The sequence below is a fragment of the Capra hircus genome, chromosome 11 (assembly GCF_001704415.2).
Source record: "Capra hircus breed San Clemente chromosome 11, ASM170441v1, whole genome shotgun sequence".
NCBI classification, from domain to species: Eukaryota; Metazoa; Chordata; class Mammalia; order Artiodactyla; family Bovidae; genus Capra; species Capra hircus.
The window spans coordinates 98,076,898-98,144,832 of record NC_030818.1 but is presented as its reverse complement, the minus strand read 5'-3'; the positions used below and the strand labels follow the sequence as shown (position 1 = coordinate 98,144,832).

The following is a 67,935-nucleotide window of genomic DNA, read 5'->3' as shown; positions in this document are numbered from 1 at the left end:
CGGGAGGTGCAGGCGCTGCTCGCCCATCTGCCCCGCTACGTGCATCACCTGCAGCGACACCCACACTCACTGCTCGCACGGTTGCTGGGTACGACCTGTCCGACCTGTGCGGGACTGCAGGGAACGGGGAGGTGGGAGGAGAGAGGGCGAGAAGGGGAGGGGTCGGAGAGTGGGAAGGTTCTAGGATCGGGGGTGCTGGGGGGAGCGTAGGGGACCTGAGTCCGAGCAGGGTGGAGGGCACTAGGCAACAGAGAGGCGGGGGCCAAGTCCAGTGGGGAGGCGGGTCCTAGACAGCGATGTACAGCGGGGCGGGGTCGATGGGCGGGGCCAAGACCTGGCTGGGGCCCAAAGGGGGCGGGATTGGGATTGGACAGTGACCGGAGGAAGATTTGCGGGCCTGTTAGTGGCTCAGTAGTGTCTCTCTGCGATCCCATGGAGGGTAGCCTGTCAGTCTCCTCTGTCCATGGGATGGATTCTCCAGGCAAGAATACTGGAGTGTGTAGCCATTCCCTTCTCCAGGGGATCTTCCTAACCCACGGCTCGAACTCAAGTCTCCTGCATTGCAGGCAGATTCTTAACCGTCTGAGCCGCCCATTTGGGGCTAAATCTAGAAACAGGTCAAGTCGGGACACCACCCTCAAGGTGGAGAAGGGAGGGGTCCGGGGGCGCGGCCTGGAGGCTTGGGATGCGGCAGACCTCGAAGAGGACGCGTGGCCTGAAACTGGCACCGGACAGGACGGACCCGGGGGGCGTATCCGAGTTTGCGCCCCTCACCTGACGCGCTCTCCCCTTCCAGGAGTGCACAGTCTGCGGGTGGCTCGGGGAAAGAAGGTGGGTGAGGCCGAGCCGAGTGGACCGGGCCGGAGGGGGCGGTGGGAGGGTGAGACCCTGTCTCCTCTCACTCCCTACTCCCGTCCCCAGAAATACTTCATCGTCATGCAGAGCGTCTTCTACCCCGCCGGCCGCATCTCTGAGAGGTGAGTCGGCCTCCCAGCCCCGCCCAGAATGTACCACCTGAAGCGCCCGCACTCAGGGGATAGACTCAGGGGATAGACAGCGAAAGATGGATCCCAAGATTTCTTGACGGGTCCGAGACCGTGATCCCCATGACCGCTGTCTCTTGAGCGCTCAGGAGGCAGTGGGTGCTGTGTTGAGTCATTTGCATTCATCATCTTCTTCCCCAGAATATCTCTGAGGGGTAGGTGTCCTTATCATCCCCATTTTGTGGATGAGAAATTGAGGAAGGGAAATCTGCATAGCTACTGTGCTAGAAGCTGGGATTCAAACACAGCCTCTGATTGGGCGCGGCCCTCTGAGCCTCCTAGTCCCCCCTCCTCTGCCACCAGAGCTCCACATGGGTGCTCCCCAGGGGCTGTAGACCTCCCACAGGTCCTTGTGGTTCTGGGAGTAGTGTGGGCCCACTCTGTCAGATACCCCAAGGATGACAAGATGCCAAGAGGCAGGCACAGGTAGGGGGAAAGGCTGGACTGGTGTTCGGCCTGAGCTGGAATCCCTGCTCTGCTCTTCAGTCACTGTGTGGTCTTGGGCAAATTGAAAAACCTCTCTGAGGTTTTTTCCTTCATCTCTAACAAGGGAATGATAATGGACTGGGGTTGTGCTGAGAGTCTGAACAGTCACCCAGTGGCTGCTCTTGTATCACCTTGTGAGCTTTCCCGTGTGTCTCAAGTCTGTATAAAGCGGAATTCTGGTAAAGAATCCGCCTGCAATGCGGGAGACCTGGGTTCAATCCCTGGGTTGGGAAGATCCCCTGGAGAAGGGAAAGGCTACCCACTCCAGTATTCTGGCCTGGAGAATTCCATGGACAGTCTATGTGGTCGCAGAGTCGGGCACGACTGAGCGACTTTCACTTTCACTTTCTGTCTCCCCCACCCCTCACCTCCAGGTATGACATCAAGGGCTGCGAGGTGAGCCGTTGGGTGGAGCCGGCCCCTGAGGGCAGCCTCCTTGTTCTGGTGCTGAAAGACCTCAACTTTCAGGGCAAGACCATCAATTTGGGTGAGCCATAGGGTGGTCACTGCCTGCTCTTCCTCTGTTTAGGGTGAAGTTAGAAGGGTGTCCTTGGCACTATCCTCTGCCCGAGTCATTAACAGCCTAGATTCTGGAGTCAAGTGGAGAGTCCTAGCTCCGTGACTCTCTAGCTAGGTGACCAAGGCAAATTACAGATGAGCTTGCCCATATGTGAACTGGGACAGTAATGTCTCCTGCCCTCCCGGGGCAGGTGCGTGTGGAGCCCGCAGCACCTTGCCCGGCACTGGACGAGCACTCAGGTGGGGGCACTGATGCTCCGGCAGGGCCCCAGCGGAGCTGGTTCCTCCGCCAAATGGAATTGGACACTGCCTTCCTCCGGGAGCTCAACGTACTGGATTACAGCCTCCTGATGGCCTTCCAGCGTCTTCATGAGGATGAGAGGGGCTCAGGCAGTAGCCTTATCTTCCGCACAGCCAGGTGGGCCCCCCAGAGGCAACAGCAAGAATGAGGTGATGAGAGCATGGAAAAGATAGATGGTGTGTTGGGAGAAACAACACAGGCAAAGGTTCAAAGACTGGAAAGTGCAGTCTGTGTGTGTATGTGTGTACATGTGTGTGTGTGGGGGGGGGGTGCGGAGGAGGGCAGTGGAGAGCTGGAAAAGCCTGGCCAGCAGAGGTAGTGGGCACAGGTGGATCACAGCAGGGGAAAGACCAGGTGAGATCCAATTGGATGAGGGCTTCGGTGTTGAAGAACCTGCCCGTTTTCCAGAAGGGAATGTGGAGTCATTGAAGATTTCAGACCTACTTCATTTTTGCCTTAGAAAGAGCCCTTGCCCCTTGACCCGGTCACTCCACTTCAAGGACCCTGAAGTCATTGCCTCTGGCACCATCCTTCCTCTTGAGTGCAGTCAGTCTTGCATGCTGACAACGAGGTTTTGGTTTTGAGAGGATGGGTTCATTTCCATTTTAGAGATGCGAAGACTGAGCCTCAGAGGGAGGAAATGAAGTTGTAGAATGACTTTTGAGGATTCATGTTAGTACTTGGTTAGTTACTTGGATTTCAGTCCTCCAAGGCCCACTTTTGTAGTTGAACAGAATTACTCAGGGCTGCCCTGATTCGGTGGTTAAGAATCTGCTTGCAGTACAGGAGACCTGGATTCAATCCCTGGACTGGGAAGATCCCCTGGAAAAGGGCGTGGCACCCCACTCCAGTATTCTTGCCTGGAGAATCCCATGGACAAAGGAACCTAGTAGCCTGCAGTCCATGGGGTCTCAAAGAGTCAGACACGACTGAGCTACTAACACTTTCACTTTCGCTTTTCAGAAATATTTAGGCATTAAGATAGGCCCTTCTTGGAAAATAAGAAAGGAAATAAGTTCATTGATTTGGTGGGTGGACAAATGTAAAGTGATGTCCACTCACCCAGCCTCCAGCCCCGCCCTTTGGAGGAAGACCTTCCAATGGGTGAGTCTTGGGCACAACCCAAGGTAATGCCTCCCCATAAAACCTGTGACATCCTGACCAGGTAGTGGGATGCCCACCATGGGATACAGATTCCCCCAAGTCTGCCCATCCAAGCTAGAGTAAACCCACATTTGCATACATTTGTTATTCTATTTAAGTTTCCAAGCTGGCTGGTAAATGGCCATAGGCCCGCTTCCACCCAGTTCCCAGCCCCTCATTCAGAACCTACCATCCCCAGGTTAACCCTGCCACTGCAGAAAGTTCCAGTATTCTGTCCAGGCTCCCAGACCACTCTGTTCGGATTGGTTGGTGCTTAGGGTGGAAGGGCGCTTTCTTTGATTGGCTTATTTCCCCCAAGACCTGGGCAGGGCAGGAATAAAGCCCCTAGCGACCCCCTGACCCCCTATTCTCCAAGTTGTACCATCACAAGAGGACAAAGTTAGGGAATTGAGCCTTCTCTGGCTTGGACTGGGGGACCCGCCAAAGGCATCTTCTGATTTGAAATACAATTTGAGGCAAAAAGACACACATCTGCAAACTTGGGTTGGACCTTTTCCTGCAAGGTTTCAACTCTGCCAGTCTGAAACTCTCAGGGTTGGTGACCCCAAACAGCAGTTCTGGAAATACCTAAATACAGTGTGGTGTGTGCATGCTCAGTCATGTCTGACTCTTTGCAACCCCATGGACTGCAGCCCACCTGGCTCCTCTGTCCATAAAGTTTTCCAGGCAAGGATACTGGCGTGGGTTACCAGTTCCTTCTCCAGGGGATCTTCCCGACCCAGAAACTGAACCCGTATCTCCTGCACTGCAGGCAGATTCTTTACTGTTTGGGCCCTCAGGGAAGCCCACGCAAATATGGGACTTACCCAAAGTGATGTGGTACTTAATGCAGAGCCGGAGTCTGTGTGACCCAAGTGCTAGATATCAGCACTATGCAGCAGAAAGTTAATACTAGCTATACAGGTAGTTTTAGATTTTCTAGTAGCCTCATTTTAAAGAGTAAAAAGAGGGACTTCCTTGGCAGTCCAGTGGTTAAGACTTTGCCTTTTAAAAATGCAGGGAGTGCAGGTTCGATACCTGGTGGGGGAACTAAGATTCCACATGCCTTGGGGCCAAAAAACCAAAACAAAAAGCAGTAAGCGTAACAAATTCAATAAAGACTTAAAAAAATCTTAATAAATTAATAAAAAGTAAAGAGAAATAAGTAAAAATAATTTTAATAGCATATTACCCTTACTTCATACATCCAAACTTTGATCCTGTCATCATCTAATCAATGTAAACATTTGTATCTCACATTCTTTTTTTCATACTGTCTTGGAAATTCAGTATTTTTTTACCTTTTTTTTTCAGTATGTATTTTACGCTAACCATGCCTCTCAGTTGGGACTGGCCACATTGAAGCGCTCAGGGGCCATACGCGGCTAACTGGTGGCTGCATAGCGCACAGCTCAGCTTTTAGCCTGTCAATTGCAATTCACTCAGCCTCGCAGTTTATCTGACGTCACAGGCCAGGGCACACAGGAGGGGTGGGGATGACCCAGGGGCAGCCTGGCCCGGGCTGACAGGGTCCATTGATTGGGGGTCCTTGGAGGAGACAGTTACCTTACCCCTCTGTCGGCCCCCAGGTCTATACGAGGGGCGCAGAGCGCTGAGGAGTCGGGAGCCCAGAACCGCCGGCTGCTGCCCGACGCCCCCAACGCCCTACACATCGTGGACGGGCCGGAGCATCGCTATTTCCTAGGCCTGGTGGACCTCACCACGGTCTATGGGCTCCGCAAGCGGCTGGAGCAACTGTGGAAGACGCTGCGCTACCCAGGCCGGACCTTCTCAACCGTCAGCCCGGCTTGCTACGCCCGTCGCCTCTGCCAGTGGGTGGAGGCGCACACCGAGTGACCGGCGCCCAGCCGCTCTCTCCCAGTCTGGACAAATGGGACCACGTTGGGAACGCGGGTTCCAGCCTGGCCCCGGGCAGCTTGTCGGGCTACCCTTGCCTGCCATTCCTGCGGTTGGCCTCCAGAGGGCGGCATCCCCTAACTAATGTTATGAACTCATTTGCTGGGGAATGCTGTGCCAGATTGTGCCAGGGACTCCCCTAACGTGAGTTTATTTAATCCTCAAAAAAAGAAAAAAAGGCTTATTCTTTTTTACAGACCATGAAATGAAGGCTCAGGGGGTGATGGGACTGAGCAAAATCATTCAGCAATAAATGTGAGAACCAGGACTCAACTATGCCCTTTGAGCTCAGGAGCTGTATTCTTGTTGATCAGCTCCCACAGTCCTGTCCTCACTGGGGAAGGGGGTAGCTGAAACCTCCAAGTCCAGCCTCTTCGTCATCCAGATGGGGAAACTGAGGCCCAAAGACTTTAAGGGACTCATGCACGGGTAAGTGGCAAGGCCAGCCCAAGAACCCAGGCCTCCCAACACCCGCCCCGCCCCCAACCCAGGCTCAAGCAGGACCCACTGGCCTCCCTCTGGGGTGGCCCCTCTATATCCTGCACAGGTGGGAGGAAGTGGGCCATTGGTGGGGGCTTCAGCTCTAGGAAATATTAGACTGGGGGCCACTACTGATCTTGAGTAAGTTCTGCCCTCCTCTGGGAGTCACTTTAATCACCTGTGAAATGGGAGCAGGGCTTGGAGGTCAGTCTGAGGGACCTGGACACACAGACATGACCAGAGCAGAGAAGGAAATTGCCTGCATAGCCCCTGATCATTCCTTCTCCCTCCTCCAGGAAACTTCAGCCCTACCTCTGCCCCCAGTCCAATTCGACCATGCCCAAAGGATCCCTTCCTCTAAAGCTTCTCTGTGGCCTGGCTGTGTGACCAGGAAAAGGTGCTAAACCTCTCTGTGTCTCAGTGGTCTAATTTTGCAAATGGAAATATTTAACTCATTAAATATTTATTGAGCACCTTCTATGTGACAGGCCCTCTGCCGGGGGAATGGGGACCTGGGTTGGAACGAAATGCAGAGATTCTTCCTCCGAAGAACTCACAGTGTGTGTGTGTGGGGGGGGGGGGGACAGTGACAAAAGCCACATGTGTGACAAAGCCTCGTGAAGCAACATGGGGCCATGGTGCTTAGGGAAGGAGCCCCTATCTAGTTATTTGATGGGAAGGGGGGCTCTAACCTCTAAACAGAGACCAGAAGAATCAGATGCAGGGATGGGGGTGTGTCCCAATCCAAGGACACAGCAAAGATCTGGGGTAAGAGAGAGCTTGGCATTTGAGAGAAAGAACTATTTCACTGCGGTCGGAGTTTGAGGGTGGGGTGACAGTGTGGTGGTGGGGGGAGCTTTGTGGGCCAATTGCTGGTCCCTGAGGCTGGATGATTCCAGACATTGGGAAAGTCACTCAGTGACTCAACGCTGCCATTGCATTGGCCATAAGAGAAAACAAGGAAAGGCGGCTGGTGGGGGAAGGGAGAGGAAAAGGAAATCTTAGGCTGCAGGGCTGGAGCGTGGGCTCCTGGAATATATACATAATTGACGTCATCCCTTGCTGTTTGGGTGACCCTAGGTGATTACTCAACTTTTCTGAGCTGGCATGAACCAGGGAGCACTTATTCTGGCTCAGCAGGAAGTTGAGACACAGACTGCGTTAAGGTCATCACTAAGAAGGTGGGTGGGTTGTGGAAACTCTGGTGGAAGGGCAGCACGGCAGGAATCCGGGGTTTGGCCCTACCTTCCCCTGGGGTCTGGATCTGACTGGGCTGAGTCAGGGCCCAAGACCTACGTTCATGGAGAGGGACGGGTCAGTCTCTACCCACTTTGGGTCTCTGACAATGGGCTGAGACAGGGCTTGAAAGGAAGTGGCCCGTCTAAGGTCTCACGAGGCACAGGACTCCTGGCTCTTCTAACTGGCTCAAGCAACACATTATCTAGCACTGTGTGTGTGCCGGACACCGTGCCAGTGTTGGACATGCTCTAAGAACATGACTGGCCTGACTGCCCACACGGAGATTAGAGGCTAGTGGGCAGGTGGGCCAGAAACAAGACAATGAATTAATACACAGTGTGATTGCAGAGTGTGACAAGTGCTCTGAAAAAAAGAAATCAACTTGGGACAAGAGGGATGGGGGTGTGGTATCAGATAGAGGGGTTGACAAGGGCCTTCTAAGGAGGTGATATTTGAGCTGAATGACTAGAAAGAGCTGGCCGTGTGAATACAGAAGTCCAGGTTGAGGATACAGCTCGTGCAAAGGTCCTGAGGTAGGAACAAGTTCAGTGCAATTGGAGATTGAAACGGCAGTCAGGGTGGGTGGACAGTGATTAGGAAGGAGGCAGGATTCAGAGTACGCAGGGCCTCGCAGATCAGGGTGAGGAGAGAGGACTTTGGCAGGCTCGAATTGAAGAGCTTCATCTGAGGCTGCAGGACTCAGTGTCAGTTCCCCTGTGGATGTACGATCCTCCTCTGCTCTGGGAGCCCAGGACCATTGTGTGTGTCCCTGTCCCCAGGCAGTCTTAGCAAGGCAGGATATGCCTCTCTGCGGAAGGAATCGTCACTTCACCAGCTATTGTGGGCCATCAGTGAATCCATAGGGAACATCTCACCATTTTCTTCCCCTTGGAGCTGGGGCCACGTAGAGAGACTGAACTTAGGTGTGCCCAGGTTAGGGTGAGGCAACACAAGGAAGGCTTGTGCTCAAAGGATGCTCTGGGAGCAGGGTCGCTTCAACATCAGCCCTTCCAATAGGATGAGGAGCAGCACGGAGGTCTAATCACCGGCTTCGGGGAATTTGGCTTTGCATGTGGGCTTCCCAGGGAGTGCTAATGGTAAAGAACCTGCCTGCCAATGCAGAAGATGCGGGTTCAATCCCTGGGTTGGGAAGATCCCCTGGAGGAGAGCATGGCAACCCATTCGGTATCCTTGCCTGGAGAATCTCTCATGGACAGAGGAGCCTGGTGGGCTACAGTTACTGGGGTCGCAAAGAATCAGACATGACTGAAGTGACTTAGCATGCACGCACATGGAGTGGATAGCCCTGGAAAGTTGCTGAACTGGGTGGAGGTACCCAACACAGATACCTTGCTATTGAATCCACATCAGAACTGCTGGGAGCCAGCACGGGAGATCCCACCCATAAGGCCATGTGGAGAGACCTGACGGGCAAGGCGGATCAGGACTCGAGGGATCCCCTGGAACTGCTCGAGCATCTACCCCCAAAATCAGAATCTGTCTGTCATACTATTTTATGACTTTCACCAACTCCTCTGACATTAACAGGGGGCTGTCCCTGACCACGTTTTTCTGAAGAAAATTAACTTAGAGCTCTAGTTATTAAGTCTCCTGGGTGTAATTGGAGTGTTTCAATTCAAACCCCTCTGATAGCTTTATAACTTGCTGACAGGTTTATCCAGACTTTTTCAACTACAAATGTTTACAGCCTCCCAACCGTGAGAGGCACAGGAAGCTTAAAACATTCTAGGAATGTAGAGCCTTTCAAGGAGTTAAAAATCATTAGAATAGAATTGGTTAAGGGTTTCAGTGTTGAGCCAATACTTGCTGCCAAGTTTTCATATCTTTTATTTGTTGATATAGTTGGTATATAGAAAAAACAGGTAGTAGCCCCGGCATTAGCAACATTAGATCTTTGAGTTAAGTATTTTCTTTGTTATAACCCACTGCACCTTAGTTCTATAGGAATGTAACTTTATTTAGTACTTTGTGGGTGATGCAGATTAAAGAAAAAACACTTCAAGGGAAAATGAGTTTTCTGGTTGATTAACATTTATCAAGGAAAAAAGCCATAAAATGTTAACAGACCTCTTGTCCAGGAGATAATGTAAATCGCCTGAGACCTTTTGCATACGGAAAGGTATGCAGAAAGAAAGCCTGGTATCGATAAGGGTCAGCCTGCTGCCCCTGCATGACTCTGCATCTTCCCTTATGTAAAACTTAGGGTATATAAGCTCCTTTTTAAAATACAGTTACGGGTCTTGCACAAGCTTGGCCTCCCCATGTCGTACTTTCTTTCTCTCTTTATCTCTTTTTCAGGCTAATTCCCTGGAATGCAGGGGCCCTCTGAGTTCACTTTCCTGCCTGGGCTTCTCAGACCCACTCGAGAAGGTGCCCAAAGTGGGGCACCTTCCGCTATTCGAGAGGGCGCGTGCAGCCTACATGAACAGAGCAAGTCTCTTGTCTGAGGCTTTATTGGCTTTCGGCGTAAACCAAGGAATATCAGCCTCTTTTCTCTCCTCTATTCTCTTAACTGCAAATTCTTTCCTTATCTCTCTCTATATCTATATATCTCTCTCGCCTCACTGTCCACGCTTCAGATACCCTGGATCCAACCAGGGCTGGTCCCCGGTACAGAACCTCTTAGAAAAGAGGAAAATAGAGTTTGAAATAGGACCAGAGCAGGAGCCCAGGCTTTTACAGTGTGACTTCTATTGTTACTATGTTTCCTCCTCATATTGTGTGAAACTCATAGGATTTAAACTTAGTAATTCAAGATGGAGTCACAGTGGCCAATGTGAACTTCCATATTAGTTGTTGTGAACTGTCCATTACAGGACTGTGAGTGTCTGAGTGTGATAAATTAACACTGTTGCTTTAGGGACTTCCTAGGAGGTCCAGCAGTTAAGATTCCATGCTTTCCCTGCAGAGGGTGCAGGTTTGATCCCTGGTGGGGGAACTAAGATCCTGAATACCATATAGTGTGGTCAAAAAAAAAATAGTGTTGCTTTAGATAAGGGATTTGTTTGGTTCCTCAGAAAGACTCTACTGGCACCGAGACTGATAGACAATAAGACTTCTTGGGGGCATACCTGTTACCCCCTATAGGCAGATCCCTTAAAATGAGACCATAGTACTAAGCGACTTGAAGGCTCTTTGCTGGAGGACTCCCCGCTGCTGTTCCAGATGGATGCTCTGTTGGAGCAGAAGGTGACTTCCTATCATGTCTGTTATGAGACTGGTTCAGCTGGACCAAAACCTGCTGCTCACTAGTGCTGAGATGGGATCTTCCCAGTCTTCTCCTTGGACTAGTCTGTTACCCGCCTTTCTATTTTCCCTGCGTTGACTAACCCGTGTTGCCTGCTTTTGTTGTTGTTCAATCAGTAAGTCATTTCCTACTCTTTGTGACCCCATGGACTGCAGCACACCAGGCTTCCCTGCCCTTCACCATCTCCCGGAGTTTGCTCAAACTCATTTCCATTGAGCTGGTGATGCCATCCAACCATCTCCTCTGTCATTCCCCTTCTCCTCCTGCCTTCAGTCTTTCATCATTCAGTTCAGTTCAGTTCAGTTGCTCAGTTGTGTCCAACTCTTTGCGACCCCATGAATCGCAGCACACCAGGGCTCCCTGTCCATGACCAACTCCCAGAGTTCACTCAAATTCACGTCCATCGAGTCGGTGATGCCATCCAGCCATCTCATCCTCTGTCGCCCCCTTCTCCTCCTGCCCTCAATCCCTCCCAGCATCAAGGTCTTTTCCAGTGAGTCAACTCTTTGCATGAGGTGGCCAAAGTACTGGAGTTTCAGCTTTAGCATCATTCCTTCCAAAGAACATTCAGGACTGATCTCCTTTAGGATGGACTGGTTGGATCTCCTTGCAGTCCAAGGGACTCTCAAGAGTCTTCTCCAACACCACAGTTCAGAAGCATTAATTCTTTGGCACTCAGCTTTCTTCACAGTCCAACTCTCACATCCATGCATGACCACTGGAAAAACCATAGCCTTGACTAGATGGACCTTTGTTGGCAAAGTAATGTGTCTGCTTTTGAATACGCTATCTAGGTTGGTCATAAATTTCCTTCCAAGGAATAAGCGTCTTTTAATTTCATGCCTGCAATCCCCATCTGCAGTGATTTTGGAGCCCCCCCAAAATAAAGTCTGACACTATTTCCACTGTTTCCCCATCTATTTGCCATGAAGTGATGGGACCAGATGCCATGATCTTCATTTTCTGAATGCTGAGCTTTAAGCCAACTTTTTCACTCTCCTCTTTCACTTTCATCAAGAGGCTTTTTAGTTCCTCTTCACTTTCCGCCATAAGGGTGGTGTCATCTGCATATCTGAGGTTATTGATATTTCTCCCGGCAATCTTGATTCCAGCTTGTGCTTCTTCCAGCCCAGTGTTTCTCATGATGTACTCTGCATAGAAGTTAAATAAGCAGGGTGACAATATACAGCCTTGACATACTCCTTTTCCTATTTGGAACCAGTCTATTGTTCCATGTCCAGTTATAACTGTTGCTTCCCGGCCTGCCTACAGATTTCTCAAGAAGCAGGTCAGGTGGTCTGGTATTCCCATCTCTTTCAGAATTTTCCACAGTTTATTGTGATCCACACAATCAAAGGCTTTGGCATAGTCAATAAAGCAGAGATAGATGTTTTTCTGGAACTCTCTTGCTTTTTCGATGATCCAGCAGATGTTGGCAATTTGATACCAGCATTATGGGCTTTTCCAATGAGTCAGCTCTTCACATCAGGTGGCCAAAGTACTGGAGCTATAGCTTCTGCATCAGTCCTTCCAATGAATATTCAGGGTTGATTTCCTTTAAGATTGACTGGTTTGATCTTCTTGCAGTCCAAGGGACTCTTAAGAGCCTTCTCTAGTACCACAGTTGGAAAGCATCAATTCTTCAGTGGTCAGCCCTCTTTATAGTCCAACTCTTTGCCTGCTAATTGTGTACAATAAACCAAGTGACTCATGAATTGAATATTGGTTATGTTTTGTTTATCCCCAGTCCTGTGATTTTAGCCTGGTCTTACCGCTGGACCCTGCAACAAAATAGGGGCATTTGGGAGTTGAAAGTAGGTGGTCAGAGCCCTGGCTTTGCAGTGACTGCCCAGTTCAAATCTTGCTTCTGCCACAAGATGCCCCCACTTTGAGGTAGGTTCTATCATCAACAGAGGAGAAAAACCGAGGCTCATCTGAAGTAGTCCAGGTAAGGATGCCAGAAAGAGTCGGACATGACTGAGCGACTAACACACACAGTTACACTGGACTTTCAGATTTCTAACATAATTAGTGGCTGCTTTCCTGCGTAGTTCAACCGGTAAAGAATCTGCGTGCACTGCTGGAGACCTGGGTTCGATACCTGGGTCGGGAAGATCCCCTGGAGAAAGAAATGGCAACCCACTCCAGTGTTCTTGCCTGGAGAATCCCATGAACAGAGGAGCCTGGCGGGCTACAGTCCACAGGGTTGCAAGAGTCGGACGCGACTTAGCGCTATCTTTCTTTCTTTTCTGAAATTCCAGTATAAGTGGGCATCCGGTATTTTACTCAGCTACATCCGGCAACCCTATCAAGCTTGAAATCTGGAGCTGCCTGAGCCTAAAACCCCACTTGATTATCCCTGAAGCTTCCCATCCGCAAACTTCAGAAATGGAGAAATTCCAGTCCGGACCACAAGAGAGCGACAAGGCATACAAGGCACCCTCTAGGTCTTTCCTCTGGGGGGCCGTCCACCCCCCCAACCCCCCCACCCGCAGGAGCTTGGGAGAGGCGTTGAAAGGCGGAAGAGAAGAGATGCCGGAGCTGAGACTCCGCCCTTAGCTGCTGAGGCCGGGCCCAGACCCCGCGGCCTCTCCGCCCCCGCCCACTCCCACGCCCACCGCGCACGCCCCACCCGAGGCGCGCTCGTAGGTCCCGCCCCGCCCCGCCCCGCCCCCCGCCCCGCCCCCGGAGCCTTCTCCTCCTCCCCGTCCTAGCAAACCCCGCCCCCGCCGGCGGCGGCGCACAATGAGTTTCCAGCCTCCAGAAGCTGAGGCAACGGGGACGGCGACGCCTCAGCCCCGGGGCTCCGGCTTCCTGCCCCGTCCGTCCCGCCCGCGGGCCATGGAGCTCCGAGCAACAGAGGGGGAGCAGCCGGCGCATCCCCGCCTGCCCTCCAGGTTAGCGCCCGAGCGGTGAGGGGTCGGTGGGATCTGGCAGTGGGGTGGAGAGCCCTTGTCCCGTCCAGCCCCAGGCCTCTCTGTTAGTGAGTTAGGCGTTGATGGGAGTCTAGGCTCCAGGCTCCTGCTGCTTATCTGACCCAGAATGGATGGGGTGGCCTTGAGCCCTGGGCTTCTCTTGTCTACCTCTCCTTCCCCATCTGTGCAATGGGGACTGGGTTGGCGGGAGGTTTCAGCTCCTTTAGGAAGAGATTACAGCTCCTTTAGGATGGGGACGGTGCTTGCCTCGTGTTTGGTGACTTGAGGGCAAGTGATTCCCAGAAGCCGTCTGCCCTGACCCAGGCCTGTATCCTCCCCTGCCTCAGTATCCCTGGGCAGTTTCCTCGGAGGCCTGGGACCCAGCTCTGAGTGTCTGGGTCTTGGCAGGTCCCTGGCTCCCATCCCTTCCCAGCCTGATCCCGGGAGGCAGCAGCCACTGGCTACTGAGCGGCAGTGACAGCATGAAGGCTCCGGTAAGTGGCAGAAGGAGGAAGGCTCACAGGGGAGGTGGCTTCCGGCCCAGTAGCTTCTCCCCCCCACCCCAGGGCTGACTGTCACTTCTGATTCCACTGCTCCTGAGCTGAAGGAGACCGGCAGACCAGCCTCAAAGTCCAGCCCTGATCTGGCAGGCTATGTGGCCCCAGGCAAGTGGCATTCCCTCTCTGGTTTCAGTATTTTGCTCCTCTTCTATGTATAATGGAGATAATAGTACTGCCTCCTGTGAGCATCGAGGGGTCACCCAGGTGAGGCATCTCCCTGAGAGCAGGGTATGTTGTGAAAGTTCACTTTAGCAGAGTCTTGAGTTTATTCAGGAGCCCCTGGCGAGAGCCTTGAATGTTGTGGGAAGTCAGCCGTGGCTGCCTGAATCAAGGTCTCTGGGTCCCTGCAGGCAGGGAACCAGGTGCCAAGCACAGCTTGAGGCCTCAGGGGCTGAACCCCCTCCTCCGCACAGCTGGTCTCACAGAGATTTATTTTTAGGAGCTGAAGTGGCTTGTGGGCAGAAAAGGGAGGGCCTCTGACAGGATATGCCCAAGGAGGGGACTGGTGGGGGCTACTTTTTCACCTCTGATTTTCAGAGAGCCCCAGCCAGCTGCCAGCTGGTTCCTGAGGCCGAGGGACCTGTGTCTTAGGCAGGCTGGGAGACCAGTTAGAGCCCAGAGAGACACAGGTGGTGACCAAGGTGGCCCAGCACACAATAGCAGGCCAGGGTTGCGTCCCCCCACCAGGCAGCCCCTCCTTGAAGGCTCGGTGGAGGTATTCACTACATCCGCCAGCCGGGCAAGGGGCCAGGAGGGCTTCCTGGTTCACGTGGCCTCTGGGGACGTGGTTTCTGCAGGAGGGAGCCTCAAGGCTACAGCTCTCAGTTCTTGAAACCGTTTGCTGAGTGACGCTTCCCTATATCCCCTTCTACTGTCTCTTTACTCACAGGGTCTGCTGACCCAGGTCATGGTCATCAGCTGGGGGAGGGGACGGCTCTGGGTGTGTGAGACAGCCTGAAGCCGGGGTCTGAAGGGAACTGGTGGCCCTTCTGCTGGGCCATGCCTGTCCTCATGTGCACAGCACTTTATGGTAGCCCTTTGGCTGCCGTCCTCAGAGTGAGTTCCCACTGTGGGTAGTATCAGTTTCATAGAGGAAGCAGGCCCAGAGACATAGACAGGTATACCCAAGGCTGCACAGGGTACCTCAGCTTTCTGGTTAAGAGGATGGTTTTTGATTTGGAGACCCCACCCTGCTGCTTTCTTACTGTGTGGCCTTGAGTTACCTACCCATTTTCATCCCAAATTGGTTTCCTTATCTAGAATATTGGGATAATAGGGCTTATCTCAGTCATGCATGGGTTCTGAACCTGACAGCCCAGAGGCAGGCCTGGCTAACAGAAACTGTGGCCTCTGCTGATGTTCTGGGAACTACTGAGTTGGGATTTGGACCCATGAGGCTGGGGATCCCAGCGGCAGCTTCTAGGAGCTCCAGCAACACCGCCCCCCGCCAACTCACACCCCGTGACCGCTGTCTCCCCCAGCGTCGGCTCCTGCTCATCGTCCTCTGCTCTGTCGGCTTCTCGGCTGTCTACATCCTGCTGTGCTACTGGGCCTGCCTGCCCTTCTGCTCAGCCTTCTGCCTGGACCCCCACCTCTCTCTCAAGTCCAGGCCCACCGTGCCGGGGCCTCTGCACTTCAGTGGCTACAGTAGCGTGCCAGATGGGAAGGTGAGTTTGCTGGGCAGCGTGTCGGGGGGTGGGGAGTAGGCCCAGCCAAGGTTGCCAGGGTTCTCCCTGGCTCTCCGGGGACTGTGAGAACTGGGCTTATGTCAGGCCAGCCTGGATCCTGGACTTGGCTCCTCTGCTCAAGCTGACCAGTCCCTTTACCTCTGTGAGCTTCAAATTCTAGGAGGAAATTTTTTTTTTTTTTCCAATTGTGGCTGCACTGCATGGCTTGCCGGATCTTAATTCCCCGATTAGGGCTTGAATCCAGGCCACAGCAGTGAGAGCGCTGAGTCCTAACTACTGGACCACCAGGGTATTCCTGAATGTCTTTTTTTTTTTTTAATTCAATGAACATTGCCTGACTGCTCTCAGCTGGGTACTGGGGATAAAAAAGATGAGTTAGGCAGGGTGGCCACCTGGAACTCCTGGTCCAGCCTGGGAACCAGACAGCATCACATCATGGTGGTACATGCAGCTTTAGAGTTATTAATAACTGTCCACGCACAACCCATCTGTTTAGCAAGTGTGTATTTGGTGCCTTAGATGTGCTCTGCCTTGTGCTGATACCTGCTGGGGATACAGATCTGCCCCAGAGCTGTCCCTCTATAGGAGACAGGGACAGTGGAGCCCAGGGGTGACAAGACAGCTGAGGCCCCTGCCCCGTGGCATGTTTTGCCAGGCGAGGTTCAGAACGCTTTACACCGCTCACCCTGATTTCAGCAGCCCCAGCTGGTAGGTTTCTCAAAGGCATCTCCCAACGACACCCGGTGCAGGAAGGTCCGAGCCTGGAGTCTGCCAGCTCTCCGAGTGTTGGTCAGAGGGAGGAGGGCTCAGGGACCTTGCGTTGGAGATCTGTTTCAGGTCTTCATCCCTCTGAGTCGCAAAAGGCAATCATTGTGGTTCCCACCTCGGTAGGGTTGCTCTGCAGGTCCAACTGCGTGATTCATGGACAGTGTTTCGAGTGGGTGCTGTATAAATCTTTGATCAAGATGCAAAAACAGCTGAGTTGAGAGGGACAAACTCAAGTGCCACCAGGTTTGGCCAAGAGGGACAAGCGGCGAGGTGGGCTGGGTAGACGCTGTCCCAGCTTCCATGGTCTCAGCTAGTGTTCATTTCAGATGCTCAGAGCTCATGAGGACGTGGCCCCAGGATGGCCAGATACCCTGAGTTTGTTAACAGAGCAGAAAATCTTAGAGTGTCAAAAGGGCTGATTTCTGTAAAGGATTCATTGTCTTAAAGATCCTGCAGAACAGGACAAGCAGAACACCTTCTGGGGCTGATGGTGACCTTGGATCTGAACAGACCACAGTTGTCAGCTCAGGCTCAAACTGAGGGCAGAATAAGGAAGTTTTGTTCTTTATTGCCAGGGCATGGAAAATGGGGCTACAAGTCCTTAAATCAACACTGTGTCAGATGTAAACTGTCCCTGAGTGGGCTACAACTGTGTGTCTTTTATCGACTAGATTGAATGTTCCCATATCCTTTACAGGCCTCCATAAACCCGTGTTCCCAAAGAGGGCATGGAGGTCTGGGGTAGGCAGCAAGTCTTCTCTCTGGGAGCCCTGACCTCCAGTGACAGTTTGCAGACTTGTTGGATCGGCTCCTGCCTCTTATGAGATGATGAGGTGGGGTAGTGCCCTCAGTCTGTGCTGATCACTCTCTAGGCATTTTTAATTGAATCCTTAAAACTTGATCAAGTAGATGCTATTTTCATCCCTTATTTATAGATGAGGAAATTGAGGCTCAGAGAGGCAAAGTAACTTGCATTAAGCACACATAACTAGGATGGGGCAGAGCCAGGGTTCAGGCTCAGAACCAGAGGTTCCCAATGTTGTCATGGGTTTTTATTTATAAACTGGGACAAGGAAAATGGGACTTGGGCAGAGGAGGAAGTTGACTTAAAAGTAATTCGGAAGAGCTGAGGTTCATATTTACCTAACAAACATATAACTGACTCCTAGTCTGTGCCAGGAACTGCTCTAAATGCTTTATAAATATTGACTTATATAACCCTAACAAGAAAATGCAATGTAGGGCCTCATAGGGCCTTAGCAACAGAAACCAGGGCCAAAAATGTGGCTGATGGGGCAGCAGGGTCCTTGAGCATAGAATCTCAGCTCTGCCGCTTGTCACTGGTATGACCTTTAGAAAGTCATTCCAACTGCCTAGCCTCTGTTTCCTCATCTGCAAAAGGGGTTGATGAAGTCCTTGGAGCTAATACAGGTAGTCAGGGGTATTCCTGGGTGGAGAAGGCAGGGTGGAAGCTACGTGCCCAGGACTTCCTTTCTTTCTCTCTACCTCCCCCTGCAGCCTCTGGTCCGAGAGCCGTGCCGCAGCTGCGCCGTGGTGTCCAGCTCAGGCCAGATGCTGGGCTCGGGCCTGGGTGCCGAGATTGACGGCGCTGAGTGCGTACTGCGCATGAACCAGGCGCCCACCATGGGCTTTGAGGCAGACGTGGGCCAGCGGAGCACCCTGCGGGTCATCTCTCACACAAGCGTGCCTCTGCTGCTGCGAAACTACTCCCACTATTTCCAGCAGGCCCGGGACACGCTCTATGTGGTGTGGGGCCAGGGGAAGCACATGGACCGGGCACTGGGTGGCCGCACCTACCGTGCACTGCTGCAGCTCACCAGGATGTACCCCGGCCTGCAGGTGTACACGTTCACTGAGCGCATGATGGCCTACTGCGACCAGGTCTTCCAGGATGAGACTGGCAAGAACCGGTGAGCGCGAGCCGGGGGGCTGGCCTGCTGGGGATCTCCCTGGCAGCTGTGGGCCTGCCTTCTCTAGGAGCCTCTGGTCCACTGAGGGTCTGCTTTGTCTGGCACTGGGGCTCAGCTGTGATAGAGGCAGGCGTCATCCTGCCCTCTATCTATGGGGACAGGAATCAGAGAAACTGTCATCATTGAATGACCGTATAGATGTTCCACATGGCGGTGAAGGGCGTTCGGCCTCACCAGTATACACTGTGGCGGGGCAGGGTGGGGGTTGGTGGTGGTGTTGGTGAGCAGTGTGGGGCCATGGCAGGGAGCTCTTCTCTTTGGAGGGGATGCTCTGAGACCTGAATTGGTTTCTGATGTCCCTTCCAGAAAATGAAAGTAACAGTGCCAGTTCTAACAGCCCTTTTTGTGCACCAGGTACTGAGCTAAGTACTCTTGCCTTCAAGATCTCATTTTATCCAACGCCCCAAAGAGCACTTGAACTCCTGTGGCTTCCTCCTTTGCACACTGGCTTCTCCCCCACCTCCCCAGCTCAGAAAATACACCCACCAGCCTCCAGTTTCTTAGTCAAACACTTGACTTTGCCCTCGACTCCCCTTGTTTCATCACCTGCCACATAGGATGGGCTCTCGAATCTCCTTCCTTGCCCACGGGTACCTCCTTGACCTAAGCCACCATCCTTCTCTGTTTTTTTAATTTTTTGTAATATTTTTATTTTTTTAATTTATTTGACTGTGCCTGATCTTAGTTGCAGCACACGGGATCTTTGTTGTGGCATGCCAGATCTTTAGTTGTGGCATACAAACTCTTAGCTGCAGAATGTGGGATCTAGTTTCCTGACCAGGGATAGAACCCGGGCCCTCTGCACTGAGAGCGCAGAGTCTTAGCCACTGGACCACAGGGAAGTCCCCACACTCACCTGCACTTGCAGCAGCCCCTGCAGTCTGATCTCTGAGTGCCCCAGTGAGTTCATCCCGCTAGTCACCTGGCCTCACCCTACAGCAGCTTCGCATCACATGGAAAATAAAGTCCAGACTCCCACCTCCTCCCCTCCCCGGGCCTTTGTGCCCTTGCATGGTCTGCCCCTGCCTGCTTCTGTGGCCTCATCGTCCGTCGCTTACCCTGCTCCAGCCGCACTGGCCGTGGACATCCACATTGCTCTCACCTGCAGGCCTTTGCACATGCCGTTCCTCCCCCCAGATCCTCCCTTGCGTTCAATACGGATGGAGTTTCTCCTTGGCCCCGTCTGAAGGAACACCTCCTACCTGACATCCTTCATCCCATTCTTTTGTTTCCTTGTCTTCCCAGCATGTCTCTTCCAGCGGCCCCCTTCCTTGAGAATGTTAGTGCTGGGTGGGGCCACTTCACGGCCAGCTCAGGGATTGGGAGGTGTTAGGTTTGAATGGCTGAACCACCCCACAGCCCTTCAGTAGAGCCCGAGATGAATGGCCATCGGCTGGGAAAGTAATCACTACTGGTGCTTTTGAGAGAGGCAAGGCCAGGTCCAGCTCCACGGTCCCATGCTCTGAGTTGGGGGTTGGGCCTTGAGGGAGGAGCTGGGCTGACAGTATTCCCTTTCCATAATCACCTATAGTTACCCCATGTCACCCATGGGTCACTGAGGCTCAGAGAGGTTCATAAGCAAATTGGATGCCCCAGAGCAGATTCAGGGTTCAAGTTGAAGACTGCTTGACTCTAGACAACTCTCTTTCCTGCTTTCAATGGCTGTGTTTCTGCTGCTTTCTGCTGTCTCTGCAAGCTTGGTCCCTGAGATGCGGAGAGGGTGTGACCACGGCTGATGGATCATCATTGTTAGGGGCGTGGTTTGCTCAAGTCCTGTGTGGACGGGCAGAAGATGAACAGACCTGGGTTGGCACCCACGCCTACCTCTTGCCCACTGCTGGCCTTGGGCCGGACCTTCCAGCTCCCCAGTGTCCCCCAGAGCCTCTCGGTGGGGGTCGAAGTGAGAAGCCCTTGACTGGGAGGGGAACCAGTGCTGTGCGGGGAACCAGTGCTGAGGCTGGGGCCACCTTCCTTCCAAGTTGAGGTGGGGGACATGGCCAGCTGACTGTGCGTCCCTCCCCCGGCCAGGAGGCAGTCCGGGTCCTTCCTCAGCACCGGCTGGTTCACTATGATTCTCGCCCTGGAGCTGTGTGAGGAGATCGTGGTCTACGGGATGGTCAGCGACAGCTACTGCAGGTCAGGCCAGCCAGGAGCCAGGCGGCGGGGAGGGACACCATGTTCGGGCCCTACGCTGAGGGTGTGTGGGCTTCCGCGTGAGTAGCCAAGGCACAGGCAGCCCTTGGGCCTGGTACCCGGTGGGAAGGAGCCCAACCTGTAAAACAGGCTGGGTCCCAGCCTCTGCTCTGCCCAGGTGGCCTTGGGCCCGGCCGCCACCTGCCAGGGCAACCATTTTGTCAGGTCAAAGAGAGCAAATGACCACACTGTCTTCAGAAGCTTGTGGAAAGGTTTAGCAAGAGAATGATCTACTGAAGTCCTCACCCCAGCCTCAGGTCTGCCGTGCGTGTCCGTGATCAGCTGTTATGCCTAAGCTTTAACCTGTGATGTTCTAGTTCGACACTGTCATAGCTCCCATCACTGAACTGAAGGGGCCCCACGTTTTCACCCTCTGTTTTTTGGGGGAGCTTCTTTGCTGAGCACGTGGGCAAGATGAAAGTAGCTGCTCTCTACCAGGACACCTGGCTAGACTGCCTGTGGGTAGGTGGGTGTGCAGGCCTGGCAGTTACATGCTGCGGGTTCCGGGGGTCCCTCAACCATGAGCCCGGCACCAGGCACTTTGCATTTTTTGACCTGTGGTTTTAGCTTCCCTGGTGGCTCAGACTGTAAAGCATCTGCCTGCAATGTGGGATGACCCAGGTTTGATCACTGGGTCGGGAAGATCCCCTGGAGAAGGAAATGGCAACCCACTCCAGTACTCTTGCCTGGAAAATTCCATGGATGGAGGAACCTGGTAGGCTACAGTCCATGGGGTCACAAAGAGTCAGACACGACTGAGCCACTTCACTTTCACTTTCAGCCAAGAAGGGAGATCACCATCCCCGTTTTACAGATGGGTTATTGAGGCTCAGGGTGTTGGTCTTGGCCTTGAGTCACCCAGCTCACTCGCAAGAGGTACAGCCAGAGCTTGAACCCTCGGCCTTTAGAATCCTCGGGGGCTGCCCTGTTCCTCCTATGTCTGTCTTGGCCTCCCTTGGGACCAGGCCTGTGGGACTCTTTGGTCCGTAGGGCTGGGTGAGGGTTGGTCCTGGCAGGTGGCAGGGTCTGGCGGGAGGCGGGCCAGTTGGGGTGCCTCACACCTGTCCCTCTTCCCCACCGCAGGGAGGAGCATCACCCCTCGGTGCCTTACCACTACTTCGAGAAGGGCCGGCTGGACGAGTGTCAAATGTACCTGGCGCATGAGCGGGCGCCCCGCAGCGCCCACCGCTTTATCACCGAGAAGGCCGTGTTCTCTCGCTGGGCCAAGAAGAGGCCCATCGTCTTTGCCCACCCATCCTGGAGGACGCAGTGGCCCCATCGCCACAGCGCCATCACCAGGCCTCTGTTGCAGCCACACTCCGCCAAAAACACTTAATTTATGGATCCTGCCTTCTGCCATGTGCTGAGCGGACCTGAGTTCCCTTCCAGCCATACCCTTGGGGACGCTTGGAGCCATCTCAGGCTTCTAGACTTGGGGAGAGAGGAGGAGGCCTCTGGTGACCTTTGCAGCCTCCTCCCCACACCTGCTCCCTGAGTAATCTGAGTCTTCGTTTTCAAGTTCTTCCCACCTCTGAGTCTGTCCAGTGGCCTTTGCCCTGGGGGCTGGTGGCCCCCAGTCACCAACACTATGAATTTCAACCGAGCACCAGCCCTGGTCCTTCCTCTCTGCACTCCCTCTCCACCTGCCTTTGGTGCCACACTTCCCAGGCTGGTTGCCCTCAGCGGGGCAGCCTACAGCTTGGGGTTTGTTGGGTGACGGGGGGGCCTTTGAACTGTGACTGCCAGGGCCACCTCTGGAGTTTACGGGTAAATGTGTTTTCTGGAAGCTTGTCCTGGCTATTGTCATGTGTCTGAGGGTGGGGACTGGAGCTTCTCTGCTCACCGCAATCCCATGACCTATTGCCTTGAGGGGAGACCTCCAGCCAGCTGGCCTTCTGGCCGTCTAATCGGCCTGCCTGTGTCTTCCTCGAGAGCCTATCTGCTTCCCCACCAGCTCAGAGTGTGTGGCCCCATGGCAGTACACAGCCCAGGAAATGCTCCAGATCAGAGGCTTCCATGGGATTCCCACCCTTCACTGGGAGAGGAGTCAGGGTGGGAGGAAATTCCCCCACATCACGTCCCCTTCCTGGTTCAGGGTCAGATTCCAAGGGCCTGGCCAGTTCAATTCCCAGTTAACTCTGGAGTTCGTTACACTGCCAGAAAGGGAAGTGGGGGGCAGGCCAGGGGCTTTCCTTCTCTGAGTAGCAGTTCGGTCACCGGTAAAGTGGAAAAGCAGACCCACCATGGAACAGGGGATGGACGGTGTGCAGCCACCCTGGGGTGGGGTTAGAGTTAACCCAGTGCACAGATGACACGAAGCCACCAGGTTGAGCCAGGATGCAATCCCAGGTCTGAGAGCTGCAGCTGAGTGTCTGGGCCCCCTGCACCCGGTGGTTGGAAAAAGGGCTTCACTCCCCCTCCCTTCTTCCTAACTTCCTCCCTTTTCCCCATTTCTGGAGACCAGGAGACTAATGGTGGGCCAGGACCCCAAGGTCTCAGCTGGGATCGAGCCCTTGGGTTCCAGCTTGCAGCTCCAGGGCTCAGCCAGTTGATTGATGGGCGACCTGTGCAGTTACCTCGGGCACCAGGCTCAGCTTAATGTTTTGCAGTTTCCACGTGACACTTTTTAATTTTCTTTTAATTAACAAGGGGCTACACCTTTTCATTTGGCACTGGACCTACCAATCACGTGTAGCTGGAATGTTCCCCTCCCATGCCCATCCTTGTCAGGAGAGTCTGGAGACCTGGCATTTGGCCCACAGCCCTCTGTGCCCTGCCTCCTCTTACCCAGTTTCCGGCGGCCCCAGAAGTCTCTGCAGGCGTGGGAGGAGAGCCCTGAGATGGGGAGGCAGGGAGCCATGCTGTGGGAGGCAGCAGGCTGGCGGCCAAGCCACAACTGCTGGCCTGGCAGTGGCGAGTGTTTCTAAGCTGGTGTTGGGCAGAGGTAAGGGGCAATGTGACCTCGCAGCTGGTGGCAGGGCTGGGGGGAGGTTGGGGGGAGGTTGGTGGGGGAACTTACAGGCTCAGAGAGAGGATTCGAGTCAGACTTGGCTTCATTCTGGCTCTACTTCCTGCTGCAGGACCCTGATAAGTTAGTCCCTCCCTCCTGGCCTCAGTTTCCTCACTTGTAAAAGGCACAGGGGTAGGCACAGGGAGTAGTCATACAACTCACAGGAGAGAGATGGCACCCATGAAGTGGGGTGCCATCACTTTCAGTGGGGTCTCTGTTCACCCAGCCCTGCCTGCCCTGGTGGTAAGGGATGGGCAGGAAGACCTCCCACCGCCATCAGCTGTGTCTGCTCATAGCATCACCCTTGGTCTCCCAGACCCAGGGTCTGCTGGGTTTGATTGGATTACATCTCCAGCCCGTCCCAGGAGGTTGCCTCCCCATCCTGTTCCATTACTTGGGAAACGCAGGCCCAACCCTTGGTGTCCAGTGTACAGAGGCACCTCTGTGTTGGCCCTGCCCTTGGGTGGGTTGGAGGTTTATTGCTTTGTTGACCCAGATGTCTTTCTGGAGTGGTAACCTGGCAGCCGCGATCCACCAGCCACTTCCTCCAGGCACACGAAGATGACTGGAGGTTGGATCGGGGCCTGCTGACGTTCTCTGGACCCCCTTCTCTGCCACTGCAGTTCCTGCAGCTTCCCGGAGGTGAGTCGGAGGGAGTGGGAGCCTGGGGGATGTGGTGGGGTCACCTTGGTGGGCAGCCACTCTGGGCCCCTGTTTTTACGTCACACCCAGGCTCTTTGGTCTCCTCTGTGGGCCTATTGGGGACCCACTGTTTCCTCCTAGAAACCAAGGGAAGCTGGGTGAGTCTCGTAGCCTGGAGGTATCGCACGTAGCCTCTTCTTGGAAGGAACTTGGGGCCAGGCAGAAACGCACACGCACACATTTAGCCCAGGTGAGGAAAGGAGCCTGGGTTCTTCTAGGTGCTGGTGGGCACCCGGGTCCAGTGTCACCTGGGCCAGTCTGATGGCTCCAGCCTCTGTCTGCAAATGACCAGGGACTTCTTAGTTCCAGACCCACTGCCCAGAGGCCTGTGAAGGCTTTTTCCAGTATCCCATGGTGGGGAAAAAAATCCTAACAGTGCAAAGATTGCTAAGGGGTGAGAAGGGCCTGACGGTGACGTGCAACCAGGACCCCCACCCTGGTGCAGGAAGGGCTGAAGCAGAGGCTACTGCTATCAGACTGTGGTAGGGCGGGGGGACGATTCCAGAGGGCATGGGCTGCCCAGCTGTGGGCAGGGTCAGGGAGTAGCACCAGGACTGGCCACAGCTCAGACATGAAGATCCTGGCACATGTGTGGAGCAGGCTTGGGGCTTTGGTGGCAGAAATGCTCAGTCAGTCATGTTCAACTCTTTGCAACCCATGGACTGCAGCCCGCCAATCTCCTCTGTCCGTGGGATTTCCCAAGCAAGAATACTGCAGTGGGTTGCTATTTCCTTCTCCAAGGGATCTTCCTGACCCAGGGATCAAACCTGCATCTCCTGCGTTGCCAGCGAATTCTTTACAGCTGAGCCACTGGGGAAACCCTTGTGGGCGGAAAGGCTTGTGACCATGTAGCGTCCAGGCCTGGGGCAATCCCAGCTGGAACACCTGTGTACTCTCGGAGCCTCACTTTCTCACTTTGGGAAGCGGGAGTAACAGCAGTGTCCACGTTATAGATTGTGCTAAGGATTCAGCGAGGTATGTTCTCATAGTCCTTGTTATTAATAGCACAGGAGAAACCTCTGACCCACAGGGAACTGTGTAGGCTTCCGTGTCCTTCTTGTTATTATTGAAGTGGTTGTTACTTTTGGGGGCTCTGGAAAGGGAAGCTAGCCCTAGAGCAGAGCCTCTTGGAGTAAGCCTGGCCCCAGGGACACAGCAGGCCTGACGGGGGAGCTCCAGCCCCGGATTTGGTCCTGGAGCTGGGCTGTAGCACCCTTTTATTTCCAGAGTCCGGGTCATTGGCCAGGGCTGGGAGAAGGGCTGGGGACCAGATGTCTCCACCCCGGCCTCTAACCTGCCCGTGACCTCAAGCAAGAGATTCCCTTCTGTGAGCTCCCAGCAGTCCTGGTCATCAGGCGCCCTGCCCCCTGCTCCGTGGTTTTCTGGCCAGCAGGGCAGGTCAGGCGCCCGAGGAGGGCTGGGGTGAGGGTGGGGCCGAGGCTCAGGAAGCGGATGGAGCAGGACACCAAAGGGGCAGGAAGCCTTGCCTGTGCCCACAGCCATTTGTACTGCCCCCAGTGCCTGGAGGGCAGTGTCTCTACAACCTGGAGGCTGGACCTTGGGGCCCCACTAACTTGTTTTAATTAAAAACAAGTTAAAAGTGGTATTAATGTCCTAAATTAGTCCAATGCATACCACTTGGAAGTTTATAAAGCAAAAGATGAAAATAGCACCCAGTCCATTCTCCCCACATCCACTCTCCCCACATCCACTCTCCAGGGGAAACTACTGCCTGTAGTCCCTTTATGGATTCTTCCCGAAGCAGTTTGTGTGCGCTTACAAACCCACGTGCATAGACAGTTGATAAAAAAAGGAATTATACTATATATGCAGTTCATTTTTTATATTAAAAATAAAATAAAAAAAACACTATGTGACCGTTATCTGAAAAAATTTTTGAAAATACAGCGAAGCCAAAAGAAGACAGCAGCCCATAATCTTATTCCAGAAATAACCACTATTGACCCTTCAATCACTGTGATAGACAAAAACGTTTCTTTATTTTCATTTATATTCTTTTTTTCACCTTTTAAAATACACCTGAATGACAGCATGAGTTATACTTGTGAATAATAAAACAATATAATGAACTTCTTGAATTCATATCCCACTTAAAGACCAGACCTTTGATACTATAACTTGCACACCCCTGCCTTTTTTCCCTTCTCCCACACCCATCTCCCAACACACAAGACTGCTGTGTTCTTGATTTTTGCTTTTAAAACTTTAATCACTCTGATAGGCAAAGCTACCGCCTGTCCTATAAGAGGTGGCCTACTGCCTGCTGTGCGCTTAAACAGTATATTGTGCAGTTCCATTTGTCTTCCAGAACTTGGCTTTTTCACTCCTGTCTGTAAGACCCATCCATGTCATTTCCTCCTGCTATACAGTATTCCACCATGTGAATGTATCATAATGTAAAAAGATTCCATTCTCCTTGATAGATATATGAATTATTTCCAGTTTGGTTTCAAGCATTGCTGCTCTGAACTTCATTACCTGCATTTGCAAGACTTTCTCCAGGATATATATCTAGGTGGTGGTGGTTTAGTCGCTCAGTCATGTCCAACTCTTGCGACCCCATGGACTAGCCCGTCAGGTTCCTCTGTCCATGGGATTCTCCAGGCAAGAAGACTGGAGTGGGTTGCCATTTCCTTCTCCAATATATCTAGGAGCAGGATGCAAAATTTTGCAACTTCGTTTTCCAAAGTAGTATAGAGATGCATTTTTAACACTTGCTTTCTTCACTTATGACATATTCCCCTGAACATCCTGGACATCTCTTCCTGTCGGTGTATATTGATCTGAATCATTCATTTAGCAGGGCTGTGCCTTTGTTCATTTAACCAGGCGTCCAGCCTTCTTATTTTTCACTATCGCAGAAAATGATGTAATGAATACCATGATAATTATAAGAAGTAATGTAACGTTTTTTAATCCTTACAACACCGCCGGAGGTTGTTCGCCCCATTTTTCGAAAGCAGGGGAAGCGGCAAGTCGAGTGCCAAGGCCACACAGCTAGCAGCTGGCAGAGCTGAACTTGCACAGTGGACCCCTGCGTTCACCCAGGGTGATTACTGGGTGCAGGGCTCTGGAGGCCCGAGGTAGGGATGCCCAGGGAGAAACTCAATTGATTCCAAGGGCAGGGTGGTCTGTGACTCAGTTGCCCCATCCCGGCCTTGGGGACAGTAAAGTGAAGTGGGTGTGGGTCTGACCCACAGAAGAGGTTCTTCGGAAGGCTGTTACTGTCCTTGTCACTACAGGCTGCCTAGAGGCGTGAGCAAGGCGCCTGGGTGCCCTGTGCGGGGGTCGCCTGCCCCTCACCCATCCCCATCTGCACCGCCCCGGGGCGGAGCCACCCGCGGCCCCTCGAGGCTCCGCCCGCCTCCCAGGCCTGGGCCGGAGTTCGGGGAGCGGCGGCGCTAGGACCCGGCGGGCCGGGGCTGCGGCGGGGCCTGGGCGGCCAGAGCATCGCGGACCCCGGCTCTCGGCTCCCGGCGCCATGTGAGGGGGCTCGGGGGCCGCGGGGAGCCAGCGCTCCCCGGGGGAGGTGAGCAGGCCCCGCGCGGGGGCGGGCTGCGGGAGGGGGCGCCGCCTGCACCCCTGGTGGGGGTGGGGGTGGGGTTGGGAGCCACTGGTGATGGAGATTGATGCGGGGGCCACCCGGGGCTCCCCTAGACCCACTCTCTCTTGGCAATCGCGCCTGAAGATCCCGGTCCTCGCGCCCAAGGGCTGTCGCAGGGTTCGCGGGGCCTCCCGCCGCTGACACCCCATTTGAGCTCGGGGACCCTGCCGCCGTCCTACCTGCCTCCCTTCTTCCCAGCTGAGGCTAGAGCTCCTTACCCGCCGGAGTGCTGGAGTTCGTGGGGTGGGGGGATCAGCGCAAGCGGGATGCAGAGAACTCGTCGCCCCCTACCAGATGCACCCACCGTTTCGGAGTCCCCTATTTGGAATTAGGAGCCCCCTCCCCCTTCTCCCCGGAGCTCTCCTCCTACGCGACTCGTGGGGGCGTCCCGACCGTGTAGGAGGAATCCTCGAGCTGGGCAAGGCGAAACCCCCAAACAGAGGGCAGGGTGTGGCCCCCAGCCTTAGCCCACGGTTTCCGCCTTCTGACCGGGCCTCCTCAGGGCTGAGTCCACGCTCCTGGCCTTAGGGCTGTGGACAGCCACCTCCCTGGCTGAGGAAGTGGCTTCCCAGCAGGCCTGCTATCCCTGCTGAATCAGGTGCTGGGAATGCGCCCGGTGGCCTCTGGTCAGTACCAGCCCTGGGGGATCCTTGAGAGAGATTCCGTCAGGCTCAGCCCCAGGTTGCTGCCTGGAAACAAGCCTGGAAATAAGACTTCCCAGCAAATTCTGAACAGCTCTGCAAGGCACTTTGCCTCTGTGAACCTCAGTCTCCTCATCTGTGAAATGGGGATGAGAGCCCCTACTGTGTACAATTGCCAGGAAGATTCAGTGAGTGGGTGGTGCTTAGCAAGGACTCAGCATTTATTGATATTAGAGGGAAGTTGCTGGGCCAGGCGTCAGAGGAGGCCTGGGGGAGAATTGTTTGGCAAGCTCCTGAAGAGGCAGGCCTTGAACAATGAATAACCACAAAACTAACAGCTGCTGGCCCCGACCAAGCGCTTTCAAATCCCCGTGCTTCCCTTGCCACATCTGCTTGAATCCTTCTAACAATCTTGTGAGTTACCTACTCTTATCATTCCATTTCACAGATGAGGAAACTGAGGCTCAGAGAGGTCACATGGCTTGCCCGAGGCCACTCAGCCAGTAAGTGGAGGAACCTGGATTTGCAGTTGAACCTGAGATGCTGTACTGACCATGGCCTTCTCAGAGCAGGACTGTGACGGGGGCTGACCAAGGGGACAGTGGTCCTGGCTGAGGGCACTGCTCAGGCAAAGGTGGGAAAGTCGGGGGGCGGGTCTGGGAACAGGAGTGTTCTAGGGTGTCTGGAGCTTGGGGCATCCGAAGGAAAGCGTAGTGAGAGGGGAGGCTCAGCTCAGAGAAGCAGCTGGAATGCTAGAGGCCTCCTGGATAACTTTTGCATTAGTGGGCTGCGAGTCTAACAACCAGCCGCTCTTCCCTTCCGTTGAACCTCAGTCTCCTGATCTGTGCATCCGGCGGGACTGGACCCGGTGAGAGTCCCCATGAGAGTCCTAACTGGTGGCTTTGAAGGCCGGCTGCGGTGAAACCTGAAACAAGGCTTGGGAGGAGGGGGCGCCTGCAGAGAGAAGGCGGGGTTGGGTGGTGGGCGGAGTTAGGACCCAACCAGTCAAGAGCTGAGTGGGGACACCTCCTTTGGCCTGGCTATGCCTGGTGGTGGTGTAGGAGTAAACAGCTGCTAGGTCAGGGGGCGGAGATAGTGGCGGGAGCCGGGAGGCCTCTGGAGGGAAGCTTCGACCGAGCTGGGGAGCCCCTGGGCCCCAGTTTCTTTCTTTGCGCACTCACTTTCCGGGTCTTCTGGCCTAATCTGCTGGAGGTGGCTGGACACAAGTACTGACTCTCTTTTGAAAGGTGGGGAAATTGAAAACTGCAGAGAAGCTGCGTCCTGCGAAGATGGGGGCGGGGTGGGGGGCGTCTGTTGGAGAGTGAGGAGCAGAGTGTGTACGGTTCCCTGAGACCCTCTCCCCCCTCACCAGGGTGGAGCTGTGATTATGGCCATTGGATAGATGAGTCTGAACCCTTAACCCCCAAGATCTTATGTAATAACGAACAAAGTCAAAACCAAGGGAAAACAAGTTCAGAATGGAATCACCTAGTGGACCTCCTGCACATCTCCAGGGCCCTGGAGGCACAGCCAAGAATGGGAGTGAGGCCCCGGGCCAGCTGTGCCATCAGAGCTCTCAGCTGGAAGGTGGCCTGCAGGGGGACATTCCTGGCCCACCCCAGGTGGGAGGATGAGTGGGCATGAACAGGGTTGTGCAGAGTGTTCCAGTTGGAGGGGCCAGTTTATGCAAGACCTGGAAGGGTGTGAGTGTTGAGGAGTTTGGGGACCTACGAGGAATGTTGCTTTATTCCCAGCTTCGGGACCATAAGGCAAGGTTTAGAGTAGAGGTATGAATGGGCTCCTGCTAGGTGAGGAGCAGCACTCCCCCACCCCAGCAGGGGAGCCAGCCTTTGGCCTGCAAGCTGCCTTTGGCCCAGAGTGGGAGAGAGAACGGCAGGGAGAGAGGCAGGGCTCTGCCACCACCTGGCTGTATGACTTCTGACCAGTTCCTGCCCTTTCTCCACCTCGGTGTCTCCATCTGGAAAATGGGTACAACCCTGAGCCTTGGCGTCATGGGTGGATAGGAGAGCTGGTGGGAGTGGGGAGAGTGTTGCTTAGGACCAGCTGGACCATAATCCTTTCTGTGGCTTGCAGGTGTGACCACACACCCCTACCTGGGCCACCTGCAGGACACTGGCCCCTGCCCCTCAGGAGACGCCGGAGAGAGATGAAGAGCAACAAAGTAAGTTACCTTTTGTTACTTATCCCCATCTCTTTATTTCTTGTCTCCATCTCAGCTTCTTATTTCCCTTCGTGAAATGGTCGCCTTCGGACCTGCCTCATACCCAGTCTCTCTTCCCTGCTAAAAAGCTCCTGATGCGTGGGAGACTTCTGGTGCAAGCCTTGCTGTAGCCACTGACCTGTGTGGGCTGGGCAAGTTCCTGCCTCTCCCTGGGCCCAGGTCCACTTCTGTCCTCCTAGGCCTGACTGGTCCATCTGTGGTCAAGAATTAGCTGAGAAGGTGACTGGAGTTCTGTGTAGGGGGTGGGGGTGGGGAGAGAAGGTGAATGGGAGTCTGGGAGAGGGGACAGCGGTCAGAGTCAAAAATGACATAATGTTGTGAGCATCACTCCAAGGGTGCCAGGGTTCCCCATCATCCATTGTAAGGAGCAGTCACCGGGAATTTTCTAATGGTCCAGTGGTTAGGAATTGGTACTTTTACTGTTGGGGACAGGGTTTGATCCCTGATCAGGGAACTAAGAGCCTGCAAGCCTTGTGATGTGGCCAAAAAAAAAAAGGAGCTGCCCCCACAGTCAGAGCTGAAACTCAGGCCTTACTGGCCTGGAGACGGCAAGAGCTATGGCCCAGTGGATGGCAGAGAGCTCACGGTGACGCTGTGCCATGGAAGTTGTCATAAATCCACCTGCTAGGCTACAGAGAAGGCTGGTCACAGGAGGTAACTCCCAAGAGGCACTTCAAGCATCAGGCAGAACTGTTCCAGGAAGGAGAAGCTTCATTTTTGTGGGTGTTGCCAGTGGTTGAGTGTGCCACATGAGCTCAGCTCCGGAGAAGCTGTGGTCACAGTAGGAGTCGGGCATGCTGCTCCAAAACTGCCAGAGGGTGGATGCTGGAGGAAGCTGCTGACCCCTGGGAGAAGCCATGTGCCCTGGAGGAGCAAGTGCCCAGAACCAGGCTTAAAGCCCCCAGAACCTGGCAGCAAACTTCCTTCCTCCTGAAATCTATCTCTAGCACTCTCTACTAACAAAGTTTGCTAGCAAGGAAAAGCTTGTAAGAGGCCCAGATCCATTTTCACAGAGCAGGCAAAAAAGAGTAAAACCTGGTACTGAGAAGCGATACTTCAATAACCGCCTAGGGGGCTTAGCACAAAGAGTCAGGACTCCGGGGCCTCACCTAGCCTTGCATACCCTGGGCCAATAAGTCCCAGTGGATGCTTCAGAGATCACTTTTCTGCCTTCTGCCACAAGTTGGTGTACTGACTACCCACGCATCCTGATTCCTGACCACAACCTTTCCCTTCAGGTTTAAGTGAATGATGAACATTTATGGAGACTGTCTGGGGACAACCTGGACCCTCTCATTTGAAAGTCCCACCTGTCTCCAAGCATCCTTCCCGCTGCAGCTGGAGGGATCCTTGCAACCCCCATATCCAATCTGATCCAGCCACTCTTCTGTGCTCTGGCCTCCACCCTGGGAACTGAGATATGGTGGGGATCAAGGCTGACTCAGTCCCAGCCTTCAGAACTTACGGTTTCATCGAGGGGGATCTGAATGCAGTGGGATTGGTCCTGTGATAGCCGGTGCTCAGGGAGCTGGAGGAGGCCTTCCTGGGGGAGGTGGTACCTGAACTGGTGGAATAAAGAACAGGAATTAGCAGGCGTGGTAGGTGGTGAGGACTGTGCCGGACGGCTGGGCCCTCACTGGCCTCTCCCCTCTCCAGGAGCAGCGGTCGGCAGTGTTCGTGATCCTCTTTGCCCTCATCACCATCCTCATCCTCTACAGCTCCAACAGTGCCAATGAGGTCTTTCACTATGGCTCCCTGCGGGGCCGGACACGCCGGCCTGTCAACCTCAGGAAGTGGAGCATTACTGACGGATACATCCCCATTCTTGGCAACAAGGTAGGGCAGCCACTCTGGGGAACTCCCTGGGAGCTGCCTGGAGACTGCCCTTCCCCACTGCCCACCATCACTGCTCCTACCTTCTCCTCCTCCTCCTCTTCTCTCTACTTCCTCCATCCCTCCTAAAGAAAAGGCTGGACCCCAGGAGTCTGGTGCCTTCAGCCCCTTGTTTGCGATGTGACCTCTGACAAGCAGCCTGTCCTCTGGACCTGTTTTCTCCAAGGTTCCACCCTCAGTGCTGCTGCTGCTGCTGCTAAGTCACTTCAGTCGTGTCTGACTCTGTGTGACCCCATAGGCAGCAGCCCACCAGGCTCCCCCGTCCCTGGGATTCTCCAGGCAAGAACACCAGAGTGGGTTGCCGTTTCCTTCTCCGATGCATGAAAGTGAAAAGTGAAAGTGAAGTCACTCAGTCGTGTCCGACTCTTGGTGACCCCATGGACTGTAGCCTACCAGGCTCCTTCAATAGCCTATAATCTCCTGAATCAGAATCCCTTTGGAAAGGCCTGTCTGGTTTTCAGATCTCGGTCTCTGCAGGGGAGTCCACGTAGGATTTGGGAGTAGGACTCTAGGGTGCTTGACAACACAAAAGCAATAGTAAGAACGGCTGCCAGTGGTCAGTTGCCCGCTGTGTGCTGGGCACTGTGATCAGCAGTAATCCTCATACCAGCGCTGTGAGTTTAGCATTATCTCCCTTGATGAGATGGGAAAATTGAGGCTCAGAGAGGCAAAGTTACTTGCCCAAGGCAACACAGCAATCCCTTGAGGAGGAGCCCAGGTATTGCCCCAATATCTGATGAGATACAGCTGTGTGGAGAGGACCAGAGTCTTTCCTGGGGCTTCTGTTTGTCTTGGATAGCCATGAAACTCAGGTTGTATTTCCGGAGCTCACCTTGTAGTCCTCTGAGCCCCAGTATTTTCTTTGGGGTCAGGGAGAAAATTATTGGCCTCCAGCAGGGGTGCCACCTTCCAGAAGGAGGTCCCCCAGCCCCTGCCTACCTCTCTCTCTTCCCTCACTAACCCTCCTAAATCTCTAGAGGTCTTTGCATATAGAGCCTGGGACCATGAGCTCATCCTCACTGGAAAAAGGCCCATTAGCATGTGTTTAGAGACAGAGGCTTCCCTGGTAGCTCAGCTGATAAGAATCCACCTGCAATGCAGGAGACCCCAGTTCCATTCTTGGATCAGGAAGATCCCCTGGAGAAGGGATAGGTTACCCACTCTAGTATTCTTGGGCTTCCCTGGTAGCTCAGACAGTAAAGAATCTGCCTGCAATGTGGGAGGCCTGGGTTCGATCCCTGGGTTGGGAAGATTCCCTGGAGGAGGGTGTGGCAACTCATGCCAGTTTTCTTGCCTGGAGAATCCCATGGACAGAGGAGCCTGGTGGGCTACAGTTCATGGGGTTGAAAAGAGTCAGACATGACTGAGTGACTAAGCACAAGAGACAAATTAAGGGCTTCCCCAATTGCTCAGTGGTAAAAAAAATCTGCAGTGCAGGAGACGTGAGTTCAATCCTTGGGTTGGGAAGATTCCCCTGGGGGAGGGCATGGCAACCTGCTCTAGTATTCTTACCTGGAGAATTCTGTGAACAGAGGAGCCTAGTGGGCTGCAGTCCACGGGGCAGCAAAGAGTTAGACACAGCTGAGCTACTGAGCACGCACACACAACACAAGAGACAAATGAACACCTAACTGAGACTTTCTCTGCCCTAAGGATCCTTGAAAGAGAAACTAAAATGGTAGAATCCCTGGGAGAACATGGACCTGCTTGAGGGTGGGTGATGTGGAAGAGAATGAGACAGAGCTTGGCCAGCAGCTGTTTCCAGCCTGATAGGGGAGGCCAGGATGGTAGAGCTCAGGAAAGCTGGCAAAGCCATCAGTTGAGGTATTAAACATGAGACATGTTGCTGGATCTTGGAGTAAGGCCTCAAGGAAGGCTGCCTGGAGGAGGTGGCACCTGAACTTAGCCTTGAAGGGTGCACAGGAAATCCATGGGCAGAAAATAGGCTTCAGATAGCTTGTGGTTCCAATCTGTTTATTTCACCAATGGGAAAACAGAGGCTCAAAGCAGCTTCCACACCATTTCCTACTGACAAGTTGATGGCCGGTTTGTGGGTGATGTGGAAATGTCATGGATACACTGGGGAGGATGTCTTCTTTGAAGAGCTGGCCTGAGGGTGAAGCTGGGGCTCTATGGCCATGTAGACCTGGGTTCAGATCCTGGCCCTGCACGCCTCTGCTCTGTGCCCTTGGGAACATCCCAGCATGGCTGTCCTGCATGGTTTCTTTTCATCCTTCAGGTGTTAGCTGATAGAGGCCCCCTCAGATGACTTTTCAGGCATAGCCCTCACTCCTGCCAGTCTTGATCCTCTGCCCCTATTTTATTTCCTTCCCAGCACGTATACCTTACCACCTGGCATTGTTTTATCATTTACTTGTTCACCATCTGTCTCCCCAACTGTGAATTTCTTAAAGGCAGGAGTGGGGTCTCTTGTTTATTGCTCTGTCTCTTGCACTTGGCCATTAGCAAGCTTGCTGTAAATATCTGTTGAATGTTGAATGAATACAGCTCAATTTCCCTGTCTTTAAAATGGGCATCATAATTCCTGCCTCCTGGGGGCCTGGGTGTATGGAGCACAGCATCTGGCACCGAGTGGTCATAACAGTGTTGGCTTTCCTTAACCCTCCAGACGCTGCCCTCCAGGTGCGGCCAGTGTGTGATTGTCACCAGCTCCAGCCACCTGCTGGGCACCAAGCTGGGTCCTGAGATCGAGCGGGCCGAGTGCACAATCCGCATGAACGACGCACCCACTACGGGCTACTCGGCCGATGTGGGCAACAAGACCACCTTCCGCGTGGTGGCCCATTCCAGTGTATTCCATGTGCTGCGGAGGCCTCAGGAGTTTGTCAACCGGACCCCTGAAACTGTGTTCATCTTCTGGGGCCCCCCAAACAAGATGCAGAAGCCCCAGGGCAGCCTGGTGCGCGTCATCCAGCGGGCAGGCCTGGTCTTCCCCAACATGGAGGCCTATGCCATCTCCCTCAGCCGCATGCGCCAGTTTGACGACCTCTTCCGGAGTGAGACAGGCAAGGACAGGTACCAACCTCCTGCCCGCTCCCTCTGGCCAGCCCTGTGCTCCCTCTCAGCGTGCTCCACCTGGAGGGCCTCTTGCTCCCAGCATGCACTGCTCTGAGGGTGTGGTCACTTCCTGCCACCTTTTCTTGCTCAGGTTTCCTAGGGGAGTTGGCTTCATGTCCAGCTCTTAGCTTGTGTCATTTCCAACATGCTCTGCCTGGCCTCATCTCCCTGGGAGGGCTTGCCGTGCTCCCAGAGGACAAGGGCTCCCAGCATGCTCTGCTCTAAGGTAGTATCATCACTCCTAGCGTCTTTCTAGGACAGCCCTCCTGTAGCATGCCTCATGGAGCGTGTTGACCATTCCCAGCATGTCTCTTCTGAGGATACATCACCCTTGGTATGTGCTGCTCTGACTGATGTCTCTAGAAAAGCTAGGCCAGGGCCGTCCAATAAAAATATCATGCGAGCCACATAGGTCATTTAAAATTTTAGAGTAGCCACGTTTAAAAAGTAAAAAGAAACGGGCGAAATTAAATTCACTTTTATTCAACTTGATATGTCCAACATATAGGTCCTATACATATCTTGTTTGATTTATACCTAAATATTAAAAATTTTTAGAACTATTGTACATAGTATTAGAATTTTGATGGGTTTCCCATTATTCATTGCTATCTTATAGAAATATGATTGATTTTTGTGTGTTGACCTTATATCCAGTAATCTTCCTAAACTTACTTATTGGTTCAAGGAGACTTTTGTAGACTCTTTAGGTTTTCTGTGCAAATGATCATGATGTAACAACATGCATATAAGGACAGTTTTGTTTGTTTCCAATCTGTATGCCTCATTTCTTTTTTGTGCATTACTGCACTGCCTAGTGCTTTCAATATAACACTGAGTTGTTTTAGGAGTGGTGAGAGTGGACGTCCTTGCGTTGGTCTCAGTCTTAGGGGAAAACTGCTCAGCCTTTCATCATTGAACATGGTGTTAGTTGTAGGTTTTTGAAGCTATGGGTTGAAGAAGTTAACAGGTTGAGGAAGTTTGCTTCTCTTACTGGTTTGCTGAGACTTTTTGTTTGTTTTGGTTCTTGGTGATTTTTTTTTTAAGCCATGCTGTGCTCATTGGAAAAGACTCTGATGCTGGGAGGGATTGAGGGCAGGAGGAGAAGGGGGAGACAGAGGATGAGATGGGTGGATGGCATCACTGACTCGATGGACGTGAGTTTGAGTGAACTCCCGGAGTTGGTGATGGACAGGGAGGCCTGGTGTGCTGCGATTCATGGGGTCGCAAAGAATTGGACATGACTGAGCGACTGAACTGAACTGAACTGATGCGGCATGCGAGATCTTAGTTCCCCAACAAGGGATGAAATCTGTGCCCCCTGTTTTGGGAGAACGGAGTCTTAACAACTAGACTGCCCGGGAAGTCCTGCTAAAAGCATTTTTTTTTAGTCATTACTGGGTATTGGATTTATCAAATGTTTTTATGCATCAATTGATATCACATGGTTTTTCTTAAGACTATTAATATGATGGATTATATTGATTGATTTTTATATGTTTAATCAGTCTTGCTTTTCTGGAATAAACTATGCTTAGTTGTGGATGTCATTCTTTTTATATATTGCTGGATATGATTTGTAATATTTTGTTGAGATTTTTGTATCTGTGTTCATGAGAGATATTGGTCTGTAGTTTATTTTGTACTGTCTTTGCCTCATTTTGGTATCAGAGCAATGCTGGTCTCAGAAAGTGAATTGGGAAACATTTTCCTTCTATTTTCCGGAAAAGATTATATAGAATTGGTTTTATTTCTTCTTTAAATGTTTGGTAGAATTAGCCAATGTTTGGTAGAAACTCTTGGCCTGGAGTGTTCCTTTTCAGAAGATTTTTAATTTCTTTAAAAGTTATAGGATATTTAGGTTATCTATTTCATCTTGAGTTTTGGCAGTTTGTGGTTTCAAGGAATTGGCCCATTTCATCTAAATTATCAAATTCATGTACGTTGCTTTTTACAGTTTTCGTATTATTCTTTTAATGTCTACAAGGCCTATGACGAATCCTCCTTTTTTATTCTTGATATTGGTTAATTTGTGTCTTTTCTCTCTGTCAGTCTTGTAGAAGTTTATTTTTTCTTCAACTTTTCAAAGAACCCCCCCCAATCAAATATACCCTAAATATTTTCAGTTCAACAAGTAAACAGTGTCAGAAATTATCAGTGACATATTCTACACTCTTTTTTTCATGCTAAGGAATAAAGTGTGTATTTTACACCGACAGCACATCTTGACCACATGTCAAGTGCGCATGTGTGCGTGCGTGTGGCTGGTGGCTGTTCTGGTGGGCAGCACAGCCTGAAGTTCTTGGTTGCTCGCCCCATGCCTTGCTCTGAACTTGTCGCTTGTCACTCCTGGCAGGACCTCCGCTGATTAGTCTCCCCTTTGGAGTTTGCTCCGAGCGTGTGTGCAACTGCTTCCGCCTACCATGCTTTGTGGTCAGGGTCACTCCCAGCCTGCCCGAAGGTGACCAGGCTCCCCAGGAGTTAATTCCCAGCATGTCGTGTTCCTGTTCTTCCCCTCAAAGGAGCCCTCCCTCCACCCCTCATCTCTGTTCAGACTTGTCCGCGCTCCTGCAGCAGGGCTGGACAGGGGGTGACTGACACGGAAGGAGAGCCCCAGGAGGGGGCAGAGTGGGAGGAGTTCTGGGAAACTCCGGGTGGGTGGGCCCTTCCTCCCTGCCCGCCCCACCCCCACCCACACGCCCCCCTCATCATCACACCTCTCTGCCCTCAGGGAAAAGTCCCACTCGTGGTTGAGCACAGGCTGGTTCACCATGGTGATTGCGGTGGAGTTGTGTGACCACGTGCACGTCTACGGCATGGTGCCCCCTGACTACTGCAGGTGAGCACTCCCAGGGCGATGTCCAACTGTTAGCCTCAGGGTGGAGCAGCGGTCCTGGACACCTTGGCTGGGGTGCCTTTGAGGGTCTCGATTTTGCAGTATTCAAGTTGCTCTGCAGAGATCTAGGCTCTTCAGAGCTACCTCAGGGGCTTCCATCCCAGGCTCAGCCTGAGTCCAGAGTTTATATATTAATAGTTATTTTTATTATTACTATATGAAAAGCCCGGTAGGTGACAGCTGTTTTTTTTACTAAGTGCTGACCGTGTACCAAACATGGCTTTTTATTATCTCATTTACTCCTTATAGTGACTGTAAGGGATAAGAGGAGGATGTTTTGTGAACGGCCTCAGTTTCCAGGAACAGTAAGGGGTGGGGGCCAGACTTCAGAGCCCATGGTCCTTACCACTATCCCACATTGCCACCCTCTGGGGAAAAGGAAAAGTTTCCACTGCTTTAAAAAAAAATTAAAATTTGAGGACTTCCCTGGTGGCTCAGTGGTAAAGAATCAGCCTTGCAATGCAAGGCACATGGGGTTCACTCCCTGGTCCGGGAAGAATCCACATAAGCTCTTTTGCCACAGTAAGACCTGATGCGGCCAAATAGATTAAAGAAAAAAAAAAGTTTGAGAGTCACACACCTAGTCTCTACTATACCCATTTCACAGATGGGAAACTGAGGCCTAGGGAGAGGGCGGGGATTCTTGGTCAGAGGCTGGGAAGGGCAGGCTCTCACCAATGCCCACCTTGCCCTTACGGCCCCCTCTGTTCTGCCGCAGCCTGCGGCCCCACCTGCAGCGTATGCCCTACCACTACTATGAGCCCAAGGGGCCAGACGAGTGTGTCACCTACATCCAGAACGAGAACAGCCGCAAGGGCAACCACCACCGCTTCATCACGGAGAAGAGGGTCTTCTCGTCTTGGGCCCAGCTGTACGGAATCACCTTCTCCCACCCCTCCTGGACCTAGGCCACTGCGCCTGTGGGGCTCTCACGAGGGACACGGGAGAAGTGGCTCTCCACCCAGCTGCTCGACCTGGGGCCGTCCCTGGCCAATCAAGGCTGGTCAGGGTGTCTTCTGGCCGGTCAGGCCTTGAAGCAGGCGCAGCCTCCAGCCATCCAGGGCCTGGAGGAATCTCTTGGCCAATCAAGGATTTGGGCTTCTATGTGGTTAATCAGGTGTTGAGGGTATTTTTTGTCCAGTCAGGGTCTGAGCATAGTCAATCAGGGTATTTCTGAGTAATCTGAGGCTAAGGTCATGTCCTTTCCCGTGAGGCCTTGGTTCAGAACCCCAGGATGGACCACAAATCACTTCCTATTGATGGGGATGGTGGGGTCCTGTCCCAGGAAGCCACCTCCTCCCTTTCCAGAGCTAGAGAGAGGTTGAGTGGGGGTAGGGGGCCAGGCTGGGGCTAATTGTAGAGTCTGAGAACCCTCCCACCTCCCCCCACCGACCACCTTGAGTCTGTCCTCCGTTAAGACTGGGCATCTCCAGCCACCGCCCCTTGCTGGGGGGCTCAGCTTCCTGAGGGTCTGGGGTTCCCTTCCTCACCTCCTCCTGGAAACTTGAGGGTATTTTTGTGCAACTTCCTCAGGCTTTAGGGAACTCTGAAAAGAATGGACAAACCTTCAGCTGTTTTCTTAGCCCCTCTGCCTAGCTGCCATTAGCCTGGCTCTTGAGGGGCCAGGCCCGTTTCTGCCATCCAGCCATGAGGTTTTCCACCTGTTGGAGGAGCCTTTGGGGCTGAGAGGAGGGGGGATCCCAGCCCACCTGAGGTTTCCCGAAGCCCCTTCGTTGGCAGCTGCTGGAGTAGTCCAAGGGCCTTCCCCCACCTGGGCCTGGGAAGGCTCTAGAGGCCTGGGAGCTGTTGCCTAAGTTCTATCATCTCCCTCTACATCAGGCACTTTATTGCTGGGCCTTGGTGGGCTGGATTTACCCCCCAGCTCTTCTGGAGTCTTGAAGGGAAGAGACAGGAGGGCTTCCTGGAGGAGGCTGTGGATTGAGCAGGGTCAGGTGGGGAAGGAGGCCAGCAGTGAGTCATTGCACTTTGGGGCAAGGGGTGGGGGCCGGCGACTACCCTAGACTTGATTTTGTAATGATTTGTACAGAAATAAACGCACCTAAGCTCCAGCCCCGTTTCCCGTGTCTGAGTTCTAGCTCTCCCTCTGGCCCAGTACTTGGGGCCCTCACCTCCCAGGCTGGGAGCCTACACTCCAGCAGAATGGCCAGCTTCTTTGTGAGTCATGCATTTTACAGCCTGGGTGGAGACCTGGTGGCCCTGGGGGCTGGGGGTACACGGCTCCAGAGCCAAGCTCACCTGGCTCTTCCAGTCTGACCTCCCCTGCCTGTGTGACTTAGAGCAAGTCACTCCCCCTCTCAGAACCCCAGCTCCCTCTGGGCTGAAACCAGACACTACTCTCAAGGAGGTCAGGATCAAGGGAGGCGAGGGGGCCGTGGCAGGTTCAGGGCAGTCAGAGGCCCGCAGGAGGTTCAGGGCAGTGAGGGCCGCATGGCGCTGCAGCTGTGGAGGTGACGCTCTTCCTGAGGATGGTTCCTGCAGAGGTTTGGAGGGGAAGAGCGTCCCACAGGAAGAGAAGGGGGTGGGAGAGGATGACATTTCTGTCCCAGAAGCGGGGGGGATGGGATGGAGGAGGTTGAAGGGGAGAGGCAGGCAGTGGGGTCAGAGGTTGGCTGTAAGCAGGGTGGGGAGGCTGTGGGGGGGTGCCCAGGGTAGGGAGTAGGAGTATCCTGTAAGCCTGAACAGGAGGGAGTCAGGCAGGGCTGTAGCCCTGGCCAGGTGTGTGAGCCGTGGATCCCTCCAACCTCAGCAAAAGAGCTTGTTTACTCCAGGTTGGCAGGAGGTAGGGGGTCTGTGACTCTGGGAGATTACAACCTGTTTAGTCAGAGAAGATGCCCTTGGGAGCGGAGGCCTAACAAAGGGTCACTGTGAGACAAGGGCAGGCGGCCTGCCGGGGGTGGAAGAGAGTTCTCCTGGGCACCATGCCAGCGGAATGGAGACCACAGAGCTGGCGGGCGGTGAGAATGGCCCCCGCTTCTGGCTCGGTTCACATATATATTCACTCAGTCGGTAGCCACGGGCCATGTGCTATGTTAGGTGTAATTGATGAGGGAGGGGGTGTCAGGAGGGAAGAAGGGCCCAAATAGAAGCCTAGCAGGGGAACCCACAGCCCGGCTCGGTAGGCAGTGAGGCGGCCAAAGAAGGGAGCAGTGGAAGATGAGACCACTAGGGACGGTGGCAGAAGGCTGAGTGCCAATCCGATGGGCAAAGCCTCCATCCTTCCTGCTTGGAGAGGCCGTCCTTGCTTAGACAGCAGCAGGATGAGGAGGCGGCTGGGAAGCCTGGAGTCCGGGCCCGGGGTGACCAGACAGTAATGATGGTGGTGGCGGGTATATCCGAGGGACGGGACTCCCGGCAAAGTCATTACATGGGGGGAGCCTAGGGATCTGCCTGGGAAGGGGTTATGGGGACGTGACACACTTCCAGCCCCACGTAAAGGCTGCTGGGAATCAGGGTCCAGGCAGAGGTTTCGGGGGGTGCTGGGGACGGGACTTCTTCCAGAATGCTGTGGGTCTCCTGTCTCCCTACCAGTGGCACAAAGGGGATGCCAGCAGGAGGGAGTCAAGAGGGGTTGGTTGCTAGGGGGGGACCCTGGGATAGCCCAGTTCAGAATCAGCAAGTAGGACTTTGATGGAAGATGTTGAGAGCAAGAGGCCTGGGGTCTAGTCCTCAACCGCCCAGTGCTCTTACCTCCTCAGAACAGACCCAACTGAGACAGGGCCACTCTTGGCCAAACTTAGCTTCCTGAAGCCACCTCATTATGGCCGGCTTTGCTCTGAAACCTTCATTGGCTTCCCGCTGTGGTCAGGACCAAGTCCACCCCCAAGTTGGGGATTCAGGGCCCTCCTGTGAACCCTTCTACCCGGGTACCCCTGTGAGGTGCCCATACCCCTCACCCCTCCTTGGGGGAGGGGACATCTCCCACCCGCTGCCAACCTCACATGTGCTGCTTGAAGCAGCCACTCCAGCTGTTTCCTGCGGATGCTCTGCTGTCTGGCCAGGCCCGCTCGGGGCAGCTCCACACCCCAGCCCCATGTGCTGGATGTGTGGATCCAGCTGTGCCCCTCAAAAAGTGGCCGCCTCAGATGTGTCCCCTGATGCCGGCTCATTGGAATTCTTTTTTAGCTAGAGTATTTTCAAATGTGTGTGTGTTTTTTTTAATTGGTTTCATTCTGTATGGTTCTATTTTAGGTATTTTTTTTTTATGTTTTAAAATAACTTGAACTATACAAACATGATGAGCTTCCCTGGTATCTCAGATGGTAAAGAATCTGCCTGCAATGCAGGAGGCCCAGGTTTGATCTCTGGGTCAGGAAGATACTCCGGAGAAGGGAATGGCAACCCACTTCAATATTGTTGCCTGGAGAAACCCACAGACACAGGAGCCTGGTCCATGACGTTGCAGAGTTGGACACAACTGAGCGACTAACTGAACATACAGACACTTTCAGATAGAAAGCAAGGGGGTCACCCAGTTCTACTCCCTGTGACAGTTTAATCTTCCAGATTTTTCTTCCATGTGCCTTTCTCATTTCCCTCCCTCTGTCCCTTCCTTTTTCTCCTTCCCTACTTCCCTCCTGCTTCCCTCCCTTCCTCCTGTCTTCTCTCTCTCTCTCTTTTTTTTATTTTTTAGATTGTAGCTGGGAAAAAAAAATCCTGAAACTTTAATATCTCAGCACTGGTGGAAAACCCGTAGATCATATGCAAAGGAAATAATGAAAACAGGTGCCTAATATATTTTTTGTTCAGTCTGTAAGATTTCAAAACTGTTTTTATTGTGGTAAAAAAAAAACAAAACAAAACACATAAGATTTACCACTTACCCTTTTTTAAGTGCACGGTTTAGTAGTATTAAGTATATTTACATTGCTTTTTTTTCCATTGTGAAACAGACCCCAAAACTTTTTCATCTTGCATATCTGAAACTCTAAACCTATTAAACAACTGCTCTGAATTTCCCCTTCCCCTCCACCCCTGGTAACCATCACTCTTACTTTCTGTTTCTACAAATTTGACTGCTTGAGATCCTTTGTATAAATAGAATCATACAATATTTGTCTTTTTGTGACTGGCTTATTTCACTTAGCCTAATGTCCTCAAGGTACATCTATAGATACTTGTTGTATTTAAGAAACGGGTTTCGAAGCCTTTAAGGCAGAAGTGAAAGTCTCGCCTTCACTCAGAGGATCCTGTGCCCACGCTTGCTCTCTCTTTGTTTTGCTTTAGTTCATCAACTTTAAGATACCATTGATTTGATTATAAGACAGAGCTATTTCAGGGACTTCCCTGGTGGTTCTGTGTCTGAGATTCTGCGCTCCCAATGCAGAGGGCCCAGGTTCAATCCCTGGTTGGGGAACTAGATCCTACCTGTTGCAACTAATAGTATGCATGCCACAGCTAAAGAGCAAAGATCCCATGGGCTGAAAATAAGACCCAGAAAAGCCAAATAAATAAAGAAAAAAGTTGAAAAGACAGATACCATTGATTCAATTATAAGACAAAACTATTTCAAAGACTTCCCTGGTGGCCCAGTGGCTAAGACTCCACACTTCCAATGCAGGGCATCCAGGGTCGATCCCTGGTCAGGGAACTAAATCTCTCCTGCCACAATTCAGAGTTCACACGCAGCAGCTAAAGACCCTGTGTGCAGCAGCAAAGATCGAACACCCCAGGTGCCACAACTAAGACCAGGCACAGCCTAATAAATAAATATTAAACAAGCAAAACCCGTTTCAGAGATGGTAAAATGGAGAAAAAAATTATAGGGCTAGATTTTACGCCACACACGTTTAGAATTATTTTCACTCGGGTGGGATAAGATCAATGCAGTTGGGCCCTTAGCCTCTTCCTCTTGCCCACTAGCTACATAGACCTCCAGCTTCCCTTCTTTCGCTGACTCTAGGGCGGTTGCCAGCTCCCCACCCTGACTGTCTGCACCACTGCCCCTCCTATCTGTCGGTCTGCACTAGCACGTGTTCTCTGCCCACTTGCGGGATTCCCAAGAGCAGAGAGTCACACGGATGGTTGACATCATCAATTTGCTTTCCCCAAAGATTGCGCCCATGCACACAACCACCTACAGCTTTTGAGAGGGCCTTTCAAACAATTTCTAGGGTAGATTTTCTGACCCATGACACCCCTCCCACAGACGAGGAAACTAAAATCCCAACGAGTAAGAGCCTTGTCTGATGTCACAGGTGGCAGTGTTGGGATTAGATCCAAGCCTCCTGGTATCCAGGCTGCTGCTGTTGCTAAAAAGAAGCCACCATCTAAGGAGACCTCACTCTCCTGAGAGTCTTACCCTCTCGCTTAAACACCTTCCATGGCTCCCTAGTGCCTGCAAGACAAGTTCCAGATTCAACCCACTCTACCATCTGGGGCTGCGGCCTTCAAGGTCGTGATATGGCCTAGCAGTCAAGTGCATGAGTTTTGAAGCTATGTGGTCCTAGGCTCTCTGCTCTGCTACTTCACTGAGCAACCATTGCTGTGTTCCTGTCTCATGAAGAATGCTGGGTAAATACTTTGCTCTCTACCTGGGAACCCCAGGCAAGCTCTTTTACAGCTGTGACCCTCATTTTCCTTCTTTGTGTTTAAGGATTGCAGATGTGGTCTGAGTCCAGTGCTCTGCCCAGCACCTGGTGCCCAGTGAGCCTCATTAATGGGAGCTATTCTTTGCATCAGGACTATCAGTCCCCATTTGTGCCCACAGCATTCTTAATGTCCCACATCCTCAAGTTGGCCTCACTGGGAACTGCCTGGCAGCTGCATGGGGGCAGGGCTGTTTCTGTGTTTTAAATAATCTCTACACTACCACTGGCTCAGATGGTAAAGAATCTGCCTGCCAAGCAGGAGACGCAGGTTCGATCCCTGGGTCAGGAAGATCCCCTGGAAAGGGGAATGGCAGCCCACTCCAGTGTTCTTACCTGGAAAATCCCATGGACAGAGGAGGCTGGTGGGCTACAGTCCCTGGGGTTAGAAAGAGTTGGACACGATTGAGCATGCACACACGCACACAACCACTGGCTGGGAGATGGATATGTGGGTGATCTTTGGAGTTCTGGGGAGTTACAGTCCCAGAGAAGCTCTTGAGGCCCCTTCCAACAGAGGAGGAGGAATTCTTGGTGGCTGTTGGCCCAGAGACTTAGGGGCAGGATCTGAGGAGAGGCTGGGGGCTTGTCTGGACAGCAAAGCCCCCAGAACACATGCCTTGGTCCCCTCCACCCGGTTCTGGCCTCTCTCTCTGCCATCGATTTGCTGTGGGATTTTATGCAAAGAGCCTCTCCTCTCTGGGCATCAGCTTCCCCAGCGGTCATAGAAGAAGCCCGGTCCGGTTCCCCTGCAGGGATGCAAGTACAGTGGAAGCAACAGAGGAATGAAAAACCCTCGGGAAGCTGTACAGTGCAGTAAGCGTGTGCAGGCACGGCCACCTAGGGGTGCATGGCCTGGCTTCCCATCAGGGCTCCGCTCCAGTCCAGTGCCCCCTCCCTTCCCGGTCCGCTCTCCCTCCCTGCCTCCCTCCCTCCCTCCCTCCCTGCCATCACGGAGTGCTGGCTCCCGGCATGCCGCGCGCTGCTGACAGCCTTATAAATAGTCGTCTTTGCGGGCAGGCGGCTGGCGAGGACAGGCAGGGCACGCACTGGCCCCTGTGCCCACACTCACCCTTCCCCCAGGTCAGTGTGTGCCCGTGTGTGTGCTTGTGCACGTGTGTTGCGGGGGGGGCGCCCCTGCCGGGAGTGGGGAAGCTTCACCTGGGGGGATTGTGTGTGTGTGAATGTCAGGGTCTCCTCAGGCTTCGTGTGGCTGTGTTTGTAAGTGTGGCTTGTGATCTGTAAGTATCTGCCTGGCGGTATTCCCCAGGCTCTGCACTAGGTGTCTGTGCCACACTGTGTACGTCCTGTGGATGGGTGTGTGTGTGTGTGTGTGTGTGTGTGTGTGTGTGTTGCTATTCCTCCTGGCCTCCGTGACAGTTACCCCTTTGTCCCGCTGGCAGTCCTGGGGCTCCAGGTCCCTGCCCTTGGCCCGTCTCAGCTGGGGACCTGGGAGGAGAGCTGTGGCTGGGCTCCCTGCCCCAGGACCTGGGAAGGGTCAGCCTAGGTGTTGCGAGGAGCTATCCTGGCATGTCATTTTGAGTGCTGGGGGGACGGGAAGCCCCCTGGATATTTGGCCCCCTGCCCCAGCCTCCTGAAAGGGCAGGGGCTCAGAGGGAGCCCTGAGCCAGCACATGGGGCCTTTCCTGAGTGCCATTCAGCTACCTACCTGGGACCCTCCAGCAGCTGGACTGGGCTTGGGGGCTCGTGCCCAGAGAGGGCACCCCAGCTGCCCAAGGTCACACAGCTGAGTGATAAGAGTTGGGACTTGAACCCTAACCAGTTGCCAACCACTGAGAAGACTGCTTCAGGTCAGGAGCTGGGAGGCCTGGCTCTTGCCCTGGCCTTGCCTTGTGATTGAGGTGAAGTCTCGGTCCCTTTGGGCCTCGGCCTTCTGGGCCCCTCAGCAGGCCACCCAGTCATGTGAGGAGTTGCCGTGGTCCTGACCTGGGGGCCTTATAAGGCCTGGGTGCTGAGGCCGTAACCCAACTCTGCCCTGGACCCTTGGCCTCTGTGAGGACTCCTCACAACACAAGTTATTTTGGACCAAGAAGCGGCAGGTGCCAGCAGGGCAGAGGGGCTTAGGTTACCAGGAGGGGGCGGGGCGGGGGGGGTCGGGGTCCAGGCCACTCCTCAGGGCGTCACCGCAGGCTGTCCCTGTCCAGGGGGACCCTCTCCCTCCCCCACCAGCAGCGGAGGGCCACTGGCAGCTCTTAGTGTTCCTTCAGCACACTCAGCAGGAAAGAGGGTATAGCTCACACCCCACAGGAGGCAGGATGGTCAGCAAGCTGCTAAAGGACCTAGCAGATGCCAGGCCTGGGGCAGCAGCGAACACCGCCCCCAGTGTGACCCCAGCCAGGCCCTGGAGCAGGTCTCTCCTCCTCCCCAAGCCTCACTCCCCTCCCACGATGGCTGTGAGGATGGAGTGAGGCCCCAGCCCCATGCTCAGCCAGGGCCAGGCCCGGAGGGGTGGGACACAGGCCTGCAGTACAGCAGAGAGGCTCAGTACAGTGTGGTGTGTGCGATGCTGGAGGCCGGTCACCTGCTAGTGTGGGAGTGGAGGGCAGAGTCCAGGAAGGCTTCTTGAAGGAGGTGGGACCTGAACTGAGTGCTCAACAATAGCTCCTTGGGGAAGGGCATTCAGGTGTTGGGTGCAACATTAGCTGCGACCTGCAGGTGGGACGCGATTGTGGTAAGTGAGGGAGCTTCAGGCAGTTCAAGCAGCGGCCCCCAGGGGAGGGTTCCCAAGGGGCCAGATTGCTGGGCTTGGTCAGCTACGTTATGGTTTATTTGGGGGACGGAGGGGGCCTCAGGTGGAAGTGTTTCAAGCAGGCAAGGATGTGGTTTGATGCTTGTCAGAGAAAATCCTGCAGGTTGCCTGGTGGGGTGTGGAGGTGGGGAGGCCCATGGGAGGCCGGGAAGTGGCCAGTTTCCCTGCTTGGAACAAGGAAGTGGCGGTGAGGATACAGACCGGAGGGAAGTTCTGGAGCGAGAGGGCTGGGACGTGCTTGTGTGGGGTGGAGGTGGGTGGGGAGAAGGGCATTCATGCTGACCGGCGCCTCTGGCTGGGCGATAGAGCATGTGGCTTCGGATGATGTAAGGGCTGTTTAGAGGCTGGGGCTCTCTGGGGTCTTTGGGCCTGTCCAGGGGCTGTGTTTGTGGGAGGCTGGGGAGAGAGGCCTGTGCTGGCTGGGCAGAGATGAGGGTCCAGGGCACCTGAGGCCAGCAGTGAGAGGGCAGAGTAGGGGCACTGGGCAGGGGTCCCAGGCAGAAGGAATACTGGCCCAGGCTTTGGGGTCAAAGGTTAAGGCAAAAAGGTCTGTGGTGGTTGCTGGGAGCCTTGAGGAGGGCTGGCGGTGAGGAGTGAAGAAGTGGGAGCCAAAGATGTGTCGTGGCAACTCCAGAGAGACTGATGGGAAGGAGAGAGGGAGGGAGACCTCTGAGCTGTGGATGCAGAGGGGTGGGGTCCCAAGAGGCACTGGGCTTGATTGACAAGCTGAGGGGAAAGTGGGGTGCAAGGTCCTCAGGCAGGGAGGGAGCAGGGGCCATGTCGGGGTGGAAGTTGGGCCTTCCACCCAACTCTGCTGCAGTACAGCAGAGAGACCCAGTACAGCGTGGTGTGTGTGATGCTGGAGGCCGGTCACCTGCCAGTGTGGGAGTGGAGGGCAGAGTCCAGGAAGGCTTCCTGAAGGAGGTGGGACCTGAACTGAGTGCTCAACAATAGCTCCTTGGGGAAGGGCATACAGGTGTTGGGTGCAACGTTACAGGGGTGGGAGCCGGGGGACCCACTCAGTTGAGAACCGTGCAGGCTGTGGACCAAGTACAGACTCACAGCTCTCTCCCCTTGGGCCTCTGTGTCCCTTTGAGCATCCTGGTCCAAACCACTCCTAGATGAGGACGCCTTCCTGCCTCCTGGGCTTTCCTCCTGCTCTGGGGAGCGTTGTCAAGGTGTCGGGCAGACGCAAGACCCAGGGCCTGTTTTCCGGGACTTGGGAGGGAAAGAGTTCAGCACTTGCAGGAACCGCTGTTTATGCCTCCGGCTGTCGCCCTCGCTGTTGGGTGGGCGGGAGGGGCTGCTGCCTGCCCTGCGTGAAACAGGTGAGGCAGTGGAGGCACCCCAACGAAGGGTGACTTCGCTAAGATCTCCCAGCCTCCTGGGCCTCCCTTGCCCTCAGCGGCCCCTCCATCCTCAGAAGACCAGGCCAGGGCCTGGCCCTCACCTTGGGGGGGCTGGCTGGGGTCAGAGGCTGGATGTCCGAGAAATCCGCCTCACTTGTCTGCCTGTACCCTTGTCTTACAGAGCGCTGACTCGGCTGCCCAGATCACGGCAGGATGGAAGGTATGGAAACGCCTCTCCTTGCCTGCTCACAGCCTGGGCCTCAGTGTGCCCATCTGTTAAAGGGCTGTGCTTTTGGGAGACATGCGGGGACGGTTTGGAGGTAGCTCTGGAGCTGCCAGAAGGACCTGTCTGGGGGCCTCCGGCATCTTTCTCGGGCCTCTCGGGCCTCTCGCACGATGTATGAGCTCCAAGATTAATTTTAGAAGGAATGAGGCTTCCTTGAGGCTTCTCAGGGCCCCATAGCTCACCTCCTACACTGGTATTTATAGAGCTGAATCTCTGGCTCTTTCTGGAGGGGGGCGCAGCGCTGGTAAGGGAAGGCCTGCCCTGCAGAGAGGCCCCAGGCCTGCAAATGCCAAGGCAAACAAGGACACGCTCCTGCCGCTCTCCCGGAGCAGTAGGGTTGAGTCTTCAGGGTGTCTTGGGCCCTCCTGGCTCCTGTGGGCTGGGTCCTGCAGGGAGACGTGGGCAGAGCGCCCGGCTGGCCCGCCTCCTGGCGACACCACCCATCCCATCCCTGGCGCTGGGTCCTGGCCCAGGCGGCTCTTAAAGGAGCCCAGTGGGCCTGGCTGCTGCTGCCACCTGAGGCTAATAGTCATCCTTCCACCCCCGGGTCTCTGAACATAGGTGTCGCTGGGCTGTGTGGGCACCCCCACCCCATTCCCAGGCTTGTACCCTTTCACATGGCCACAGATGATGGAAGCCCATGGAAGTCATTCTAGCAGCTCCTCAAGACCCCAGGGAGCTTGCCAAGCTCACCTCCCCATTGGCACACAGCAAGCTCCTACTTCCCTGAGAGGCGGGGAAGCCCGGGCAACTTGGAAAGAGGCCCCCGCCCCAGTCCCAGCAGGCGCCTGCCTCCAGGCCTCAGTCCCTTCTGTATGGTGGGGCTGCGGTCCGGCAGAGTTCTGAGGTGGAGGTTGAAACGCAAGCTCCCTCCCGCCCTCTCTAAGCAAGGGTTCCATGTGCCCACCACAACCCTCTTCCCCAGCAACTGTCTCCAGGGCAACGCATGTTGTGGTTGCCAACTCCACACTGGTACCGCCTAGGGGAGGCAGGCGATGGGCAGGCCCAGGGCCTGAGGAGGGAAGGCTGGGGGACACAGCAGACCAGGACCATGGGGGCCTGCTGCTCGGTGACAGACCCCCGCATCATGGAAGACTCTAGAGCCAGAGGTGACCTGGCGCCTTGGCCCAGCCGCCACAGGGAGGGGCCGTGAGGGTGGGCATCCGAGGCCCTGAGCGTCACCCTCACGGCCTGTGCGGAGCCTGTGACTTCCAGGCCTTGGTCCCTGCGGGTCTCTCCGCCTGGATCAGCCTCACCGCCCCGGCCTGTCCCGGTCTCTGCGTTTCCCTCGGCCCGTATCCCTCGCTCCGGGCTGACTCATTTGCCTCTCTGACGTGAACATGAGCGGTGTCCGTCCCTCTGCCTGGGACTCAGCACAGGCCTGGGACCTCAGAGGTGCCTCTGGCTCCCTGTCCAGTGACTCACCGAGTTCCGCTTCCCTCTTCTCTCCCACAGAGAAGCTGAAGAAAACCAAGATCATCTTTGTGGTGGGTGAGTCCAAGGCAGGCGGGTGAGGCAGCGAGAAGGGCGCGGCTTCAAAGGCCTCCCGGTGGGAGCCTGGGCCTGGGGGGCACCCTGGGCTCTGCCCCCCTCCTCGCTGGGTGGCCCGGGCAGACACCCCCGTCCCTGCAGGGGTCCTGTTTCTCAGGGCTTCTGAATGGGTGGGCGCTTGCAGGCGGGCCCGGCTCGGGGAAGGGCACCCAGTGTGAGAAGATTGTGCAGAAGTACGGCTACACCCACCTCTCCACCGGAGACCTCCTGCGGGCCGAGGTCAGCTCAGGCTCGGCTAGGGGCAAGATGCTGTCAGAAATCATGGAGAAGGGGCAGCTGGTGCCGCTGGTGAGTGGGCCCCAGCGGGGTGAGGGTTGGGGGGCGGTGGTGGCCCTGCGTGGACGCCAGCCAGCACAGCCCACGGCACACCGGCAGGGACGGCCGTGGCCTTCCCTGGCTCTGAACCCCCCTGAAAGTCCTCATTGCTGTTGGCAGAAAATTCCTTCCAGAAGCTCCCCAGAGCCTCCAGGACCTGCCTGCCGACCCTCTCAGCGCCCCTCCCCACACCCCGCGGCTTCACCCCCGGGGCCACCTCGCCACCCTCCCTGCACCCTGGCCTTTCTGTCCCCTCACAGTCATCACCCTCCTTCCTGCCTGGAATGCTCCTTCTTCCGCAGCTTTCAGACCTTGCTGGCTCCCTCAGATCGGGGCCAAGACCCGCCCCCCACTTTAGACTCCAGTCGCCCCTGCTGCTCTGCCAGCATATAGCCCATGTCATTCTTGGAAACTATAAGCGAGCTGTGTGATGGTCTGTCCCCTCAGCAGACTGTGAGCGCGCTGCGGACAGGGAAGGTCTGCTTCGTTCAGACCTGTGTCCTCAGGGCTCAGACAGGAGGCTGGAAGGAGGGGCCCGGTCATATTACTGAGTGAATGAAGAAATGAATGGATGAATGAATGAATGGGCCGATCAATCAGTTAAGTCTTCGCAATTCAGAGAAGGCTTCCTGGAGAGGGCGGCTTGTTCGGGGAATCTGTGTTAGGGCAGAGAGCGTTTCTGACTGTGGGGCAGCATGTGCAGAGGCTCGAGCGGGGCCTGGAGAAGAGGGGCTCATGACCCTCCCCTTCTTTTGCTGCGCCCCCAGGAGACAGTGCTGGACATGCTCCGAGACGCCATGGTAGCCAAGGTGGATACTTCCAAAGGCTTCCTGATCGATGGCTACCCCCGGGAGGTGCAGCAGGGGGAGGAGTTTGAGCGGAGGGTAAGTGCAACCTGGGGGAGCTGTGACGCCAAGCGGACAGGCAGGAGCTGCCGTGATGGGCAGTTCTGAGACGACAGAGAGATAGACTGACCATCGGACAGTGGCAGGGTGGGCAAGGAGGAAGCCCAGGATTACTCTCCGGAGGCCTTTCTGAAGTCTAGAGGAAATGAGTAGAAGAAGAGGAGGCAGCAGGCTGAGGAGTTCACAAACCTGGCCACGGGTTCCCGTTCAGCTGTTTGAGGCCTTGGGCCAATCATTCTGCCTCTCTGAACCTCCGTGTCCCCAACTGCAAAATGGGGACAGACGTTATCCTTGAAAGGTACCATGGGGGCTAGAGAGAATGCACCCTTCAAAAGTGGGGCTTGGCACCCCGTGAACACACAGTCAGAAGGGCAGGGAGCAGCGTGGAAGGTCAGGGGATGTGGGGAGAACAGAATCTGTGGGGCAGGGCAACTCGGAGTACTGTGGGGAGGGAGGTTCAGGCCTGGCTGAGGTCTTGAATGCCATGGCGGGACGCTAGTCCCCTTCCAGGCACCACAGGAAGTCTGGCTGGACAGAGACAGCCTCGAGGAGGAGGGCTCTGGGCTGCCTGGCACGAGTGCCCTCCAGGAGGATCTTCTCCAGGGTGGGAACACCTCACCCAAACACGCACATGTACAGGCAGGAGGCCACAGGTACAGACAAGCACAGGCCCATGCACACACACGTACTGGCAGACACACGTGCGTAAGGCCAGAGGCATATGTGCGCACGTACACACGCACAGAGACGTGCTCAGGTATATACAGAGATTGTACACATGTACACACACATACAGATGTACACACACACAAGTGTGCACACATAAACACACCTCTGATATATGCCAGTATCTCTGATGTTATAGGCCATATGGGGAAACAGAGGAAACTGCGAGTTCCTAGGAAGAGGGAGAGGTCAGCAAGGATGGATGGGGACTCAGGGGCAATTCTCAGCAGCAGGGCCATATATGGGGAGGACCTGACATCTTAGGGGGCTGGGGTAGGACAGACTTCCATCTCCACTGCCTGTCTCTGTGAGACTGGGCCCTCTTTGGGCTTCCACAGCTTTGAGCCTCACTCAGTAGGAATATACCATATTTCTTTAAAAAATTTTTTTGGCTGCTCTAGGTCTTAGTTGGAGAAGGCAGTGGCACCCCACTCCAGTACTCTTGCCTGGGAAATCCCATGGACAGAGGAGCCTGGTAGGCTGTCGCGAAGAGTCGGACACGACTGAGAGACTTCACTTTGACTTTTCACTTTCATGCATTGGAGAAGGAAATGGCAACCCACTCCAGTATTCTTGCCTAGAGAATCCCAGGGATGGGGGAGCCTGGTGGGCTGCTGTCTATGGGGTCGCACAGAGTTGGACACAACTGAAGCGACTTAGCAGCAGCAGCAGCAGGTCTTAGTTGCAACACACAGGATCTTTCAGTTCAGTTCAGTCACTCAGTCATGTCCGACTCTTTGCGACCCCATGAATCACAGCACGCCAGGCCTCCCTGTCCATCACCAACTCCCGGAGTTCACTCAGACTCACATCCATCGAGTCCGTGATGCCATCCAGCCATCTCATCCTCTGTTGTCCCCTTCTCCTCCTGCCCCCAATCCCTCCCAGCATCAGAGTCTTTTCCAATGAGTCAACTCTTTGCATGAGGTGGCCAAAGTACTGGAGTTTCTGCTTTAGCATCATTCCTTCCAAAGAAATCCCAGGGCTGATCTCCTTCAGAATGGACTGGTTGGATCTCCTTGCAGTCCAAGGGACTCTCAAGAGTCTTCTCCAACACCACACTTCAAAAGCATCAATTCTTCGGCGCTCAGCCTTCTTCACAGTCCAACTCTCACATCCATACATGACCACAGGAAAAACCATAGCCTTGACTAGACAGACCTTAGTCGGCAAAGTAATGTCTCTGCTTTTGAATATGCTATCTAGGTTGGTCATAACTTTTCTTCCAAGGAGTAAGCGTCTTTTAATTTCATGGCTACAATCACCATCTGCAGTGATTTTGGAGCCCCAAAAAATAAAGTCTGACACTGTTTCCACTGTTTCCCCATCTATTTCCCATGAAGTGATGGGACCGGATGCCATGATGTTAGTTTTCTGAATGTTGAGCTTGAAACCAACTTTTTCACTCTCCGCTTTCACTTTCATCAGGAGGCTTTTTAGTTCCTCTTCACTTTCTGCCATAAGGGTGGTGTCATCTGCATATCTGAGGTTGTTGATATTTCTCCCGGCAATCTTGATTCCAGTTTATGCTTCCTCCAGCCCAGTGTTTCTCATGATGTACTCTGCATAGAAGTTAAATAAGCAAGGTACAGCCTTGACGTACTCCTTTTCCTATTTGAAACCAGTCTGTTGTTCCATGTCCAGTTCTAACTGTTGCTTCCTGACCTGTATTCAAATTTCTCAAAAGGCAGGTCAGGTGGTCTGGTATTCCCATCTCTTGAAGAATTTCCAGTTTATTATGATCCATACAGTCAAAGGCTTTGGCATTGTCTATAAAGCAGAAGTAGATGTTTTTCTGGAACTCTCTTGTTTTTCCCATGATCCAGCAGATGTTGGCAATTTGATCTCTTGTTCCTCTGCCTTTTCTAAAACGAGCTTGAACATCAGGAAGTTCACCGTTCACGTATTGCTGAAGCCTGGCTTGGAGAATTTTGAGCATTACTTTACTAGCATGTGAGATGAGTGCAATTGTGCGGTAATTTGAGCATTCTTTGGCATTGCCTTTCTTTGGAATTGGAATGAAAACTGACCTTTTCCAGTCCTGTGGCCACTGCTGAGTTTTCCAAATTTGCTGGCATATTGAGTGCAGCACTTTCATAGCATCATCTTTCAGGATTTGAAATAGCTCAACTGGAATTCCATCACCTCCACTAGCTTTGTTCATAGTGATGCTTTCCAAGGCCCACTTGACTTTACATTCCAGGATGTCTGGCTCTAGATGAGTGATCACACCATCGTGATTATCCGGGTCGTGAAGATCTTTTTTGTACAGTTCTTCTGTGTATTCTTGCCACCTCTTCTTAATGTCTTCTGCTTCTGTTAGGTCCAGACCATTTCTGTCCTTTACTGAGCCCATCTTTGCATGAAATGTTCCCTTGGTGTCTCTAATTTCTTGAAGAGATCTCTAGTCTTTCCCATTCTGTTGTTTTCCTCTATTTCTTTGCATTGATCGCTGAAGAAGGCTTTCTTATCTCTTCTTGCTATTCTCTGGAACTCTGCATTCAGATGCTTATATCTTTCCTTTTCTCCTTTGCTTTTCGCCTCTCTTCTTTTCACAGCTATTTGTAACGCCTCCCCAGACAGCCATTTTGCTTCTTTGCATTTCTTTTCCATGGGGATGGTCTTGATCCCTGTCTCCTGTACAATGCCACAAACCTCATTCCATAGTTCATCAGGCACTCTATCTATCAGATCTAGGCCCTTAAATCTATTTCTCACTTCCACTGTATAATCATAAGGGATTTGATTTAGGTCATACCTGAATGGTCTAGTGGTTTTCCCTACTTTCTTCAATTTCAGTCTGAATTTGGTAATAAGGAGTTCATGATCTGAGCCACAGTCAGCTCCTGGTCTTGTTTTTGTTGGCTCTATAGAGCTTCTCCATCTTTGGCTGCAAAGAATATAATCAATCTGATTTCGGTATTGACCATCTGCTGATGTCCATGTGTAGAGTCTTCTCTTGTGTTGTTGGAAGAGGGTGTTTGCTATGACCAATGCATTTTCTTGGCAAAACTCTATTAGTCTTTGCCCTGCTTCATTCTGCATTCCAAGGCCAAATTTGCCTGTTACTCCAGGTGTTTCTTGACTTCCTACTTTTGCATTCCAGTCTCCTATAATGAAAAGGACATCTATTTTGGGTGTTAGTTCTAAAAGATCTTGCTGGTCTTCATAGAACCTTTCAACTTCAGCTTCTTCAGCATTACTGGTTAGGGCATAGACTTGGATAACTGTGATATTGAATGGTTTGCCTTGGAAACAAACAGAGATCATTCTGTCGTTTTTGAGATTGCATCCAAGTACTGCATTTCAGACTCTCTGTTGACCATGATGGCTACTCCATTTCTTCTGAGGGATTCCTGCCTGCAGTAGTAGATATAATGGTCATCTGAGTTAAATTCACCCATTCTAGTCCATTTTAGTTCGCTGATTCCTAGAATGTCGACGTTCACTTAGGTCTTAGCTGCAACACACGGGATCTTTAATTGCAGCATTTGGGCTTTTATTTGCAGCTTATGGGTTCTAGTTCCCTGATCAGGGATCAAACCTGAGCCCCCTTCATCAGGAGTAAGGAGTCTTAGCTATTGGACCACCAGGAGAGTCCCAACACTGTATTTCTCGACCTCTAAGAGTCTGCAGGACCTCAAGAAAGTGTCTATCCTGGCCTGGGACTCAGTTTCCCTATCTGTGAGATGGAGATTGGCTGGGCTTCCTTCGAGCTAGGAGGCCATGTGTCCTGAAGTCCGATGCCAGGCAGCCCTAAGCATGTCCCGACGTACCAGCTTTGTGATGTCACTTCAGGCCATGACAATCATGTCTAGAAAATGTGGTCAATGAAAGACCCCATCCTTCCTGGGGCTGTTGTGGGTGATGTTGTGGGTGCTGGACTTGGCACAGGGCCCGGCTCCATTGTGTCGGCCAGCCTCTGGACACCTGGTCTGCTTGGCTCTGGTCACCAGGGGGCGCCTGGGCTTCACTGAAGGAGGACCGGTCGACCTGGTCCTCCCAAACCTTCTCTGCAGATGAAATGTTTGTTCCAATGACAGTGACATTGTTGAAAACCCCCAGAGCTCAGCAGCCCCTCACCCCTTCACTCAGCCCTTGTTCCTTTGTCAGGTTCCCATCAGCCCTGCAGGTATAAGATGCATCTACCGGCCCTCAGGGGCTCCAGGCCTGCCTGGGAGAGGGATGTTAAGTAAATAACCAGAGGCCCTCTTGAGGCAAGGCTTCCCAGGTGGCTCCATGGCTCTGCCTTCCAATGTAGGAGCTGCAAGAGAGAGGGTTCAATCCCTGGGTTGGGAAGATCCCTTGAAGGAGGCAATGGCAACCCAACCCACTCCAGTATTCTTGCTGGGATTATCCCATGATCAGAGGAGCCTGGTAGGCTACAGTCCATGTGGTTGCACAGTCTGAAGCAACTGAGCACACACACACACACTCCTGAGACAAGCTCAAGGCAGAAGTAACGGGGACTGATTGCAAGAAAGTGAAAGAGCGTGTTAGTCGCTCAGTCTTGTTTGACTCTTTGAGACCCCGTGGACTATATAGCTCGCCAAGCTCCTCTGTCCATGGGATTCTCCAGGCAAGAATACTGGAGTGGGTTGCCATTTCCTTCTCCAGGGGATCTTCCCTACCCAGGGATCGAACCCAAGTCTCCTGCATTGCAGGCAGATTCTTTACTGTCTGAGCCACCAGGGAGAGCATCCCAGAGAGCTAGGGCTGTGGTTGGGGCAGGGGACGGGGCATCTGAGAAGACTGCCCTAGAGGAATGAGATTTCAGCTCAAATCAGAAGGCGAGCCCTTGGTGTTGAGGGAAAGGGTTTCTGACTGAGGTTCCCAGAATGAGCAGAGGCCTGGCGAGGAGGGGATGAGAGCCCGACCACAGCCAGTCATGTGGCTGAAGCCAGGAGAGCAAAGTCATGAGGAGCACAAGATGAGGAGGGCAGGTCAGGTGAGGAGTTAGGCCTTTCTCCCGAGGGCACTGGGGAGCCGTGGAAGAGGCGTGAGCAGGGGAGGGGCAGGGCAGATCTGTTTGAGCAAGCTTCCTCAGGCTGCCTTGGGGAAGGGCTGGAAGGTATGGGTGGGTTTTGGGTGGGCCTAAGAAGTGGAAAGTGGAGGAGAAGGTGGCCCCAGGGGGCAGGAATGGACCCTCTGTAAACAGCGCCCTGCCCGCAGATCGGACAGCCCACGCTACTGCTGTATGTGGACGCCGGCCCTGAGACCATGACCAAGCGGCTCCTGAAGCGCGGAGAGACCAGCGGACGGGTGGACGACAACGAAGAGACCATCAAGAAGCGTCTGGAAACCTACTACAAGGCCACAGAGCCCGTCATCGCCTTCTACGAGAAACGCGGCATTGTTCGCAAGGTGCGGGCCCGAGAGAAAACCTGAGTCTTTGCCTGGGATGGCCTCCAATTGCTCTCACCTTGGGACAGCCCTCCTGATTGGGCCTTGGTTTCCCTCACTGGTTGGACAAGAGGCTGCTGCCCACTGTGGCTGAGCTTGGGGAGCCTGGCTTGGCCTCTGGGGGGGGTTGTCAGCGCCCTGCCTTGGTGGGGTCCACCCAGCCCCCTCACCAAGCCCCGTAGTCATCTTGCCCTCACGGCCCGTCTCCCTGCAGGTCAACGCCGAAGGCTCTGTGGACAATGTCTTCTCCCAGGTCTGCACCCACCTGGACGCCCTCAAGTAGCCAAGCTGGAGCCCCCTCCCCAGCGAGAGCCCCGCCCCACCCTCGTCCTGACTCGAGGCCTTCCTGGCCTGAGCTCAGCGCCTCCACCCTGCCCGGCTGAGCACAGGCAGAGGAAGCCGCTTTATCCTGTTTTCATGGACAGCCGAGCACTAAAGGAGTTTCCAAGGACATTCAGTTTTATTCCTTTTTCTTTGCTTCCATCAGGGTTGATTCACAGGGCGTGGACGCCCCAGCCTTGAGCCCCCAGCCCCTCCCGCTCTGGTTCCTCGTCAGGGGCCCCTCTAAACCCACTTCAGCTGGCACTCCTCTCCTTGTTCCAGTGGAAAATCCCCCTTACACAGGGGTGTGCTGGGCCCAGGCTGTGCCAGGCCAGGGGACGCTGGGTGATGGAGGTGGGGTCCTGGTTCTCAGGGGCTCATGGTCAGGCAGAGCTGGGCCCTGGCCTGGCTTCCCCTCTGTCCTTGCTGTGTGACCTTGGCCCTGAGCCCCTTAGCTCTCTGAGCATGTTTTCTGTCCCAAACCGTCGCTGGGGACAGGGCTGGAGCAGGCAGCATGGTCATGGGCTGGGGGTGGGGGTAGGGGCTCCCCGGGCAGGGAGGACAGCACACATCAGCTGGTTGGGTGGGCAGTGAACTGGCCTCCTTGGTGCAAGACGCTCTGAGGGTCTGGACAGGGCACTGGGAATGAAGGGGGGTCATGGTCAAGGGTGCCTCCCTGGAGGTGAGACCTGCAGGATGTCCCACCATGCAGCCCTGGCCAGGTCACAACCTGCCCTCCCCGAGCCCATTTCCAAATCTGAATTAGGCTCAGTGCTCCTCCCTCTGCCCCCCACCAAGGTTAGGATGAGAACACACTGAGCCAGGGGTATGAGTGGTCAGTACCACGGCCTGTGGAACCACAGACCAGAGCAGCCTTGGCAGGATGCATTGGGAATGCCTCGGAATACCCCAGAGTCCCCCAGAAGAACTATCTTCCCTCTTCTGTTCTCTTTCATGCCTGACCTCATCACGGAGAGCGTCTCCCTTGGTGCTCATGTGCCCCTAACACCTGTCCCAAGCCCAGCTGGCTCCCTTTAAAGCCAAGAGAGCCTCCAGCAGGGCACCCTCCGCTGGGACGGAATCCTGGGTGGGGTGAGGGCGACCCGTGTGTGTGTCCCCTTCTATTTATGGCACATGAGGCTGGTTTTCCGTTTACAGTCATTATTTAAACTTTCCTTTAAAATAAACATATTTAAGTTATAAAAAGTGAGTCTATTGAAAGAAGAACATGAAATCGGTAGATAACAGTATAGGGGAGATAGGTTCTAGAAGGCCCGCACCATGAGGCCCTGGGTGGGGTACAGATTGGTCTTCTGCGGCTGGTTAGTCTGTGAGCCACACCAACCCGGGCATGCAAGGGAGTCCCTACTCGTTCTGTGACCTCTCACCTCGGGGTCTCCTTGTTGCATCTGTCAAAAGGAAAGTGAAAGTGTAGTCATTCAGTCAGGTCCGACTCTCTGAGACACCATGGACTGTAGCCTGCCAGACTTCTCTGTCCATGGAATTCTCCAGGCAAGAATACCGGAGTGGGTTGCCATTCCCTTCTCCAGGGGATCTTCCTGACCCAGGGATCGAACCCAGGTCTCCCTCATTGCAGGCAGATTCTTTACTGTCTGAGCATCTATCAAACTGGGCTAAAACACACACAGGTGTGCGTGCACCTCCTCTGTCGAGGTTGTTAGGATCAGTGTGAGGGCAAGTGGAAAAACACACCCCAAATGATACAAAGCCAAGAGAAATCTACCTGACAAAATCGTCTTCATTACCTTTATTTTTCAAGTACAGCTTCATTAATTCAAGTATGTCTTTAGTTTATGAAAACCTAAGCTGACCCCAACTATTCACCATGGAATTGCTTTATTAATAATAATAAAAAAAGAAAACCTTGAGAATTTGAAAAAAAAACACAAACTTTTTAACAGCTCCTCCCCATCCTTGCCACCACAAACCTCCCTGTGAGAGTTTCCTTCATTCACGTTTGTTCATTCTACTTTCCAGAGCAACTGCTATGCTCGCAAGACGAGGTCACAAACCCCCTGGTCCATGTGCAGTGGCTCTCGGAACAAGGGCGGCCATATTCACAAAATTCCACCCGAGCTACTCCACCCAGACCAGCTCTGAATACAGAACTCAGAGGGGGTCTGGGTGGCGGGAGTTTCCTTGAGCTGGAACTCTGAAGTGGGGCCTTGAAGGAAACTAGGAGTATATTTGATTAGGAATGAGAGGGCCTGGAAGGGCAGAGGGGACAGCTCTGCAGAGCCTCAGAGGTGGAGGCAACCCATTGAGTGTGGGGAGGGCTGAAGCCTTAGAGGGACAGAAGTAGATAATTTGATTCATATATATTCTACTTAATTAATATATTTTAATATTTATGTATTTGCTGCATTGGGTCTTAGCTGTGGCATGCAGGATCTCCATTGCAGCATACGGAACCTTAGTTCTCTGACCAGGGATTGAACTTGGGTCCCCTGCATTACAAGGCAGATTCTTAACCACTGGACCACCAGGGAAGTCCCAGAGCTTTATTTTTCAATGAACATTTTCAAGCAAACTGAAAACTGAAGGAAATAATATAATGAACCTCCATACACCAATCACCAACATTTAGTTGGCACTATTTTTCCATACCTCATTGTTTTACTTTTTCCAAACCACTTTTAAGTAAATTACAGATTTGAAAACATTTCACCCATACAGTCTGACTTCAGTATAACTTTACAATAAGTAAGGACCCTTTCCTATGTAACCACAACTCAGAGGTCCAAGAACACTAGGTTAATAGTAGCATTGTGATAGGTAATAATCAGACCACATGCAATTTTCCCCAGTGGCCCCCAAAATACGTCTGTGTCAAACCAGAATGCAACCCAGGACCACACACTGCATTTGGTTGTGATTCCATGAAACCTCTTTTAACCTCGAAGGCGATGCTGACTGTGAAGGGACCAGTTGTCCTACAGAAAATTCCTTTTTCCAGATTCTTCTGTTACTTCCTCATGGTGGCGTTTAACCAGCTACCCCACCCCTTGAATTTCTTGTAAACTGGAAGTTAGCTATAGAGGCCTCATAGATTCAAGAGAAGTCTTTGGGGGCAGAAATACCTAATAGACTAAGCTCACGAAGGTTTGTTTGTTTTTTGGCCACACTGTGAAGCATGTGGGATGTTAGTTCCTCAACCAGGAATTGAACCTGTGCCCCCTGCTTTGAGAGCATGGAGTCTTAACCACTGGTTCGCTGGGGGAAGTCCCAGGAAGAGTTTTTAAACCAGGCAGGACAGTGAGACCTGCAGCGCTTCCAGCTGTAACCTGCACACACATCTCCTTGGGGTCTTAGAAAAGCTGACTCTGATTCAGCAGGTCTGCTTTGGGCAGGAGGCCACAGCTGCGGGTCCACAGCCCCCTACTTTGGGGAGCTCAGAGAGGAGCTGCCCTGTGGAGGCGGGAGCCCAGGGAAGGCGTGGGAGGAAGGGGCATCTCTAGGGTCCGTGTGTGCTCGGCGCCTAGTGGCGGGCTGAGAGGGCAGCGTGATGGCCAATCCGAGACTGTAAAATGGGCACTCTTCACGTCTCTGGAGACCCTCCCAAGATGCAGGAACATTTTAACCATCTGGAGGACGAATGCAGCCCCTCTGTAACCTCAGGGTCTCAGAGAGGAGGCGCTCTCAGGTAGGGAGGTATCCTCAGATGCCCCCGACCCCGTGGTTTGCACCCCTAAGTCTTGGCCTCGGGGGCCCTGAGGCCTGGCCGGAGGCACTGAAGTGGGAGAGGAAGGAAGCGGGGAGCGAAGGAGGCCAAGGCTGTCGCCTCCCAGCCGCGAGAGGGGCCTCGAGTAAACAGGAAGGCCTGGCGGCTCCACGGTGGGGGGGCTTCGGAGGAGGGGTGCAGAGACCCACTGGACATGCGCAGCTGGCCAACACAGGGCTTCCTCTTTGGCAAGGCGACCCAGAGAAGTTGTGTGACTTGCCCCAGATCACACAGCAAGGCAGGGGCACCCCCACCTGCCTCTCCAGCTTCTGCCCCTTCTGGGGGTTGTGGTACAGGGTCTCCCGCCTCTGTTGCCCACTGTGGTTCATGGGGTGTTGGAGAGTCTCATCTCTTCTTGGATCTCAGTTTCCCTTTCTATGAACTCGGAGTCCCTACAACACAGAGGTGCTAGAATCCCAGCCCAGCAGAATCCTTCTGCCTCTTAGATGGTCGTCACGGGCGTGGTCATCTAGACCTTGGGCATGGTCAGGTTTTATCAAGAAGGTCAGCACCACCCAGGAGGCAGCATGTACCAGGACCATTTCCCGGGGAAAGAGAGGGAGATAGAGATCCCACTCTTCTAGAATAGAGTCCGGCATGACCTCCAAACCTGGTCACCTCCCTCTACCCTTGGGAGTCATTTGCCCTCTTCAGAGACTCCCCCATCCCTGGGTTCAGAATGCCCCCAACACACACACCCTGGAAACCCAGAATGACAGCCCATGAGACCCCAGGTTGTGTAGCCCAGGGGTTAAGTTCGTCCATTTATTACACAAACACTTAATGAACACCTGTCATGGGCCAGGCGCTATTCTAAGCGATGGGGATTCAGCAGCAAAGCATAGGCCCTTACCCTTATGAAACTCTTGTTCTAAAGAGGAAAACAGACCAAATAAACAGTATATGATATGTCAGAGGGTTTCCCAGGTGGCAGTAGTGGTAAAGAACCCGCCGGCCAATGCGGGAGACATAAGAGATGTGGGTTTGATCCCTTGGAGGAGGGCATGGAAACCCACTCCAGCATTCTTGTCTGGAGAATCCTATGGACAGAGGAGCCTGTCAGGCTACAGTCCATAGAGCTGCAAAGAGTCGGACACGACTGAAGCAACTTAGAACACACAATATTGTCAGAGGTTGATATGTGTCCAGGGGGCCAATTGCTGGTGTGGAGAGAGAGAGGGCTGCTTAAAATGTAATGGGACAAGCCCTAGAGCCCATGTTCCACAATAAGAGAAACCACTGCAATGAGAAGCCCGCACACCACAACTACAGTGTAGCCCTCTCTCTCCGCAGCTAGATGCAGCAACGAAGGCCCAGCACAACCAAAAACAAACAAATAAATAAAACGATTTTTAAAAATGCGATGGAAAGTCTTCATTGACCATGTGACATTTGATCAGCAACTTAAAGCGCGAGGAGCAAGCCCAGTGGTTATCTCGGGGGACAGAGTTTCAGGGAGAGAGCGTGCCAGGTGCAAAGGCCCTGAGGTGGGCACGTGCTTGGTGCATACCAGGAACAGCAAGTGGGCCAGCTGGGGTGGACTGAGTGAGTGGCGGAAGAGTGGAGGCCGGAGAGGGGACAGGGGAGCCTCAGGGGCCATTTGAGGGGCGCTGCCTTTCACACTGAATGAGATGGTTATCTGCAGAGGGCGTTGAGCAGAGGAGGGCTGGAACCTGACTTGGTTTTAATAGATTCTCTTTATAGTGCGCAGAGTGGGCTGGGAGCAAGGGTGGGAGTAAGGAGGGCCAGTGACTGTTATATTCCATGAGGTGCTTGTGGTGGCCAGGGCGGTAGCTGTGGGGTGGTGGGAGCCCCACACACAATGGGAATTTGTCTGGGGAGGAGGAGCCGAAGGATGTGCTTATAGATTGGATGAATGATATAGCAGAGTCAAGGTCATCCTTAAGTTTTGAGCAACGAGAGGAGGGAGCTGTCATGGTCTGAGACGGGGAGACGAAGGCAGGAACAGTTGGCAGAGGATGAATAGAGCCCAGTTTTGGACTCGTGAAGTCTGAGGTGCTTATCAGGGGCCTGGAGCCTGAGGGAAGAGTTCCGGCTGGAGACACAAAGCTGGGAGCTGCCAATGTATGAATGGTCTTTAAAGCTATCTGGATGAGGGCACCCAGAACAGTCCTTCCCAAACTGTAATGTACATGTGAATGTCCTGAGGATATTGATTAAACGCAGCTTCTGATTCAGCAGGTCTGGGGTAGGGCCTGAGAGAAGCTCCCAGGAGACGTTAAGACGACACTTTGAGTAGCGAGCATCTAGGGCGTTATATTCTATGCCCCAGACCCACAGTGGGCAATGAAATCAACAGGGTGTCTAGCGATCAGTATTTGAAAGAAAATGGAACAGGATGAATGCCCATCCTAAGGGTATATGTATATATAGGTTCACAAAATGTTTGTTTTAATTATTGGAGTCTGAGTCCCTCGGTTTGTGCTGGGACATGACATCATGGTCACAAAGATTTGAGAAAATCGGACTTGAGAGTGAGAATAAACAGAGAAGGGAAGAAGGGTCCAAGTAAGGAAGGATGGGGAGGTACCAGAGAAAAGGCAGATAAGGCAACCAGGGAGGTGGGAGGAAAACCAGGATGGAATGTTCTGGAAGTCAAAGGAGGAAGGACAGGCCCAGATTAGAATTAGCCTCTGCCCCTCCTCCTCAGCCCTGTTGTCCTATGCTCTTGAGCCTCAGTTTCCTCCACTGTAAAATGGGGGTGCGACAGTCTCAGCCCGTTAAAGTGGCCAGGAGGTGGCACTTGGCACAAGGCAAGCGTGTGAATGGTGGTGGGGTGATTCCGATTGTTCTCCTGGGCTTTAGGTTCCTCCTGGCCAGCAGACTGCCCTCCCACTGCACAGAGGTAAAAACTGAGACACAGAACATTTTTAAAAATTAATTCTCATTGGAGAACAGTCGCTTTACAGTGTTGTGTTAGTTTCCACCATACAGCAGAGTGAATCAGCTATGCATCTACATATAGCCCCTCTTTTTTTAATTTCCTCCCCATTTAGGTCAACAGGAGCACCAAGCAGAGTCCCCCTAGTTATACGTAGATTCTCCTCAGTTATCACAAGACCTGGAGGTCTTGCCTGAAGCCTGGACACCCTGACTCCCAGGCCAGAGCTGTCTTTCCCCGCACCCACATTCTCCCTTGCCTGTGTGGGTCTGGCCCTACTGTTTTCAACAGTTCCTGGCTCCAGGCCGGTGCTGGAGACAGCCCGCCGCCTGGTGGGGGAGTCCCTGGGGGCCGCCTGAAATTCCTCTGGTGGCCTGCGGCCAGGGTAGACGTGCTCCATCCGCTCCTGCAGCCCCGGTCTTCCCGGCCAGCGGGGGAGAGGAAGGGGCACCTGCCTGCGGCGGGGGCCTGGCCCAGACGCCTGGCCATTGGCCGCCTGTCTCTTTGGCGTGTGGCTAGGCGGCACCTGAAAAACGTGTGTATCAGTCGGGGCCCCAGCAGGAAGCAGACGGCACGCTCCAGTGGGACAATTGGAGGAGAGCGGAGCGAAGGGTCTGTTGACACAGGTGTGGGCAGGGTGTAGGAGAGTCACGAGGGACAGTGCCGAAGCCCGGGGCTGGCAGTAGCCATGACCTGACTACCCACAGCCTGAAGGGCTGGGTGGAGAGGGCCAGGTCAGGGCTGTGGCCTCCGGAGCAGACAGGCCACCAATCTGCAGTGACCCTGCGGGTTCTGGCTCCTTCCTCTCTGAGCTGTGCAGGGCTGGCTTGGGGCTGGCGGGGGGGCTGGAGGAGGTACATGTGTCCCCTGGAATGGGGCGTGCATCTGGGGGGCAAACAGGAGACCACTAACCCAAGGCTGCTCCCCACCTACAGGACGGTGTCACAGTGACTGTGAGACTCCTTGGGGACAGGCAGCCCGGCCCGGGGACTGGCCTCTGCCCCTGGGAACAGGAGCAAAGGCCTAACTCTCTGTGTCTCAGTTGCCCTATGCGTCCCCGGCTCCGCTCCTGCCTTACCTTCTGCGGAACTTCATGCTTTTAATCAATGAGTCTTAAGGACCAGAAGGTCCTCCTGGGCTCTGTGCTGGGGAAGCAGTGGAGCAGAGACATCTAAGTCCCTGCCCTCGAGGGGCTGCTAGTCGAGTGGACTCACACAGCATGAGGCTGGCTGAGGGGTGGGGGCATCAGGGTGCCATGGGAGCTTTGGGGTGAGTCCCTTCTCCAGCCCTGGGTGCCCCATCTTCCTCCCTCCACCGGGCCCCTGAGCTCAGGACTCTAGGCCCTCCTTAGGTTTTTCTCTCCCTGGAAGTCACAAACAAGCATGGCCTGGGTCCATCTAGGCCTCTCCCACTTTCTAGAGAAACCCAGTGGGTCTTGCTTACCGTGTGAGAGGGGATGGATTAGCAGCATGAGGGTGGATGGGAGGGCAGTGTTTTCTATATTTTTTTTAATATTTATTTATTTCACTGCATGGGGTCTTAGTTGCAGCATGTAGGATCCTGATCATGGATAGAACCCAGGCCCTCTGTATCGGGAACTTGGAGTCTTAGCCGCTGGGCCACCAGGAAAGTTCCCGGGAGGGAGGTTTGAGAGGAGCCTCCTGTGGGGTCCCCGTTATGGCCTCAGATGCCCCAACACCCATTCTGGATAACAATCCCCCTCACCTAGGGCCATCTGTCCTTTCCAAGTTCAGATGGGAGCAGATGGGAAGGAGCAGAGCTTGGAGCCAGGCAGCCCTGGGGTCTCCAGCTGGGGTCACTCAAACCTCAGGGAGCCTCAGGTTCCTCCTGTGTCTCTGGAGTGACTGAGGGGATCCAGAGCTGACAGAGGAAGGCCTAGGGTGGGGCCTGAGAGAGGGAGAGTTCAGCTCCGGGGGGACTGGAGTAACTAACTGTCCCTGGGGCATGGACTCTGGTTGGGAGGGTGCCTGGGGAACTTCACAGGCACCCAACCTTCCCCCACTGGAGCCACCCTGTGCCTGGTGATGCCCACCTCCCCATCCCCGAGGCTGCAGGAAAAGGCCGAGGAACAGTCACTCTCGGGGGTCTCCCTCCGCTCTGTCACAGCCTTCCTGGCCTTGCTGGACTGGGATGGGACTCCAGTGACCCAAGACCCGAGCCTGGCCGGGCATGGAACGCGCAGCCACAGGGCTGGGCGAGCAAACCTTCCCCCACCTCCACCCAAGGAGCCACACCCGCCCTTCCTGCCCCGGGGGTCAGCTCCTACAGACGCAAACACGCTCCACTCGGCCCCCGGTTTATCCGGAGGCAGCCAGGGCTCCCACCTTCTCCTTCTTCCCTGGGCCTCGGTTTCTCCGTCTGTGACCAGGACAAGTGTAAAGGGGAAAGCCCCTGGTTCTGTCCCCACTGTGGGATGGAAATTCATCCTCTCCAAGCCCACT

At 53.8% G+C, this 67,935-nt stretch overlaps 4 protein-coding genes across 13 annotated transcripts in view; all 4 read left to right on the top strand.

The window, feature by feature from the left end:
- The window catches only part of PIP5KL1 (phosphatidylinositol-4-phosphate 5-kinase like 1), a 6,959-nt gene extending 659 nt beyond the window's left edge, over positions 1-6,300 (top strand). The window contains exons 3-8 of the mRNA XM_013967930.2: positions 1-88; positions 797-831; positions 922-977; positions 1,904-2,016; positions 2,313-2,466; positions 5,082-6,300. The exon at positions 1-88 is cut by the window's left edge and continues 37 nt beyond it. Coding sequence (XP_013823384.1) covers positions 937-977; positions 1,904-2,016; positions 2,313-2,466; positions 5,082-5,349 — 576 coding nt within the window. The 5' untranslated portion in view covers positions 1-88; positions 797-831; positions 922-936 and the 3' untranslated portion in view covers positions 5,350-6,300. The remainder of the gene's footprint in view (positions 89-796; positions 832-921; positions 978-1,903; positions 2,017-2,312; positions 2,467-5,081) is intronic.
- Positions 13,132-22,302, top strand: ST6GALNAC4 (ST6 N-acetylgalactosaminide alpha-2,6-sialyltransferase 4). 5 transcript variants are annotated; one of them, XM_018055836.1, is made up of 6 exons: positions 13,132-13,293; positions 13,720-13,805; positions 15,353-15,538; positions 17,846-18,258; positions 20,347-20,454; positions 21,595-22,302. In XM_018055836.1, exons 2-6 carry the CDS (start codon positions 13,794-13,796, stop codon positions 21,845-21,847), a joined length of 972 nt encoding a protein of 323 aa, XP_017911325.1. In that variant the 5' UTR covers positions 13,132-13,293; positions 13,720-13,793; the 3' UTR covers positions 21,848-22,302. The 5 variants fall into 5 exon arrangements, with proteins under 5 accessions (XP_017911325.1, XP_017911327.1, XP_017911322.1 ...); XM_018055838.1 differs by having other exon boundaries at positions 20,347-20,515; XM_018055833.1 differs by having other exon boundaries at positions 20,347-20,531.
- ST6GALNAC6 (ST6 N-acetylgalactosaminide alpha-2,6-sialyltransferase 6) lies at positions 27,609-40,667 on the top strand. 6 transcript variants are annotated; one of them, XM_018055828.1, is made up of 7 exons: positions 27,616-27,773; positions 28,938-29,123; positions 30,584-30,671; positions 32,388-32,567; positions 35,254-35,660; positions 38,434-38,541; positions 39,317-40,667. In XM_018055828.1, exons 3-7 carry the CDS (start codon positions 30,657-30,659, stop codon positions 39,504-39,506), a joined length of 900 nt encoding a protein of 299 aa, XP_017911317.1. In that variant the 5' UTR covers positions 27,616-27,773; positions 28,938-29,123; positions 30,584-30,656; the 3' UTR covers positions 39,507-40,667. The 6 variants fall into 6 exon arrangements, with proteins under 6 accessions (XP_017911320.1, XP_017911319.1, XP_017911317.1 ...); XM_018055827.1 differs by having other exon boundaries at positions 27,617-27,773; positions 28,938-28,992; XM_018055830.1 differs by lacking the exon at positions 35,254-35,660 and having other exon boundaries at positions 27,615-27,773; positions 28,938-28,992.
- AK1 (adenylate kinase 1) lies at positions 46,182-58,965 on the top strand. The gene is made up of 7 exons (XM_018055832.1): positions 46,182-46,286; positions 49,504-49,542; positions 51,064-51,099; positions 51,284-51,447; positions 52,242-52,358; positions 58,278-58,469; positions 58,723-58,965. Exons 2-7 carry the CDS (start codon positions 49,536-49,538, stop codon positions 58,789-58,791), a joined length of 585 nt encoding a protein of 194 aa, XP_017911321.1. The 5' UTR covers positions 46,182-46,286; positions 49,504-49,535; the 3' UTR covers positions 58,792-58,965.

Bases quoted from the DNA above. Each gene is read 5' to 3' on its own strand.
- ST6GALNAC4 (XM_018055833.1), top strand. The intron at 18,259-20,346 runs GTGAGCGCGAGC...TCCCCCGGCCAG, and splicing joins GATGAGACTGGCAAGAACCG to GAGGCAGTCCGGGTCCTTCC. The intron at 20,532-21,594 runs GTGAGTAGCCAA...TCCCCACCGCAG, and splicing joins GAGGGTGTGTGGGCTTCCGC to GGAGGAGCATCACCCCTCGG.
- ST6GALNAC6 (XM_018055827.1), top strand. From the start codon at position 28,967: ATGGCTTGCCCGAGGCCACTCAGCCA. The intron at 32,568-35,253 runs GTAGGGCAGCCA...TTAACCCTCCAG, and splicing joins TCCCCATTCTTGGCAACAAG to ACGCTGCCCTCCAGGTGCGG. The intron at 35,661-38,433 runs GTACCAACCTCC...CTCTGCCCTCAG, and splicing joins AGTGAGACAGGCAAGGACAG to GGAAAAGTCCCACTCGTGGT.
- AK1 (XM_018055832.1), top strand. The intron at 52,359-58,277 runs GTAAGTGCAACC...CCCTGCCCGCAG, and splicing joins GGGAGGAGTTTGAGCGGAGG to ATCGGACAGCCCACGCTACT. The intron at 58,470-58,722 runs GTGCGGGCCCGA...GTCTCCCTGCAG, and splicing joins AACGCGGCATTGTTCGCAAG to GTCAACGCCGAAGGCTCTGT.